The following is a 71,369-nucleotide window of genomic DNA, read 5'->3' on the forward strand; positions in this document are numbered from 1 at the left end:
GTGGAAAATAAAATGAACAGATCAGGTTTGAGGACAATTTCTCCACCATCCGAACCCCAAATTGGACATTTTTGGACCCTATCTTGTAGTACTCAAAAAGATATACAACTTTGGTGTTTATTAGAACTTCTGAAAATATCATCTTGATTTCTAAAACTATGTCACAAGATAAACTATTTGAACTCAGACCTATCTCCACAGCTCTAATTTCGGGGGCCAAAACTCCTAGCTCCATTATCCAAATGGGGACCTCCACATGTGAAAATCAAAGCTCTCGACGAGGCCTACAACTTTAGTATTATCAAGATTTATATTTGAGACCGTCTTAAACTCTAAAATTGCATGAGAAGATGAGGCTATGAGATGACGCCGACTGAGCACTATTGGTTGTGCTGACACATAAGTTAAATGGGTGACGTGACACCATGGTGGATGGCAAAGAGAGGAGCTGAAGAAGGCGTGAGGAGGAAGACGAGTCAAGGGGGCGCGGCTTGTCGGGCCAGGTATCATTCGTGAGAGAGAAATGGCAAATGCCGTTGTTCATATCCTCCTCTTGATCTGGAGATGGACGAAGGGACAGGGCAGCTTGGACCATCTTTGGTAAGAGAAGGAAATAGTGAGAAATAAAGATAGTGAACTTCAGAGCTTTGGGGAAAGGGTGACAAAATATAAAATGGAAGAAATTGATATAGGGATTTTAGATAATATTGGAAAAATGGAACAAGAATTTATCCAACATTGAAATTCCTTAACCTATTATAATATTTTATAAATACATTTTTCATCACACAAAACAAATTGTATTTAAACTCTAAAAATTTTTTGGAAAAGCTTTCAAATTTCAGAAACAATGTTATTTTATTATTTTAAAATGCCACAACCCAAAATCATAATTTTGGGGTGTAACAGTCACCCATTATGCGTACCAAGTGATCAAGATCCTAGGTCCCAAGGGAGCTATCATCATAGTGGACAACCAAAAAATGGCCCTGCACTATGATAAGAGGAATCTTGACATGGTCAAGCTGGCTCCTAGGTCGCAGCCAAAGAATGCAAGGACAAGCAGCCACCCTGAGAAGGTCCACATCACTACCAGTTACGGCGATCGGTTCAAGGCAGTATGCCTAAACGACGTTGAGCCAACTAGGACGGTCCAAATAGGGGCTGGCTTGAAACTCAAATAGGAACTCGCGCTCATCACTTTCCTCCAGGTTAACACAAATGTCTTTTCTTGAAGTCCGTCTGATATACCAGGAGTCCCTAAGGACGTGATCGAGAACAAGTTATTAGTATGACCTGATGCGTGACCAATAAAGTAGAAAGTGCGCTGGTTCACACCCGACCGAAAAGAAGCACTTCCTGAGGAGATCGACAAGCTCCTATAAGCAGACTTCACCCAAGAAGTACAATATCCGGAGTGGCTGGCTAACCCAGTCATATTACAAAACCCAATAGTAAGTGGAGGATGTGCGTCGACTTCACCGACCTCAACAAGGCGTACCCGAAAGATATGTCCCCTGCCTCAGATCGACCAACTTGTTGACTCAACTGTCAATAGCAATCTGATATGATCTTTAGATGCCTGTTCGGGGTAACACCAAATTAGTATGTATAGGGCAAGTGAGGGGAAAACCACTTTTGTAATACCCTTCGGGGTCTTTTGCTATATAAATATGCATTTTAGCTTGAAAAGTGCCAGTGCCAATTACCAGTGGTATATTGAGCTCATCCTTCGACCATAGCTCGGTAGAAATATCGAGGCATATGTCGATGATGTGGTCGTAAAGAGCAAGACCAAGGATGACTTGGTCGCAGACCTCCAAGAAACGTTCGACAACCTTCAAAAGTACCACATGAGGTTGAACCCTGAGAAGTGCATGCTCGAAGTTCCATCAGGGAAATGATGGGGTCCCCGACCAGGTTAAAGGAAGTTCAGAAACTAAATGGGTGCATGGCAGCTTTGAGCAGGTTCATCTCGAGGATGGGAGAGAATGGGTTGCTGCTCTTCAAGCTTCTGAAGAGAAAAGACCACTTCCTGTGGACGCCAGAAGCGGAGGCGACCTTCCAAGATCTCAAAAGGTACATCTCTTCTCCTCTTATACTAACCGCTCCTCGACCAGACGAGGAGCTCCTGCTCTATGTTGCAGCTACCCCACAGGTCGCGAGCGCAGTCCTAGTCGTTGAACGAGAAGTTCTTCAATGACCAGTATACCACGTCAGTGAAGTCCTACACGGCGTTGAGGCAATGCTCCCCTCCAATATCGCCCTCCAATCTCCTCAAGTAACCAACTACTCGGACGATGACCAGGTGGCACGATGGGATGATGACAAAAACCTGATCGAAGAGTTTCATGATCGCGCTCTAATTCGAGCAGCCCGATACCAATAGAGCCTCATGCGCTACCACAACCGCAAGGTGCGAGAGCAAACACTGATCGTAGGCGATCTCATGCTTAGACAGATTCAGAATAAGGTAGGCTAAAATAAGCTTCCCCAAGTGGGAGGGGCCCTACAAAGTGATCGATGTTACCCGACTTGGTGCGGTCAAGTTAGCCATGGAGGATGACCGTGAATTGCACAACTCAAGGAATATAGCCCAGTTGCACAAGTTATATGTATAAGGCTTCTCAAAAATAAGCCTTTTTCTTCTCTTTTTTTGTAGGGTCTTCCGGACGAGCATGGAATTTGTCCTGTAAGTTTTTCCAATTCAATGGTCAGACCACCTCGTCAACAGCTTTCCTGCCGACCAGGTGGTCAGGGGCTAGAACGGTTTAGGTTTTCCTTTTATTTTTAGGTTTCCTTTCTATGTTGTCACTTTATTTTGAATGATCGTTCATGTGTTGAGTGCCAAATCGATTGGAAAAGAATGAAAATTTCGCTCGCTTAGCATTAGAGGTACGGGCGGCTAAAGGATACCGACCACGAGGCCACAAGTCCAAACTCGGGTCGAGCGCTGGTTGCCATCGAAGGGCTTATATGGCTAAGTCCTAAGCACCACGAACATAGCTAGTGAGCAGTACAGAAGGCCGGGATCCCCTCTAGAAGTAACGCTATAGAGCGTTGGTCACCACCAAAGGGCTTGTAGGGCTAAGGCTGTCCTAGGCACCACGAACCTAGCTAACAGGCGGTACATAAAGCCGAGATCCCCTCTAGAAGTAACGAACAATCAGAGCCTGCACACCGCATGAGCACGGGAAAATTTATATAAAAACAAGTCCTTGAGTACAAAAAGACTGCTTGGATAATGCTCAGGTGCGAGTTCTAATGACTTTATTCAGTATCCCTAGGATCCAAAGATGCCCCTTAGCGGGTCGAACCGGACGGTCAAAAGAAAGGAGTGAGCTGCATACATAAATGAGTCTGCATGGTCGTTGAGCTCCGTCGTGGTCCTTTGAACATTGTCAAAACTTGCAGAGACTACCGAAGCAAGGTTGAGATCGGGAAAGTGGTTGCTGACGCAGGCAAGGGCAAGGCAGGTGTCAGAGACTCTGACCTCGAAAAGGTGGTCGTCGATGGTCTCGCGAAGCCTCTTCTCGAGACCACATGCCTCCTCGAAGGCCGCTAAGAACCATTTGACATTACCGGCCACGGTATCCCCAGGAGTTGGGCGAACTTGAACGTCGGTGGCCCGGAGCAGCGAGTCAAAGTAGGTGAATGCCTAGATGAGGCAATCATAAAAGTACGCTCATCATTGGTCATTTTCCCTCATTTCCCGCTCAAATTCCCTTTGTACCACGAGTAGTTCCTCCTGACAAACTGGTCGAAGAAACAGGTCGCAAAACACGTAAAAGTCAGCTAGTCGGGTCTTACTAGGCTAGCCTAAGACTACATGTGGCTTAGTCTGTGGCAAGATCGGCGCACCTCAAAGATCGCTCTGAAGGATCTCTCACTCAACCGTAAACCCAAGCTTGCACTCAGTCACTACTTCCCGACTGCGCTAGTCGTTGGTGTCATCGATGGTGGTGGTCAGGGGCTCGAAGTGAGTAGGTGACTCGGTTATTTTGGGGACTCTACAACCATAGCAACGTCACAAGCCCATCAAAGAAATGAAAAAGGTCAATCAAGTATCATATGTACTTAAATTACAGGCTGGTGTTTACTCTTCCTCGATCTCCACTCGAAAGAGAGACCCTATGAACTCCAGTGGCCCTTCCAGCTTCGCCTCAACTTCAAGGTTGGTGGTCATGACCCCCTCCTGGATGATATCAAGGTTAAAGTTGGAGTCGTGACAGCGGTAGCACCAGAAAACATACCATGCCGTAGTCTTAGCCACCTTCATCATATCCTATGTTGTCCTCGCCACCAGGATACTCGGGAGCTGGGTGAACTTCTCTGCTAGGATGTTGATGGAGTAGGTCTAGCCCTACGCGGACTCTTCCTTCCACTCGATGGCTTCCATCCCAATGCTCCTCAAGGGCCCCCACATCACCATGAAGGAAGTCCGAAGAAAGTTGTGAGTTGTTCGCTCATCCTCCATCAGCTTAGAATGTCGAGCGACGAGCACAACCTTCTCCTCTTCAAATGCGACTTTCTCATATTGAAGTGTGGCATTCTCCCACTGAAGCACGTGTCTCGCCTCCTTTTCCTCAACCACCAACCTCTCCAGCTCAACGCATCTGCGGTCTGTCACCTCCTTCTTAGAAATTAACTGGTCGATGAAGGCGGGGAGGCTGGCGACCAGGGAGAGAAGGTCATAGGCTGGGGCGCCTCCCCCCCCCCCCTGATAGGCTCTGAAGGCGCAGCGGCCACATTGAGCACTTCAGGCGGCACTGAGACTACTATTGGCTCGAGGGCTAGAATGTCCGATCAAGGCGTTGGATGAGGAGTTTCTACTAGAGTCATTGACGGGGTGAAGGACCTGCAGCAACAACAAGTTGCGAAGTCAAGAAATAAACTTGAAGTGTCTACGCCTAACCAGAGGATTTACCGCGTGGTCAGAAGGATGGTCACAACTCTAGACCTCACAAAACCATTGAGTTGACATGACGAAGAGGTCATATCTGTCGTCGAGCCACGAGCAGACGGCGTCCCACAGGCGCGTTTGGACGCTTCCATGAAAGCCAAATCCTCCGCCAGCCTCTTCTCCCCTTGTGCACCGTTCACTGGACCTCCGCACGTGGTCAACTTTTGACTGCGAGCAGTCTGGTTGTCCCTGGCTAGCTCAGGGCATGACTGGTCGCTCCTTCGCTAACCAGCCCTGCTCGCAAGATCTTCAACCTGTGGTCGATGTCCAGCCCAATGATGTTTGGTCGTCTCCACGACCAGATGTGTCAGAGGCGCGACCAAATCGATTAGGGGGAGGTGGGGCCATGCCCTGTTTGGGCGCCCGGGTGGAGATCACGATGAACTCCATTCCCTAGGGTGGCCTGACTGGAGGCCTTCAGGACCTCGTCGATGACTGGACGTAGAACATTGACCTCAGGAAGACCCTGCAATAGCGCCAACTATGAATATATAATTCATGAGAAGGCTCAAGGGCGAAAACTTTGGAAATATCAAACTTACCCTTCTGTGGTGTGCTCTCTCTGAAGGGGTAAGATCATACAACGGAAGCGCTCCGACCGGAGGACCGTTTTTCCTTGGGGGGACCGGCATTAGGATTCGAACCCGAGAGTCAACAACGTCATCGGTAAGGTCTGAATAATAGGAGAGGTGTGAGAGGTCGCACACTTTTCTGAAAGGATGGTACCAGGGAGTCAACTGCAGGGTTACCTGTGAAGCTCTCCTAGGTTTTGTCATTTGACCCGGAGTACATAAACGTTGGGTGTGCTCACCTCCGCAGGGGACATAATCGGTGCTTGATGTAGTCACAGACGACGTCCAACCCCGTCAGCTTGGCCTTTCGAAGTTGACCAACCCGTTTGACCAGGGTCAGTAGCTCTGGGGTCATCGTTAGCGAATTCCCCTAGTTTTTCGTGACCTACGCTGGTTCACTCACCACGTGAAGTTTGTCCAAGGAGTTCTCGGCCGCGAGGTAGAACCAATCCTCCCTCCAGCCCGACCACAATGACTTGAGATCCACCATGATGTAGGAGTCTATGGTGCCATCACGGAGGCAAAACCTGTAGCTCCAGGTGACCGGCCTAGCCACTGGTCGGCCTGTGTAAAAGAACCGGAAGAGGTCGAGGCATGGCTCAACCCTAATGAAGTTCTCACACAGATGAGCAAAAATGCTCAGCATGAGAATGGAGTTGGGGTTGAGGTGGAGATGAAAGATGTCATAAAAGGATATGACAATGGTGAAGAACTCAGAGAAGGGCAGCACGAGGCCCACCAAGAAGAACGAGACAAACATAACGATCTCCCCTTGGCGACGGGCAGACATGCTCTCCCTGGCGCAGTACCCTATGGAAAGGCGGCGGGTGAACATGCCAACCTCATGCATTGCCTTCAGCCTCGCCGTGTCGCACTTGGATCTGGGGAAGGCGGAATCACTATCGGTGCACCCCATCGGATTATGATGGAAGATGTTGTGAGGGCAAAAACAGAGGAGGAGACAAAGAGCTTTAAGCGCAAAGGAGCTTGGAGGTGATGGAAGACAGAGAAAGGATTCATAGGGAACTATGGGTGCTCCTATTTAAAGGGCCATCGTAGTATCTCAACCACCATGAAGTGTGGTTTGTTCGAAATTTGAAAAGCCACGCGTGGGGAACCAAAATTCCTTAGGTTCGGGCAGTTAATGCCTCCCTTTCCCATCTCTCTCTCTCTCTCTCTCTCTCTCTCTCTCCGGACTTTTAACCGACCACTCCCCTGTGTGAGCATACGTTTGCCTAGGACCCAAGTGGTGTGACTAGACCTAGCTACAACCACTCATCACGCGACGACCATAGTCTCCTATGGCAACCTACTTGGTACACCTCATCCATGAGGGAGCTTGATGGCTACTATCGATGTTACAATAGGACCAGCCCCCTGGTCACAATAAGACACCCTGCAACCAGGTTTTGCTAGTCGCGGGATAGGTATTCACATAACTAGTAAAGTCTCATTTAATGCTGACCGCTCAAGTATGTTTCTTCCCTAGGCACTCCCTTTCAGCGGGCATAGTTGTGGGACAGCGTGGTGTAGTAGTGACCTGTCCTGCAACATTTAATGATGCGGGATGGCCTAACAAGTGAGTGTAATGGCGTTCGAAGATGGTATAGGGCATGCAGGACTACCAGAGCAGGGTGGCATACATACCCACCGTCATGATGAGCTAGAAGTAGCTAGGTTGTGTTAGGTATAGGTTTGTCGCCTGTTTTGGTATGATCCGTTTGTATCAACATCTTCTCTATAAGTATATAAAGGGGTCGAGACTAGGATGGTCGGAGGACTATGTAACCGTTTCATATACTCGATAAGAAAATACACATGACGTAGGGCTATTATCTCACGAGAGGCCTGAATTCGAATAAATCCTTGTGTTCTTGAGTCCCTTCGGCACACTCGCACCTCAGCCAAAAAGGTAGATCAACTTGTGCATCACCCGGTGTACCCCGAATACATTGTCAGAGATCAACCCTTGACAGTCCTTCGTTGCCGGACTTAGAAGAGCTCTTGAGGGAGGGAGGTCGACCCAATGAAGCTGGAGGCGAACGCAAGGGCCGAGCCGCGAGGCATCAGTGGCGCAATCCGTCGCGAGCGGCGAAGAACCACCAAATGGGTCAGTGCCGGGGCGAGGGAGCTCCAACATGGAGAGGTTAGCATGGCAGGGGTGATGGGCGTGGATGCTACCGGAGACAGTTGTAGGTGAGCGAGAGGTGCGGGAGCGAGATAGAAGGTGGGGAAGGATGGGGGTTGAAGAAGCACAATGCGCACGGGCTAAGAGACCTCGGATACAGATCTTGTGGCTGTAGTTGGTCGACCGCCACCACTACAGCTCCTCCTGGCTCATCTGCCGCTCTATCTGCACTGTAGTAGCCACTTGGCTCGCCCGCCGCACCAATGATTTTCGTCGCCACTCCCGTAGCTTAACAACCCAGCATGGGACATTTGGATCCACGGGTCTTGCAGGCAGGACTCCAACAGGGAGGTCAGGGAGTTTTGGGCAGGTCAACATCACACTAACCATCAGACCTACATCGTCGAGCCGGCCTGACCGCCGAGCTGCCAAAGTAGAAGAGAAAAGGTGGGAGGAGGAAGAGGGGCACAAGGGTCCATCCAAAGTCGCACGTTCTAGATAGAATCACATAGCGAGGGGCAAATTCTAAAATCTCTCCTCTCTCTAGCTCATGAAATGTAGTAAGTGTATATGTCAGTTGTAGCTTTTCTTTCATCTAGAGTATTTATGGATAAGAACAAATGGATTGCTTATCTAGCCTAAAGGTTTTTACTACTAGTTGAATGTTGATTGAGGTGGCGGGTAACTAAACAAAATTAACCACGAGGGAGATTTAGGTCATATTTGTTTTTTATTCTGATTATTGATTCTAGTCCTTAAAAAAAGTAAAAATAAATGACCACATTCTAAAAATTAATTCTCGCCATTCAAAAGTCAAATTATACTACGAAATTCTATCATCAATAATGTGATAGGAAAAAGTTTTTTCACATAATTCAAATTATGACAATTTAAAACAAAAATAAACAGGGTCTAAGGATTGGTTACCAGATTATGAACAAACGATCTCCCCTCAGGATTACTATCAAGGGTAGAAACTAGTAGCTGTTACACTGTACATAGATATTTTTCACTAAATCAGCAAGTGCATGCCGAATAGGCAGGCGGCTACATACCAACTCACCAACTCTTTGGTAATGGTAGGTGAGCGTTGGAGCATATTTATGGGCCAAATTCTTCAGGTAGGGGTTTATAAATAAGCATGTCCCATCACCAATTATAAACCTCCACAAAAGTTGTCACACTTGACGTACGACTCTACCTAAGCAAGCAAAAATACTTCATGGAGGGTCACAATAAAAATCCTTTTCAGAGGAGCACAAATAGAAGTCCTCAACACTTGTTGAAGCACAACAGACTTCTACGCTCAAATGTATACCCCAATTGGTAAGTGATAGCTGTTCCTCTAAGAAAAAAATGACAAGGAATAACTGGTAAGAAAGGAGACGGTTCAACTAATTCGATGGGCCTTGAATTGTTTGTTTTCTTCTTTCTGTTTTCTCATTGATCCCAACCAACAGAATATCCTACCAGACCATATGAAATTATTTTCAGCCTTATGAAAGGGTTATTTTGATCATTGAAACAGCTAGTTTAGACCTCACTATTTATTGAATATAGCCCATCTTCGTCGAATTTTGTCCGGACTGTGGACATGACCATGGAAAATGAAACTGAAAGTTAAGATGCTTTGGACATGCCATTCTCTGCTGTTATCGCGGCAGAACTGGAAGCCGGCAAAGGCCATGGTGCACCAGCCATAACTGCTTCGATTTCCCAGGTCTCTCGGGGGCAATTTGTAAGGTTCCTGCATCCTTGAGCCGTCACATACTACAGAAATGGAAGAGTATTGTTAGTGTGTAAAAGGAAGAGGGTGAACATCTGGTGAAGATAAGTATGACGTGGATGTTACAGAAATGGCTCCAATGGGTTCGATTGTTGTGCTTTAAAATCAGAACAGGTGTTGTTTGGAGGTGTAATGATTAGCTTGGAAGTTGGAAAATAAATTGACTAACTTCTACCTACATCTATTCAAACTTCACAGGAAAAGTATCTATCAGTGTCACTGTTGCTGACGACATCTAATATGTGAAGTGTAGAGCAAGATTTTTGGAACTCATATCAGCATCTTTTTAAACTTTACAGGCGAAGGGTCACCATTGTCTGAACTCCAAAATGCTTATCGAATTCCTTGAGGTTCACTAGGAATAATAAGAGCGACATAAAGTTGATGGACACATTAAAGCATCTCCTAGAAAGAAATGGAATATCTTCATTAGGCATCAACTTCCAAGAAAACTTTAATTTTCAGGCTACCTTCCAGATTTACTAAGCTTGCCAAATTTTGGTTTCCTCCACTAGGTTACCTATCAAGCTTAAACTGTAGTGAACAGAAACTAGCTAAACAAAAATGTAAAATACATGCCATGCTGGAGGTCAGAGTACTAAATTGTTGGCTTCCTAACAGCCAATATTAGTTATTGGAGTTTGGTAAGGTTGTGGCCCTGTACCTGTTTACTCTTCAATCCATTTTAATAATGAGATACAAGGTCAGTGGAAACTATTGTCTGAGTATGATCAAATGGTTCTTATATTGTCACTTGCAGCTCATGATGTTTTGGTCCGATCAACAACCCTGATGGGAATTACTTGATTTATTAAGAGAATTTTTATGCAAACTGGTGGTAATAACCAAATGTACCTTTACTGTTCAACTAACAGAAGTATCTTTTCCTTTTACTGTCACCCATACCATGGCACAAAAGCCATGACTATACCAACGTGGGAGCGCTCATTCTATCTGTTTTGTGTTAGTCATATTCAAGGTTTTCAAGCTAACAACACTAGCAGACTAATACATCGGATTTATTTCCTAGCTGTTTCAAGGTACATATAGGCTATAGCGGTGCACCAGGAGCAAAGAGGCCATTCTTACTAGTGCACAAGTAATTATAAGAAAAAGGGTAAGTGGGTACCAAAGACATACCACATCACTTTCAATGCGAACACCACCAAAGGTTTTGTAATTTTCAACCTCTTGCCAGTTGAAGAACTTCGAGGAGATTGGATCATCCCTCGCTTGTGTCAGCAAAGCGTCGATGAAATAGCAGCCTGGTTCCACTGTAATAACCTACAATCCAGACAATAGAAGCTCAAATATTTCATATCACTGGACTAGGAAGATACTAATGAAAAGAGATCAGTAAGACAATGACTATTTTCTTGTTCAATAGCACAAACTATTTTATCCTTCATTTGCGTTCCCCATTTTTCGTACATATAGTATAATAAAGGTTCAGTATACCAAGTATCAACCACGATGTCAGATATTTGCAGGCATATAGTTGAAGCACTTTTACCAAATTATATTGAATATTTACCTCAAAAAGCTTACATTGAATATTATCATTTCCAATCATTTGATTAAGGTTGTTGTTTCACAAAAATCGGAAAAACCGCAACCACAATGGGCCTTAGGGACCTCATGCGAACAACAAAGTAGCTTGCTTATCAAGAATTGAACATGAGAAAGGAATGACTTCCAGAAATTGTGGAATCATGTACCCAGCAAAGGGGTAACTCTTCTATCTTGTCAACAAATTGTGCACAATAAATGGGACATACATGTGATGTTGCAATGAACATAAGACCAACGAGATAAATGTGCAATGAGCAGAATGAAGTTGGAGTTCCCACAAGATGGGGAAAACTAAGCACATTAGTTTGTCTGAGAAGAAATTGGACAACCCTATCACTTGTCATACTCAATCATGACGACTCATATAAAATAGCAGAGCATTCTGATATTCTTTTTTGCTCCTGGATCTTAAATTAATCAGAAAGTGATACTGACCATGCCTTCTTTGAGTTCTCTTATGGTCCGCAAGGAGCTCAGTCCTGGCTCCTTTGGCCTCTCTAAGCCCTAAGGTCATGGTACAAGCATTACTCAGTTAAAAGCAGGGAACAAACGTAGATTGAAAACTGTGTACATAAAGATATATGAAGAGTATATTAACCTCAGGGTAGCCTCCTGGATCATGAGTGTCAATCCCAAGTAAGTGTCCAAGACCATGAGGCATGAAAACAGCACCTAACCTTCGAGCCATCATATCATCAACATCCCTGAAGAAAAAGAGTTACGAGGAACAGAACAGTCAGCAAAATAGCTTTACATGTTGAAGTTTGATAGGCACAGTGAGTTACACACACACCCATGGATAATTTGTTCTTTCATGAGGGATTCAAGTATTGCCTGCTCTGCCAGTCTGCAAAAAGTTTGAACTTTGCTTGAATCGTTGAAGATGAGGTGAGGATGTGCAAGCAGAAAAAAAAAACAATGTGATCTGGGTAAATCAGCATGACACATTAAGCTAAGGTCCTGAATAATGCTTCAAAGTACATCTAATTTGATAGTAGACAAATTAACAGTAAGAATTCAAAGAATCAAGCACACAAGTTCTGAACAGAGCAACACTCTATGAATTGAAAATGCATCATAAAAATTAAATGACTCCAGGGTTACTTCTTGAAGGGTTTTTTTTTTTCAAATTGCACAGCTGCTTTAAGTTTTAACAATGTGCTCTTACTTGTGCATATCCATCCAATTAACTCCAGGCTGCATGTGTGATATGACATCATTATGAGCCTTAAGGACAGCCTGTAGAAAATGTAGATAGCTTTACATAAAGAAGGATGAGGACTAGATCAAAAGAAACAAAGATGGTAACCTAACCTTCTAAGTTTTGTGTCACATACAGAAATTGATAGGGTAAAATATAATGGATTTTTATCGCTAGGTACTTACATTGTATACTACTATCTGATCGCTGTTGAATTTCCCATTTATCTGAAAACATTTGAACTCAGTACATGATATTACGAAACAAATGTTGTAGTAATATGTGACGAGTACATTAAGTACTGCTGAAACTTAAAGTTATAATCTACGTTCCAGAATGATATCACAAACAAAGGATTGAAGTGATGTGCCTCTGCCAGCTAGCCCATAGTCAGCTCAAGACTAATAAATGAAGAAGAATTAGAAAAGAAAAGGAATATCTGATGGAACCCAGATGAACCAAGATAATATTACTAAATAATAAGCTTGACTTTGTTCAGTACTAATAATCTGATAACAAAGAACAAAATTAAAAAAAAGGTAAAGTAGAAAGGAAAGCTAGGGGTACATAGAGAAAAGGGGGGAAAGGGATGCTTCGGTGTTTGAAATTCTCAAATTAACAATATTTCGACCAACATACTCCAACTGAAGTAAGAACAACAGTCGTATAGAAGGGGAAACAGAAATGAGCATCCATCTATCTCTTGTCCTGTAATCTCAAGAAGCTACACTATAGTAATGCCCTAACATGTATACATTTATTCAGATAGCAAGGCTAATAGAATGGAACCCATTAAAAGCTTTTCTGCCACTATAGCACTGTGAAAGGACCTTTCTTTTGTACTGTTGATTCAAGATCAAAGTCATGTCAAGAAAAATATGATAGGCACAGCCTTTAATGCTAATAATCTTGTAAGAAATAAGCTTGAAGCTGACGGTGCACATAAAACAGTTAATAGCACAACATACACAGGTCAGTGTGTCAGTGCTTTTAACAGAAAAAAACAGCCAAGTCCAAATAATATAGACATTGAAATTTGGGACACAGTGACTACCAAAGTAGATGTCTGGATTTTTGAGGAACTTACAGGGTATGAACATGTGATATCAGATCCATAGTAATGGTATTCAGCTCCCATATCCATTAATGCCATGTCTCCATCATTCAGAGTCTGAAAAAACATGAGGCAATCAGACATGCATGTACCAAAGAGCAAAAGTGAAACCAATAAACCACAAGAGAGGACAAAAGTTAAACCTCCCTCAAATGGGAAAAATGAAACATAAACGGTCACAGAAACAAAAGAAATGAGTCAAACGACCAATATATCATCCAAAAGTCGCACAAAGATCCACCATGGCTTAGAATCCTTTTGTTGGATTTCTATCTTGTAAGCCCATTATTTCATAAATTTGAGATTGCAGTGGCTTTCCCTTTCCTATTGGTGACACTGGAACTTGTAAACTACATCACTTTGCTAACCGTTATTGTGGTGTCCTTTTAAGGTGCCTCAACACTGAAAATAAACGTTTTTTTTCTCCTAACTCACTAGTGGGAAGGTAGCAGACGCCAGGCACCACTAGGTAGGCTATCAACTAAGCAAAGGTCAATCAAGCTACTTTCCTCTTATCAGTCCTTCAAGTACCAACTACTCCAATATGTGCTATGAACACAGAATCGCAGACCTCAAATAGAGGAGAAAATTGCTCCCACTTTCAATATTCCAAGACCCCATGGTACTTCACAAATTGCAGTAATGAAGAACAAATTCTGCTGTCTGAATTCAAAACAAACAATACCAGCTCAAGTAGATGGGAGTATAAGAATTCGAAATTCAAAGATATTTGAGAGCATGGAGGCTTAAGCTTCATTTTGTAAGTATGACAAGCAAATATAAGTCAACCCCAGGTCAAAAAATATCATAAAAGATGAGTACTCGCCTACCCGGTCATTTGGAGCTGCTGCATGTCCATAATGGAGAACAGCACTGCAAAAATGAGCAGAACAATTATCATAAACCAGAATACCAGATAGTCCAACAAACTCGAATGTAATACAATTTCATGTGAGAACATTAGTCTTGAATCTTGAAAGCAGACTCAGGGCAGACCTAGAAAATATCCAGGAATATCACATGGTCTATTTTCTAATCAAAAGTATACTCCTACAGAACATTATATATATCCTTGCATAATTCAACAAATCGTAACAGGTAACCAACTTAAAATAAGTGAATACTAAAGGAGAGCTTACTGAAATTTCAGTTGTTTTCTGACGTTAAGAAGGGTTTATATAAAAAGCTATTAAGATATCACTACAAACTTGCAGTCTTGAACAGAGTGAAGAAATTCTTATCTAAACTATGAATAAAAACAGCATGTGAAATAACAAAGGATGGTGATCTAAGATATTGTGGTCCTTTCATTAACCACTCCCAATTTCTACAAATAATAATTACTCACAAGTGAGCCCAACGTTTTACAGATATATGCACCAACGTCAGGCATTCTCACCTGTTGTCTCCAGTAGCACATATACATGTATAAGAGCAATGTCTGCAACCTCCAAACATGTAAACATGATGAAGAAATATGCTTTCTAACTGATATTCCTTCATGCCTGGTCTTGCTCGTCTCATAACCTTGTAAAGTGCAAGTCAGGAAGCAGATCCATTTAGTGCCTCTCTCAAGAAAAAAATAGCAATGCATTTGGTAGTCATAACGCTCAAAGGATAGCCTATTGAGGATAATTCAGAGACAGTGGTTCCTCTCTTGATGTTAGTGTTGTATCTTTCTATGAAGAGGGAAGTTGGAACCTGGTGTCATGAGGTGGCTTAATGCTTAGCTACTTTATTTTTCTCTTTATTTCAAACCTTGTAATAGAACATTACTGATAATTGCCTTGCTTATTTAATAATCCAAGATCTTTACTGTAGGACTTGTAGGACTTAGTAAAACCCTTTTTTACCTCAATGTGGGCCTCAGAGCTGACGTCATTAGCATACTGAATAAGTGCGAGCTCAATGTCAGATTTGATAACACGGCATTCAGTTAAAATAGGATGAAGTAGACTTAAATCAGTATCAAACTTCTCCATCCCCTAGCATAGAGAGAAAAATATTGTAAATCAAATGCACAAGATCAGAAGAGAAAAAAGTGTGAGAACTGCATTATTTTGATGATTAAGCACATCTATCAGATAATTAGAATATAATTTTGGTTCATCAGGGAAAAAATATGAGTAACACGAGAGAAAAATTGTAACTTATGCTCTCTAATACTTCAAAAGTACAAAATTAACCAGCATTATTTGTTTGTGACAAATTGACAATGCGGCTAATGGCACACCGTGTACCTCAAAACTAGCAGGCTTTGAGTAATTTCCAGAGTCGGTATTCTTTCCATATAAGAGAAACAGAAGAGACTTCCCATGATCACCAAAACGATCTTGCAGAACCTGTGCAATCTCATCGACATAGAAGACCATATCAACCTTGTATGTATCCTGTACATATCCATGAAAAGATCACGTTAATTCAAAATGTAGTGATAACTAGAGGCTCAAATATTCAGAAGAGGAAATACCCTGAAATAAGACAATGGTTTTATTTCACCCATCCAAATAGCATAGTCAGCTGGCAACCTTGGAGCAAATAAAATCGACTGTCCAGAGGCAATGTCCTTTGACAAAAATTAAAGGCCAGGTCAGTGTACATAGAATAAAAAAAAAACATCACCATGATGCTACGATGAATTGCATTAGAGTAGGGCCAGTTGGAGAACCGAGCGATAGATCGGTTCATAGAGTCTCCAATTGAGAGGACACCCACCCGAACCCAGGTGCTCACAGGTCATATGAGTATCTCCCCCTCTCTTAAGACAAAGCCAGGGGACGTCTTCTCCCGTGTTGAGTTTTTCTTAATTAGTAGGGCCAGTTATCATGTAGTTACTAAGCTGTCAAAAAACATAAGCAGTACCACAAGGAGACTCGAGATACATATTGAGTTTTAGCAATAATCATGGAGGGCATTTACAACTATCAAGTGTGTATGCCACTAGAATATCAGGCACAAATTTTCCTTTCCATTCCATGATATGCATATACTATTAACAAGGTTCAAGAAATATTGCAGTCCAAAGTAAGATTGACTGCTGCAGTGACAGATACCGGATTCGCTTGACGCCTGAAAAGAAAAAAAGAGTCCTCACCATTGCGCCGTAGAACCCTGACTCTCTCACTCCGAAGAGATACGCAAAGTAGCTCTCCTGCCTGCGACATTGTCCACTTCGCCTCTCAATCTGAACAACCCAAGAAACGGCGAAACGAAAAGGAATAACACAACATTGGGTTCAGCGCGAGCACCTGAAGAGCTCGAGGTGATCGGTGCAGTACCGCGTCTGCTCCTCCCCGCCCTTCACACGACGAAGACAAAACACTCCAAGAGTTAGCAGTAGTAGCGGTGATCAATCAGATCAAGGAATCGGGGAAGGAAAGAAAAATATTGCGCGTGGGACCTGGAGGAGGACGACGCCGCGGAGCGGGCGGGCGGAGGCGGAGAGGCGGTCGCGTAGCGCGGCAACGAGGCGGTCGCGGTTGCCGGCGTGCAGCTCCATGGGCACCGCCGGCGGGGCGAGAGAGGAGGAAGAGGAGGCCGCCATGGCTGGAGACCCCGAGTGGCGTATGGCCTTGGACCGCACTCGATGCCCAATCTTGCACGTAATTTATTAGAGAACAGTTTGTGCGGGCCGAAGCTGGGCTCGTACTGCAATTTTCTTTTCCGAAGCTGGGCTCCAACTGGCTCAAGACCTTTCAGGCTTGGGCTTTCTGTTTCATCAGCTCCAGCTCCACACCTGCAATTCTCCGATGAATCTTTTGTTTTTCACAGGAATTCTCTGTTGACTGAATCTAGACCATGTTTTGGAGAGATCCATATAAAATTTAAAATTTATAGGATAAAATAAAATACTTTAAATATATTTTTCTATTTTCAATTTAAAATAAAAACAAGATATCTCAAAAGATCTTAATCTGTCCAAAGCTTCACTCCAAAAATTTGGAGAATTAGAGACGACAAGCTTAAAAAATTCTTGAGCTAAAACTCGATCAGACAGTCCCTAGTCTAGTACTATTGAACTCTAGAAACAGTTCCTGACATATTTAAGCCTCGTAATCTTCGTCCTCTTGTATCACTTGCGTGCTACCGAACGACATCACCGCAACGAAAGTCGATGGATGACATCTTCGACGATAGTTACCGAACTACATCGTCCGGTAAAGTTACAGATTGCATCTACGCGTCGTTAACAGAACTAGTAGATAAAGAGAGGAGAGCAACTGGATGCAGTCCCTCAAATTCAAGCTATTCATCAACAACTACTCATGTATCATGAATGGATGATTTATCAGCACTACGAATGGATCAGACTTTGCAGCGCATTTATCAAAAAAAAAAAAACTTATGGCAGATTGAAATCACAATCTAATCCATTCCAATCATCACATAGAAACCTCGGAACATAACGAAAGCAAAATAGGGTTCAGCATGCATTTTATAAGGGTATGTGTCCAGTGTCCAGACCCAGTACAACAAATAAAGAGTACCCGCGCGCAGATATATCACCAGTACATATATGCCAGGCATCAAAATAACTAACACAGTACTAACGAATAGCAAAGAAATAGCAATTTACGACAGAAGTCAACATAAAGCAACAGGTAAACAACATAACAGACAGATATGGAACCCTCATCCCTAAACTAGAAGCTGAATATTAAGCAACAGACCGGAGGAAACGAGAGCAGAAGCTTGCAAATGTTGTTGCGGCAGTAGTAGATGCCTAACTTTCTGCAGAAGCTTGGGGGGGCCCACTGTTAGCAGGAGCAGGAGCAGCTGTTGTTGCGGCGGTGGCAGGGGCAGCAACTTGATCCTGGGCTGCAGCAGGTGCTGCTGCTTCAGCAGAGTATGCCGAAGGCTGCCCGTAGCTTCCACTACCATAAGTGTCGCCATAAGACTTCTGCTGCCCATATCCCAGGTGGCTCGAGGGGGGTGCACCAGGATAAGGTGGAGGTGCACCATATCCTGGCTGGCTGTAACCATACTGCCCATAACCACCCTGAGCAGATCCAGGAGGCGGAGCCTGTCCATAAGGTGAAGATGCAGGAGGTTTCTGGCCTTGTGGTGAAGGCTGCCCATAAGCGCTCTGACCATATCCACCTTGCTGTGGCGGTTGGGTGCCATACCCAGACTGCGGTGGTGGAGCACCATATCCAGATGGTGGAGCAGAACCTTGACCTGGGTAGCTTGATGCAGCACTATTGGGTGGCTGGCTGGCATAACCAGGGTGGCTTCCAGAAGATGGGGTAGAAGTTTGCTGCCCTGGCGATGCCTGACTGGCCCCGCCAGGACCACCGTAGCTGGATGCAGACCCATCCTGAGTGGAGTTTGCAGCAGACCCATAAGCAGATGCGCTATAGCCCTGCTGATCATAACCAGTCTGTTGCGAGTAGCCCTGCTGCTGCCCTTGGGTCTGATAGCCAGAGTAACCATCATGTCCATATGCTTGCTGACCACCACTCTGCTGAGAGTAGTTAGAATCACCATAACCTTGCAAAGCATATGTAGGAGGCTGGCCATAACTGTAGCTAGTAGCATCAGTAGATGCAGCAGTCCCAGGGGCAGACTGTTGTTGTTGAGGTTGCTGCTGTTGGCTATAATAGTCATACCCGGTACCAGGGGGAGTTGTATGAGACTGCTGGTTCTGAGATTGATCCCACCCAGTCTGATAACCACCAGATGTTGGAGGATAGCTACCATAAGGTTGCTGAGGTGCACCATACTGTGGAGGTGCCCCAGGATAAGCTCCAGGCTGCATATAACCATAACCAGGCTGCTGTGGTGGCGGTGCACCAGGTGGGCCCCAATTCGACTGAGGGCGAGGAGGGTGATAGCCCTGCTGAGAATAGCCACCTGACATTGGGTTTCTGGCACGATTCTGCAAAAATATAGTTTGCACATTTGTATATATGTATACAACAAAAGAACATACAGCACAGAATGCAAAAAAATAGCAGCACGAAAGACAAAGACATACAAACACAAGGCACATTATTGCATAAATTCCAGAACAGCCAAGAAAAATGGAAGGAGCAACTCACCGATCCTGATTCTCAAGCAACATAGGTGATGCCCATCTACCGTCGCCCATGTGCAAAACTATGGGGGCTAATGAAGATTGGACGGCTAGACGAGATACATGTATATGTTGAATAGCAATAAAAGGTTGCCATAGGAATAGAGTTTCAATAGATGTTTAAAGATCAGTGACAATCGATGGTGATACCATTACTCTGAAAGATTTAATTCATTGCTAAATGACAGGATATAAAAATCAAATAAGTTAATTTATTGGCAATATCCTCCAACAAGAAAATGTTTAAAGGTATTGCAATGAAACATCAAAGGAAACATTTAATACTTTTTAAGCACAAAGAAAAGATTAGTGACAGCAACCTGCAAAGCCACGAGGTAGATAGAATAGAGACATGCATAACCAACACATAAATTACTTCATGCGGGGTTTTCTGCATCCTTTTGTTACAAAACAGAAGATATGAAATTCAGGAAAATTCCAGATGAAATTGATGCCCAATGCAAATAAGCTACATGTGGTTTCCAAAGGGTATAAGTTAGTAAATGAGTATGCAAGCCCATAAGAAGCATAAAAAATTGTGCAAGGGCAATAGTGCCTGAAAAGAAAAACCTAGCCTCTCTAATGATCATAAACATTAAGTCCTAAATACTTGCAACTAGAATGGATGACCTAGAGTGGAGTGTATTCACACCCATTACAAACTGAACACCTGCAGGTCTGGGCCTGTTTAGAGCAATTCTTCCTTCCAAACAAGCCCTGAGTAAAGCAATGTATCCATTGTATCCACAGAGGTACAGATGAAAAAATTTAAACGGTACAAATGCCAGATATAGCATGTCAGATCACATAATCCATAAAATTGTTATCAATTAAAATATCGTGCTCTATCCAGCAGGACATATTGATATTAAACAGTAGCAAACCTGATCTCCAGGATAGTTTGCAGTCCTCCTGGCAAGCTAAGGACACTAAGTTGGCTATATGTGAAGAAATAAGTATACAATACCCACTGAGTAGCACGGGTAGCAACATGGACGTTTAAAGACACAATGATACAATGTTGTCTCAAAAAATCCATCGCAGCATGTGAACAGTCATATGAATTACATAGAATGAATTCTCAAAACTTAACTATTTTTTTCTCAGGAAAATTATTTATCGGGCCTAAGAAAGTCGCAACTTAGATATAGAGTGAGGCAGGTAGCAAATAAATCTCTTTGTTTTGTTGTATATTAAATTCTTAAACCTTACTCAAACCATTATTAAGTTGTATTCAGAATAAGGAAAGCGTATGACAATTTCCTTGCATATCAGAGCCATGTCGAGGCTGTATACCACGACCAATATGTTTCAGACATTGGTGGGCACGCTGCCCAACACAGCATTGGTATTGATGTTGGGCATCAAAGAAGCAAAAGAAAAAAGATTATCAAAGCAAATCAGGGGAAAATTAACTAAGGGAAATCGTAAAATGAGATAGAATCCACTGAACAACATGAACCAGAAGCAAGCCTTTTAATAACACAGATCAATCACAAAACGACAAAGCGATCAAGGAAATCAGGAAGATAACACAACAAGAGAGAGAAAGCAGACCTCACTGGTAACCTCATTCACCAGCTGCTTTGCAACTTCAATTTGTTCTTTTGTGCCCTCAATACGCACAGTTCTTTCAGTTGCAGGATCACCAGGGGGCAAATGCAAAGGAATAACCTGCAGAAGAATTTATAGAGAACATAAATAACAGAACACAGATCAACAAGCGAATATAGTTGACCAAGGAGATTTGAAGTACAAATAACAGCTCGCATAGTCAACACATTTCTGGTATTTTGAAAAAATGTGAATGGAATGTTTAAGACAAAAATATGAATGAAGAAACTCAATGATAACAGAAATATGAGGTTTACTCTCTATCGACAACAACCAGCATTTAAATTCACTTGGCAGAGCAGAAATCAACAGAAGAGGTCTTATTTCTGGCTGCAACTAAGGTGAGACAGAAAGCTAGAGAACAATACAACAGACCTGAATACGAGCTCCAGATTTGGCTTGCATGGACTTTATAGTCTCACCACTCTTTCCAATAACCAGACCAACCTGAAAAGAAACAGAAACAAATCACAAGTAGAACAAACAGAGCAGATAATCACCTCGATACTGACTATTGATGTCACACTGACAAATGGGCACCGGCCCCCATGTCAAGAACTAGGGGTAATGCAGTAAAGTGTGGTTTTCTTATGGTATGTAAGGCAAATCCTAATCCAAAAAGAATCCAGTGTGTACCTTGTTATTAGCAATTTGCATCTCGAATTGCTCAGCACCTGGCTGTGGCGCATTGTATTTTCGCCCGCTAGATCCGGTACCAGATGATCCGGCATCAGCCTGCAGAAGATTGCAAGATCAACATCATTGATGAAAAAGATGCAGAACTAAACAAAAAGCTGTGAGCATAAATAGCAATACCTCTGCAAGAACTTCATTGATCAACTGCTCAGCTTTGCTTATCTGCTCAGGAGTGCCTGAAAGCTCGACTGGTCTTGTCTGCGCACCAGGTTCAGCTTCGTTGTCTCTCGTTACTTGTATCTTTGCACCTGACTGAAGTTGGAGATACCTGATAGTTTCCCCAGCTTTTCCGATGATAACACCAACCTACAGCAAGTCAACAACAGTGCGAATTAGCACAACTACAAACATCACACTTCAGTTAACCTTTTTTTAAACAACTCTAAATTCAGTAATTGAAAACGAAATTGAATACAGTTTACCCTTCCATTTGGAATTTCAATCATTTTGCTTGTACCCTGGTATCCACCATATGAAGAGTACTGAGGTGTGCTGCTCTGAGAAGATAACGGCGGAATAGAAGCCCCATGCCCTGATACAGAAACCACCATTATTCAAAATCCATTTGAGAAGATCAGAATTAATGGCATATTATAGAAGTATGAACCATGAGAAATAACATTTTTAGTTTGTGTGGACCACACAGTGCAAAATACAAGGGAGATTTTGTAAGCACGCGAGTAACAACTTCGTAAAATGCCAACAGCACAATATACTCCAACTGAATGAACATATTACTTTGGGGCAACCAAATAGTCATATCTCCGGATAGGATAGGCAAATGAGCTGGAACATAGCACCAGTTCAATTTTGTATTAACTCCGCATTAAAAAGGAAACTAGGTAGCAAAACAAAGAGATCAAACATCTGCATCCACACCATGTATATAACAGTTTCATGCATCTTATCATTAACTTAGTAAGATTACAATAATGTGTGAGGTGTTTCTCACCACACTATCTAGAAATATGGTGCATTATGAAAAAAAAGTACACAATTGTGACGTTAACTGATAAAATATGGGCTCCTCCAGATGCCGACATTCAATTTTACTCATCTCCTAGCCTTGTTCACATGGTAGAGTGCATAAATCTAGTGGCCTCTTACTCAGCACAAGCACAATGCGCCCACCCTCTCTCTAACAGAACCGAACTCAAACCCCCAAGCCAACGGAGGTTCAACTAGGCAATCTGGCACTCGGCAAGCCTCCACTTTCCCACCCTCGATTTACTCCAACGTGGAGCTGCAGAGCCACCGGCTGACACGTGCCCTGAGGTTGGTACTTGCAGCTTGTTACAAAACTAACGCTCCGCAATTGAGGCTTGTTTTCTATAACGAAGCAAAAATATCGAAGCTAATAACGGGAGCGGCGTGCTTCCTAACTATGCGTCAAACTTAATCCCCACTAGTCCACAAGTAAATTAGCCAAGAGTACCAAATTTGCACATTACCGCAGCTCAAGCTGATAGATCTAACGATCCAGCCCCCAAATTGAATCGTAAGACAAGCAAAAAAAATACCCTAAATTCAAACCATAATGAAAGCATACATTAACCGTAATCACAAACAGATCTCGCGATCAAGCATGGGCTTAACGAGAAATCCAATCCACTCACCACCACCAGCAGAAGAGGATGAGAACCCGAGACCGCCGCCGCCGATGCGACCGCCGCCACCGCCCAGGGAGCCTCCTCCGAGACCGACGTCGTCGTCGCCGTTGTCGACGCGGGGGCGCTTCGCCTCGGCAGCGCTGAAAAGCCGCGCCGCTATCTGCTGCGCGCGCTGCTTAGCGAGCTGGATCTCGTCGGGAGGCGGCGGCACGCTATTGTACGACGGGGCGAAGCCAGCGGGCGGTGAGGCGGGCGGCGGGCCGGAGGAGAAGCCCGTGCGCCGCGGCGGAGGCGGCGAGGGGTCGTCGTACTTGCGTTTAGAGGAGTAGTGGTCGTCGGCCATGGCGTAGGGGGGCTAGGGTTTGGGCGAAAGCTGCGGGGGAGAGCGCGTGTTGTTGGGGGCGAAGTGATGAGACGGCGGAAAACCAAAAGGGATAGCGAGGGTGTGGATATCTATAGCACTGGCACCGTGAGACTGTTCTCAAGGAGTTTGAGCGCAATTGCAGTACAAATCAACTTCAACTATATTCTTTTCATTTTATTTTCTTTCTAATTATTTTTTCTATTTCTATTTTATTCTATTTCATTCATCTTCAACAGCTTCCCTTAAAAAAATCTTGAAGAAAAAAGAAAGAAATCTATCCTAAAGGGAATAACTTTGAGAATCTTTTTGTGACAGGAACCATGAAGTGAAACTGTTGGAGCGCTGAAGAGAACGAAAATTCTTTCACGACGGGATTTTCGCCCCCAAAGGGAAACGGTTGGCCTTAGTTGAAGGGCCTATTTGATAGAGTTCCTAGAGTAGCTTCCCAGCTAAAATCAAGGGAGCTCTGACAAACAGAAGCTTTCAGCTTTTAGCTCTCTGGGTGGAATCTGTAGGAGTGATTCTCTGAAATGAACTAAAAGTTGGAGAGCTGAAAAAAGCAACTTCTCCTTACTCCCTCCGTTTCGCAATGTTTGTCCATAGCCTCAGGAGTATCTGTCTCAAATTGTTTGTCTATTGCGGTAACCAATGATATTTTATGGTCCATTTTCCTGCTATGCCCTTGAGTGCATGCATGCATTTACTCCAACGCTGGTGAGTTATTTGCTCTCATAGTTGCATTGATTAGGGGTAGCATGGCCATCTCACTGTGTTTTTTCACTCGATTTCAGTATACCTTAGTTTGTACGTAATGGTGGGCGTGAACAAACACTGCAAAACGGAGGGAGTATTCACTTCCCGCTGAGAATCACTTCCTCCAAAGAATCACTCCACGCAGAGAATTTGAATCAGGAATAGCTCTACCAAACAGACCCTAATACTTGCATCGATATCAGATCGATATGGATGTAGGATACATATTTTCTCAAAAAACTTAATACCTACAAATTTTTACTATTTAAAAAACGGTAATAAATTGTTGTTACTCAAATTGATGCTGCTATTAATCGTTCACTAAGTACTTATAACTACTTGAAGTTGCATCAGCACCCCTTCAATTGGTCACTCGATCAGAAATCAAAAGAGAGAGAAAGTTAACAAAGAAGAAGAAAAAGGGGGAGAGAAACTTATTGCCGACGGGTGGTGGAGGGTGTCGCCGCCTCGCCACCGGTGCTAGGGGGCGTGGTGGCAACTAACGAGATGGAGACACTCGATATGAATACATAGGTATTTAGACGTATCGGTGTTTTAGAGGTTGTAACTAGACTAGAGTCTGGTTTGGCCACGACTTGGAGCCGACTGGCTAGGCGCGTATGGTGTGGACAGGTGAAGTTGTTAAAAGTATATGCGAGCTTATACAAACTTAACCTCCAAGCTGATAGACTCAATTAGGACTATAAATACAAAAGTAGCACCTCCATGATAATATATTGATTGATATAATAAAGAGAAGAGCTCCATCTTATTTATGATCTTTAACGTATTGTTTGCTTGTGTGGATTGTGAGAGTCCAAAAAAGACAAGAATAATAAGGTGGTGAGATATAAGGTGAGACTAGTAGCATAATTGTTCACATAGGCCCGGGATCTATTTTAATGAAACTTGTTTTTTTATAGTAAATGGAGTTATATTCAGGTTTTTTTTTAACTGAAACAGCAATAGAGGCTCATACTGCACCATTTTATAAATATGGAGAAAAAAGTCCGTACAAAAAGGAGTCATCGACTTAAAGAAGATCCTAATCCAGCAAAAAAGAATTAAGGGACTCAAGCCATGATTCTAAAACTACTTTTATAGCTAATTTAGCTATATGGCAAACCGGTACTATTTCCTCCTAGAGGGTTCTTTTTTAGACTTCAAAGGAGATGGAATGGTTATAAAAAATAATGTTGTTGTGCGAAGTCCAAATTGCCCAGCAAACAATAATCAGAATTTCTCAAAAAAATTGGCAAACTCATTCTTTGGCGACCTTATTTTGGCATGTCGAAGAAAGATAGAAGTCCCATGTTAACCGAACCCAACAGAGATCTTGCCTATTATAGAATTTGTGCAAATATTTCAACAGGAGAGTAACATTTTGGATACGCGAGTTGATGATTCCAAGACCTCCGTGATTCTTTGGTATGCAAGCCTGGCTCCAAGCCACTAGACACCCTCTTTTTTATTAACATCTCCCTCATCCATAAGCAATGATCAATATTTGTCCAGTTGTTTGATCACACCCAAGGGCAATTTAAAAGTACACATGTGGTAAGTTGGCAACGCCAAGGGAACATAATTTACCAATGTGAGCCGTCCAACATAAGTGAGAAAATATGTAATCCATGTCATTCTTTACTCCACACGGGTCATTAGAGGCATATATTCGATAATTTTAGGCTTCATCGTGCCAAGAGGAAGACCTATGTACTGGCTAGATGATTTACCTTTTTCATCCGATACTTAATATCATTCACAATGAATATGAATTTCTAGATAAAATTAATAGATGTCATGATCGCATACTTGTATAAGTCATTAGATATTGAAATCTATATAAAAGTTCTAGAAGGAATTAAAGTCCCTAAAGAATAAGAATGCAGAATATATGGTGTGAAATTACAATATAATGTGCACCATGGACAACTAGACACGATGTTCGGAAACATGTCCTTGAGCATGACGAGCTCAATTATCATCGCCTGCATTATCTTTGCAACTTATAATGCGTACAACGCCGTCATGATGGTTGCCCTTGGCATCACGTCGGTGAGAACCAGAAGCTAAGAACTGGTATCTGAATCAACATTGCCACCTCTATGCTGCATCTCATGATCTCATGCCTTCAAACTACTACCATTGCTTGGGTGGGCTACAATGTTGCTTCCTGCCGGCTACGTGCAATCGCTGCTACTCGGACCTTTTGCATTCCCAGACTATGACATGGCCTCGACACAACCAAATTGGGTGATCCACGTGACCATCAAAACAAGCTTGAATCCTTGCCACACGTATGAACACGACTGAGTTGGATGCATCAACGTGATCGCCATTACAGAGGTTTCACTCCTTGCCACATGCACCCGCACGACTGTCAAAACATGCTTGATGCCTTTTCGCACAAGGTAGGAGAGATTGTTTCATTACCTGAGGCAAGTTATAACAATAGGGAAAATTTAACGTACTGAAGTTAACATATACATTCCAACGGAAGAAGACTCCGCATTAACTAAAAGTGATATGACTCCATATTAAGCACAACTGCATGCAAGAATTCTATTAGATTGTGACTTGATCTTAACTGTTAGAATTTTGTCCCATTGCAAATAGATGATCACGTGCTTTTCTTTTTCTCTGATTAATGTGAGAATTTTCTCAGAGTATGTGATTACTATAGGTATAGATAACAATGTCGTCACCCTCATGTACCTACATGACATGGCTCATATTAGCAATACATGAAGTAGTGGGATGATAGCTATGATTTACAACCTCACTATACATGGCATACATATCTCATACTATAGAGGTCAAATAAATAATCAGAAGAGAGACCTTATACTCTACTACTTCAGGGGGGAAGGGGGACGATGAGCTAGAGCACTGCAGCATAAGCGTTACCTTAACTCTCAAGAGTTAAGGGTCTAGGGAGTCATGGAGGATGGCAATAACACCACCAGTGAGGTCATCGTCGAAGGCCCACATCGAGGTCCTATACGCGGCCTCACCACTGCCACAAAAAGGTATCCTCTCTTCCCATATGGTGGCACCAGGGTACACAAAACGAGATCCAAAGGAGGAGGGCATGGCCACCATAAGGGACCGGTTGAATAGGAGGAAACCACATTGGGTGGGAGGAGGCTTAGGGGGTGCGTGAGGCACTCGCCCTCTTTGGGCCGGCAATGCTTTAGGAGGAGGAAGGGGCAGAGCCACACGAAGAAGAGGACCTGCGGAACTAGCAACACACACGATGAGGGAGCTGGATCTATAGACAACAGATCGGGGCTCGAGATCTAGTGACGCGGCTAGTTAGGGGCACCGGATGAGCGGCAATGACATGAGAGCAAGGAAGGTTGAGGCCGCGCATGAGCGACCGAGAAGAAGTTGGAGGTAGTGACGATTTCTGCGAGGGGATATTGTGTGAATAGGAGAAAAGGGCATTCTAGAAATCACGGGATGCCGAACGGCTAGAATGCTCCTGCAACACGAGATATGACGGTCCAAAAAGATGCATATGAACAATAAACACTAGGAGGAACAATACTCTGAGACATCATGAACCCTCCTCGTAACCTTAAACTCTCCGTCTTCATAAGACTTCGACACTGTCGGAGATGGTAGTGCAAAGGCAAACACAATACCACCTTCAAAGGAGAAATGCCTAGTTAGAAATCACAAATGGCATATGCTTCCATACTTATCAAGCGCAATATGAAAAGAGGTGTTAGGAGCGCCAAGAGAAATACTTTAAATGGATCGATACTACGTATATACTTGCTATGGCACATTCCCCTATTTGAGTGCTTGATGCCTCGCTTCCATGATGCCGTTGGACATCAACAACCTCGATGCATGTTCATTACAAACTTTTGAGAAACTTTTGAGGTACAGCAAAACGAACCTCGCTGGCTGCCTATTTCTAGGTGCTTGGATAGACCCTCCTTGCATCTCCTCGGGCAACACTGAACCAGCGCTTCATCAAATCTCCCTCTGATTCCGTAAGGCATAACTGGTTCCCACAAGATCCCTTGCAAAACGTAAATCTCAAGGCAAATTTCTCCAGGGACCAAAGGCGAAAATGTCCCGTCCCCAGGAACGGAACGGAAGAGAGAAAAAGCGCAAACAAAACTATCTATATCTACACCGGAAAGGGTTCACGGAACGGAAGGATCTCGTTTCATCTACACCAGGGGGGCGCCGCGCCGGTCGACCTGCAACTGCAAGTGCGAGGGATCATCGACTCCCCTTGGCTCGCTCCCCACGCCCCCCAGTCCCGAACCCCTCGATCTCCGTCGCCGCCTCCCTACCATTCTTCCCCACCCTCTCGAACCTTCCAGAGCCTTCCTCCCGCCCCGAGATCCCTCCCCGCCGAGATCCCCGCGCCATGGTGTCGTGACGGCGGCCAAGGCGCCATGGAGCCCATGTCCCCCGACGACCGCCCCGAGGCGGCGGCGGAAGCGCAGCAGCAGCCGCCGCTGGAGTGGCGGTTCGCGCAGGTCTTCGGCGAGCGCGCGGCGGGCGAGGATGTGCAGGGAGGTAATAAAACCCGCCGCGGGCCTCTTGGGGCTCGGCTCGGTTCAGTCGCGCCCGCGCGAGATCTGCTCAGTCCGGCGGGTTCGGTGGGGGTCTTAGCGGCGCGGCGCGTTTCGTCGCCACAGGGTGGGCCGGGGATCGCGGGGGGTTCCAGGGGCCGCGCGGCGGCCTAATCGTGGGGCTTCCGCGTGAAGGCTTTTGCGGTGATTTGGGTTTTCAAGCGTTTGGTTCGTCGCGCTGGAGGAAGTGTGCTGCTCACAGTGTGTTCCGCCGTGATTTACGACGGTTTACTGCCTGAACCCTGAGTGCTGAGGTTTCTGTACGTGGGCTAACTGTGTAATATACGTCCAGGAGATTGGGATGCTCTGGTTGGTGGTTAATGTTATCGTTGCACTGTAATGCATCTATGTGTCGGGAGTTGCATTGAAGTAGGAATGCGGGATGAATTTGTTGAAAGTGTTGCTGATGCTATAGAACACGATATGCTAGTGGAGTGTTCAAAAGTTCAAACCTTTGTTCACGGTGTATCAGGGTAGTTGATTTGCTTGAGGTTTTCTTAGGGTGTTAGGATAATCTGGTAGTAAATTTACGAGCTTCTGGCATGTAGCTGCACAAAACGATAAGTGTGTTGCAGAGATGTCTACATTAATGCAGTTTTTTTTTGAAAATCTTGGGTAGCTGGTGTTTGTGATTGCTTCTGAGCTGTATGCCTTGTGAAGTGCACTTCGAAGATTAAGTTGCACCTTAACATCCTGAGCGTTTCATAGCGGGTAGGATTCAGAATCATGTCAAGTGCACAAAGGGTGTTTGCCATTAGTTTACCTGACTTCCCCTGGGTCATATGCTCTTTTGGCATGCGTGGGATCATGCGATATATTGCTTCTCATTTGGATTTTCAGTTTGGCTCTGATTTTGTGTTGAAATGGTGTTTATTTGATCAGTACTTACTAAGGAATAGTGAGGTACATCTGTATACAAATCTTAGATCTTTGCACTTTGGCCTGCCCGTATTTTTAGGACTATCAAAAGGTTGATCATGGGGGCATCGTGATATCCCTTTTCCTAGTTCATACCTGAAGGTGATTTAGTTTGAAGGTTGAAACATGGCACATAGTTCCAGTTCTAACCTTGCAGTCTGCTCACATCACCCGTTCACATTGCTGTTGTTTCAACAATTCAACCATTGTGTCCAATGTGCAGCTTTCCATCAGGAACAAAATATCTTCTAGTGGTCCTGTTCACTATCTGATACTATTCGACACCGAAACCATTTATACAAAGAGGAGATAGTGCAGTTTAGATGCTCAGATAAAGTGTTAACAAAAAAGACAGTCTTTTTTCTAGTTCTGCAAATGGCCTAGCACAAAGCTGAGTCCTTCAATATCAAGTTTTGTTGATCTCATCAACTAAATCTAGTTAATGTGTTTCCAAGACTACTAATATTAAGGTAGCACCTTTTATCGAGATGCTTTTCACTACTGTGCACTGATGGACAAAACTTGATCAATTATTGCAGGCAGTTCACAAAAATTTACCAAGGGCAAATTTCCCAACAATATTTATGCTTTTCCCTCTTTTGATCTTGGAATCTCGCCTTCCACATAAACCTGTCTGGATACTTAGTCCCAAGTTGACCATTTTCCGTATAGAGTTAACACAAAAGTGACATTCTGGGCGAACAAAATTAGTAGGTATTGAAGCTTATGGTGAAAATTAGGCACGGGCAAGAGTTTAGGGATCAAAAGTGGACCTTTTCTTTTTGCTAGTAAATCGAAATGACATGATATTTATTGCTCATTTTGCTAGATATTTGTTTTGATGGCTTGATTTGTTCACCAGCCAAATTCAATTTGTATGTTGATCAAATATGTTACTTGTTTCAGTGGATATAATCTCTGCAATTGAGTTTGACAAATCTGGCAGCCATCTTGCCACCGGAGATAGAGGTGGACGTGTGGTTTTATTCGAAAGAACGGACACCAGGGATGTAAGTACCACACTGTATAAGTTCTGCAGTTTTTTTTTGCTTCAATCTTTTGTGCTCATAGTGTTAATGTATATGCAGAATGCCAGTCGAAGAGAACTTGAGAGGCAAGATTACCCTATTGCTAGGCATCCTGAGTTCCGTTACAAGACCGAATTTCAGAGTCATGAACCTGAGGTATGTGAGTCTTAATTTGTGGTGATAGTTACAGCTTGTTCATGAATGTCTGTGACCTGTAACTCAACCGGATCTGGCCTGGAGGATTTTCATAGGAATTTTGAAGGAAAGGAAACATCAATTATCACGTCATGGTTTCTTTGTGCCAAATTTCTATGAGAATCTTGTGCTCAAATTTAAAAAGACCCATGAAGTTGAAAGTACATAATAAATTTGGAGGGACATCATGAATTCATGTCCGTTCACTATGTTCTCTTGTAGATTACTTGCTACCTTAGAAGTGGCAACTTTTCCTTTTCTAGCTGTACATTCCAACTGCTAAATCTAATTTATCAACTGAAATCTGGTTGCTTAGCGGTAAATTCTAGCCATTTGACCATTTGTACCATTTGAAAGTAAACAAGTAGATTGCCAATTATGAAACTACAGATGGTAGTATGCAAAAAACATCTCTGCCTTGCAAGCTTTGCAATACTTCATCCATGAATAAGTGCCATTTTTAGAATGTATGTAGTCGACCTCTAATTTTACACAGTAATGTTTTAGCCACATGAAAAAGTAGTACTAATAGATTTTGTTATGGAAAGTAATGTGTTTAGCCTTTTTATTCACTACAACCATCAAACCAGAGACCAAAGCAGGGCTCGACAAAACAGAAAGTATCATGGACTCATGGTACGTCATCCTTCCTTGAATGGAACTTAAATGCCGGAGCAAGAAGACGCTCTCACTAGCATATTAGCATGACATTAATGATCAAAGTTGCACATTAGAGACAGTAACAGTCTCTGTAACAACACTTTCGTATGTCATTAATCTTGTAATTTGGAGTTTGTAACAAAGCCTTTAATGACACTTAGGGATAGGAGAGCCAGAGAGTGACTATGCGCTCTGGAAAAATATTTCCTAGTTTTAGTTTGGGATTAGTTTACCAGAAAAAGGCAGCATAAAATCATACGTACTCCATATGTCATTCTAAGTGAAGCTACTGCACACACAGTTGTATACTGGCATATGTGAAATTGTGAACCTTTTTTTTTTTCTGATTTCTGTGCAATTCATGTAGTTTGACTACCTAAAAAGTTTGGAAATAGAGGAGAAGATTAACAAGATCAAGTGGTGCCAAACTGCTAACAATGCACTCTTTCTCTTGTCTACAAACGACAAAACAATAAAGTATTGGAAGGTATGGATATAACAGTTGCATCAGAAAGTTGTTTATTGGTTAATTTCTTAAGGTCAGGACTTCCTGGCTCACCTATTGTTTATCTAGACCTGTTATGCCTGGGAGTCGTTCACACCATTTTTTTGGCACCTTAATGCAGATTTACATTTCCTTGTTTTCATTCTTGCTCCTCATGAGCGGAATATATTCATGAAAATTTTATATTTATTCTTGCTGATAATGATTTTCTTCTTTACAGTTTAATATTTTTCAATTCTATTGCTGTATTGCTTGCCTTTTTGCACTTTCCTGTTATTGGCAAATGCGAGCATATTCTATGTAATACTGTTGCTTGCTCCTTTGCTATCTCTGCAGGTGCAAGAGAAAAAAGTTAAACGAGTTTCAGTGATGAATTTGGATACCTCACAAAGTTCAGACAGTGGTTCAGCTTCAAGTTCGGGTACCAGTAGCTGCAGAGCTTTTCTTCCAAATGGCGGATGCTCGGAAAAGCTATACAATCCAAACAACAATATGTCATTTCCTCCCGGAGGATGCACATCATTGCGTTTGCCTGTGGTGGTTGTACCTAACCCACTTTATCCATCATCTCTAGTGTTGTACAGCATGATGCATCAGCAGCGCTTGCATATACAATAGTTTTTTAATGACATGATAGACAAGTAGACATCCTTCTAACAAACTCTGGATAATATCAATTGACAAGTCTGAGTAATTTCCTTTACTTTGTATGCAGGTTACAGACCAAGATTTGAACCATGTCTCCAGATGCCGACGTGTATATGCACATGCTCATGATTATCATATTAATTCCATTTCAAATAATAGGTTAGCTTCCCTCATGATATTATGGATGTCTAATCAAATATGCAAAAAATTATGTTCTTATTGTACTGGAACAAACTTTACAGTTTGCTTGTCTCTTTTCTTCCTTCAGTTCATCTTATTTTATTTTCTTACTATATTATGTCTTCTTTGATCTGTTTTTAAGTGGATAATCTTTTTGGCTTATTTGTTTTGACCTTTCAATTTAAACATACTTAAAAAACCAGACTGGACCAGTGGTTAAACCGGGAAAAATGGAATCAGTGACCTCCCCAGAATCGGTTTCCTTCAAAGACCATTCACACAACTGGACCAGGGAAAAACTGGCTGAACTGGGTGTTTTTTCATGACATTGGTGAGCCTTGGCGGTTGAAAAAATTAAGCAAAGTAGAGCAAAGAAAGGTGCAGTTTCCTGGCCTGTTGGGTCCATCCCAGTCTGCCCGTTCCAAACGCTGAAGTGGGAAGCCCTGGCTCCCCATGTCCCTAATCTGTGGCTGCTTGGCTGCCACTCCTCTTCTCCCTTTTTCATCTAGTCATCCCCAGTGGTTGCTGCTGATCCAAATCTAGACAGTAATAGCGATTGATTGACCTTCCTATCCACTTCTCCCCTTTTCATGATTTAACCCTTTTATTTCGTATTTTGTGTATTTCCCAAAAGATTGTCGTAGCAGTGTTTGTCACCTTCTGTACTAGGCAATGTGGTTTCTGACTCCATGTAAAACAAGATGGCTATGAATTGGATCGAACAAAGAAACATAATTTATTCATGATTAGTTTCTGCTGTTGAGGTATTATTGAGCTACTATATGTTTCCCTTTGGATGAATTAATGTGGTTGAGTTATCAACAACTTATATTTTTATTGCCTGGGTTGATTTATAGAGGGCAATGTGTGAGCACTATGCTGATACAGTGTTGTCACTTTGTTTTACTAACAGCGATGGCGAAACATTCATATCGGCAGATGACCTGCGAATAAACCTGTGGAATTTGGAAATTAGCAATCAGAGCTTTAACATTATTGATGTGAAGCCTGCAAACATGGAGGATCTAACCGGTAAATCTTTCAGCCTTATAACTACTTATGCTGTGCAGTGAGCTCCCTGTTTATCGTAAATGTTGAACATGCAAATGTTATTAAACTGGTAGATTCGCAGTCGAGTAACTTGATGTTCTGTATGGAGTTCTTAGTTAGTGGAGTTGGATGCATAACAAAGTAATCAGGGTAAGGTATTTGTGCCTTCTCTTTTTACCATGTAAGCTTCTTAGTTAGTGGAGTTGGATGCATAACAAAGTAATCAGGGTAAGGTTTTTGTACCTTCTCTTTTTACATGCAAATGTTATTAAACTGGTAGATTCGCAGTCGAGTAACTTGATGTTCCGTATGGAGTTCATAACTAGTGGAGTTGGATGCATAACAAAGTAATCAGGGTAAGGTTTTTGTGCCTTCTCTTTTTCATCTCTATGACCTTCCAATATTGTTGGAATAGCAACCTGCATCGCATCTACCTATAGTAACTCCTATTTGTGTGGGGTCAAATTTGTCCATGATGGGCAGCATTGATTGGAGATGGATTGGGAAGGCAGTCGAGTAACTTGATGTTCTGTATGGAGTTCTTACTTAGTGGAGTTGGATGCATAACAAAGTAATCAGGGTAAGGTATTTGTACCTTCTCTTTTTACAATGCAAATGTTATTAAACTGGTAGATTCACAGTCGAGTAACTTGATGTTCTGTATGGAGTTCTTAGTTAGTGGAGTTGGATGCATAACAAAAACAAAGTAATCAGGGTAAGGTTTTTGTGCCTTCTCTTTTTCATCTCTATGACCTCCAATATTGTTGGAATAGCAACCTGCATTGCATCTACCTATAGTAACTCCTATTTGTGTGGGGTCAAATTTGTCCATGATGGGCAGCATTGATTGGAGATGGATTGGGAAGGCAGTTCCATTTTCTGAACCTCCCAACTTTCTGACCATTCAGTCAATCACCTCTCTGCAGCGGTATGTTGATATGCTATCTAGTAGTTCCTTCTCAGAAGTGTAGATTTTTAGCTCTATGTTAACAGTCGATAGTTGGCAGCTTTCAGGTGAGAAATTCAGAAATATAGTAGTTGCTTTATGGAAAAACCACAATTAGACAAACAAGATAACCTGTATGGGCTTTTGCTGTGCTAAAATGAAACTAATACACTATTGCATATGTGATCCCAAAATTTGTTTGTTGACTGGTTAACTGTGCTACACCTTTGGCTGTTGCTGTTAACAGGAGATCTTTGTAGGTGTTCTTTTATTCTCTCATGCAATTGTTGTTAGTTCCATTATTTTTCTTGTTATGTGGAAACGCACATTACATTTTGTAATTCTGTGAAATTTCAGAGGTGATTACATGTGCGGAGTTCCACCCAACTCATTGTAATACACTAGCATATAGTAGCTCAAAGGGTTCTATCCGGCTTATTGACCTGCGGCAGTCAGCACTGTGTGACAACCATGCTAAGCTGTTAGTAATTCCCCTTGAACTTCTTGAGTAGCATTTATACTTGTTTAGAAGGCAATGTTTGTTAGTTTTTATCATTTCCAATGGCTACAAACATTTGAAATTAATTTGTATGGCCAAAATTTGTCGTGCTATTATCTAATTTAACTGGGGCATCTTGTAAAGATTTGAGGAGCATGAAGCACCTGGTTCCAGATCCTTTTTTACAGAGATAATTGCGTCAGTTTCGGATATAAAGTTTGCAAGGGGCGGAAGACACATTCTTAGTCGTGATTATATGACTCTCAAGGTTTGCAACCAATCTATTTGTCCCATCTGTTGAATTTCTAAGCATTTTGCTTTCTATACAAATTGTGCGCAAGGTGGCTAGAAACATCAATTCGATTACAAAAAAACTCTTGTCAAAATGCTCTTCGTCTTGTGCTGTTCTTTCGATCCAATCCAGGTCTTGATATATTGAGTTCATCTTTCAATGCTATGAATAAGCTGCGTGCAACATCATTGAGTTCTGTAATGGAAATTATTTAGTTTCGACTTTCTTGAAGCACGCCATATACCAATATGGCATTGGACCCACAATCCAAATGATATATTTTGGTGATTTTTTTATCTTGATAAATCTTGACCAACTGACTGGCTAGAAAGAAAATGATCAAAATCATCTGTTACTTGCATGCATACACTTTTAATTTAAAACCCTAATTATGGTCTTGCTAAAATTTGTCTGCACCTCATGCGATTTGTTTTTTTGCCAAATATTTAAATAGTTGTATATTGAAATTTGAGGGCCAAGGAACTTTTGTGGCCTCACTTTTTGAGATAAAGGTATTTGACTGCTAGAAATGTTTTTAATTAGTTCTTTTTCTTTCTTGAGTTATGGGATCTAAACATGGATTCGGGGCCAGTTGCAACTTTCCAAGTTCATGAATACCTAAGACCGAAGGTGAAGTTTTATCATCTGAATGAGGACAAAAGAGCCATATCAATACCTGTTGTAATCTAATACTGTGTTTAATCTAATCTTTTGTAGCTTTGTGATCTATACGAGAATGATTCAATTTTTGACAAATTTGAATGTTGTCTTAGCGGTGATGGATTTCGTGTTGCAACCGGTTCTTATAGGTATATCCTTGTTCAGTTATTCTTGTGTTCAGAGCTGTAAGAATTGCTAGCTTTTGTTTTATTTAACATTTCTATATGTTAACTCATCTTTTGGCACCATAATTGCAGTAATATATTTCGTGTTTTTGGTTGTGCTCCTGGAAGCATGGAGGCATCCACTTTGGAAGCCAGCAGAAATCCCATGAGGTCTGTTAGATATTGAGACTATTGTTATTGCTTATTACATGGATATAAGTTATATTCTACCTGAATACAGACTATTTCAAGATAATTCATTAGCCCCTGGCTCCTTAGTTAATTATTTTTCCACTCCAAGTTAGCTCAGTACCTCTGCCTATATTTTTTCCAAGTTGGAACTACCTTCCAAAAAAGAGAACATTTCACTTATGATGAGTACCTTATGTCAAGGTTGGGTTACCAAACATTCAAGATTCAATATAGGCGACCTGTGACCATGTAGTAGTAGGGGCCTGTTTGGCAGAGCTCCCAGAGTGGAATCACTAGGAGCTCTGCCAAACGGCAGTTTGCAGTTTTTAGCTACCAGGGTGATTCTGTGGGAGTGATTCCTTAAATGAACTAGATGTTAGAAGCTGAAAAAAACCAGCTTTCCCTGATTCACTTCCTCCACATAATCACTTCCCCCATAAAGTTCGGGTTACGTAATCACTTTTCTAAGAGAATCACTTCTCTTAGAGAATTTGGATCACGGGGAGCTCTATTGAACGTGCCTTAGGTATAAGCACATCATGTCAACACTAATCCAACATGCAATCTACATGCAAACTATTTTTCTAAGCTTGTCTGTACTATTTTATTATTGGAATTGAAAACCCATACAGGCGTCAGGTGTCTAATCCAGCAAGGCCTACACGGACTCTGACCTCTTTGACCCGTGCTGTGAGGAGAGGTAAGTTGCTCTCTTGCATCGTCAATCTTGACTTGTTTTTGTAATGTACACGGGCTAGACCGGCCTTGTTCCCTTGGTGCAAATTTCACCGTCTGTTTCTTATCATTAAGCTCATATGGTGCAGGTGGAGAAAATCCAGGCGTTGATGCCAATGGAAATTCTTTTGACTTATCAACAAAATTGCTTCATCTTGCATGGCACCCAACTGAGAATTCCATCGCGTGTGCTGCTGCAAATAGCTTGTACATGTATTATGCATAGGGAATGTGCTAGAGAAAATTGGTTGTTTGCTCAATATGGAAGCCTTGGCCTTTCACATGCATCGAGGGATATGGCGTAGGAGATTGTTATCAATTCCTTGATTGGGGCCAAAAAGAGGCAGTCAGCTACCACAAGATTACTTCTCTCGCTGCCATGACAGGAGCATGTACTCTGATCATATTGAAGTTTTTGGTCCCAAGATATGATGACTGTAGCTGCCTTGTAGCGAAATCGGCAGTCGAAGGATAAAGCAGAAGAAGATAGACGATGACTGATGCTAATTCCACCAAAGGTCACAGGAATATCTGTTTACGAGTCACAAAGGTTTTAAGTACCCCCCCCCCTCCCACCAACATGTAATGCAACCTAGCCAAGGCTAACTATCAGTTGTCATGAACCATCAGATCGTTGAGCTTAAAGATTTATCACAGCTATTGTAGTTAGTGCCCGCTGCTGTTCTATTCATTGGATAGTTGAAATAAGTAAGGTCCAACCTGCTTGTGAATTATGACCCTGTATGTGCTGGTCATTGATAGTACCCATTTTCACGAATCCATCGATTTGCGACAACAGGTCATGATACCATTCGCTGGAATCACAATATGCCTAGCACACTTCATGATATGAGTTATACATTTTGTGTTTTGTCATGTAGCATAAATGATCTGGATTCTTGAATACTCCGTACCTGTCTATCTGCTTTGCACACAAAAAAATAAAAAAATTGTGGCGCGCGACTCTTGCGCAGTTGCATTTCAACCGTATTTTTCAAGAGAGATGAAGTTTTGTACTAGATCTGTGTACAGGCCATGCTGTCGTTGTTTTTCCCCCTTCCCTTTATTAGGATCTGGAGCCCAGCAATTGACGGTTTGACACGAAGAAAGCGATTAGTTTTTGGACTCTGGGAAGGCTTGTGCGCACCGCTGACCTTGACAGCCTTTGTTTCGAGTCGAGCGCATGGCGGGGCGTCGACGCATGTATCGTTTTCCAACTGGTGTTGATCGCTAGATGATACTGATGGGTACCTAGCATTTCTCGGTGTGCGCCGCTGGGTTAACATTTGAACCACTGCTGTATCGTACTGTATGCGACTAGATGCAAGTTTTGTATTTTTTTTTCATTGGATCGATTAAAAACTAAAAAAAAGAAAACTAAATGTTCACTCTCACTTAACTAAGCTACAGAAAAGATGAACTGAACGGTGAACCAAAACTCACTTGTATAGTTATAGGTATCATGCGTGCTTCTAAAAGCCAGACCAGGCCCCTACCCTAAGTTTACATGCTACAACAGGCATTCTCGCCATGATCAACAGTCAACTGAAGAAAAGGCATTCCTTTTTTTTCCTCTTCTCGTCTCCTGGTTGCAGAACATCAGAGCTTAACACAATGTCGCAGCGCTTAATTACAATGTAGGAGAGCATTTGCATTTGGGGGTTCAAGGTCGCAGAACAAGAGCACCTGCAGAAGGCACGGGTACGAGGCTACGAGCTGAGCTACCCGGCGGCTTCTTGCCGGAGCTAGCTAGCGGCGCGCGGCGCTGCCCCAGTCCTGGTCGCGCAGGAAGAGGCAGACGGCCGAGCAGTCGTCCACCCTGGACGCCGGGTACCTGACCCGCCACCGCTGCGCCGCGGCCTCCGCCACGGCCTTGGACGCGTGCTGCTTCCGCGGCGTGGCGCACACGATCGACACCACCTCCTCGTTGCTCAGCACGTCCCACACCCCGTCCGTGGCCAGGATGATGAACAGGTCGCCGGCCGTGATCCGGCGATGCGCCACCTGCGGCTCGGACACCACGCCGTACCGCTTGAGCCGGAAGTCCCCCAGCGAGCGCGCCATGGCGAGGCCCGGGCAGTCCTCGTCGGGCAGCCACACCCGGAGCACCGACGGCTCGCCCTTGAGCGCGAACACGCGGCCGTTGCAGCTCTTTATCCTCTCCGCCTCCTCTGCGATGATGCCAAAGCAATGCTCACTTCTTCATCCACCCACAAGGATTGCAATTCAACGGAGTATGATTGGGAGATGAGGGCCACGACTTACGAGGCACGTTGGGCTTCTGGTCGCTGGTGAGCTGCACGGCCTTCAGGTAGCCCGTCTCCGACATCGTCGCGAGCACCGCCCTCGAGTCGCCGAGGTTCGCGATGATCAGGTCCTTCCCCTGCATTTTGTTGCAAGTTCTTTGTAAGATGCCAAGATCACAGCAGGTCGAACAATGTGGTGTGACGCAACATTTGCTTCGAGCTGTCCGTACCTGCTTGATGGCGCACACCGCGGTGGTCCCACTGAAGTTGCTGTCCACGTTGGCCTGGAGCTGGAGCTCCTTGTCCATGGCCTCGAACGCGTTGGTGCAGGCCTCCCTCCACTCCTCCAGCAGCTGCGCCGGCGACGGCTGCGGCGACGAGCCGCCGCTGCTGTCCGTCGACGACGACGGCGAGGCGTCGCTGAAGGCCGGGTCGTCGTCGTCGTCGCCCGCGGCGGCCAGGAACAGCGCGTTCCGGTGGCTGAGGATCATGAAGGGGAGGTAGTCCCTCACCAGCTTGCTGATGAAATGCCCGCACCTGCCATGTCCGTCGAACACGCCGCAAAACACTCCGTCCTCCATGCCGAATCCCTGAAGAAGGGAAAAAAATCAGAATTAATTGTACAAACCGATCAGGCTCAGATTACATTTGCATTTGTAAATGAAATGGGTGATCACTGTCAAATGATAGTACTCCTATCAGAGAATATCTTTGACAATTGAGCCCGAACGTTGGTGAGATTAGTGCTTGGTGAATCAAGCTTTGGGAGCAGAGAGTATCATGGTGTGTCCCCGGATTGGAGCAGAGTATCATGCGGTGCAATAATTGAGGAGAGAGATAGATATATTTTTGAACGGAATGGTCTAAAAATGAAGGAAAAATCATGCAATTAAGCATCATTGTGATACTGTTAAAGCAACGGTAAGCTCCAACACATCCAAGAACTGTTGGCGAAGGCAAGGCAAAGATACTAGTCAAAGTTCGTATCAAGCAAAGATACTAGTCCAAGAATTATTGGCCTGAAGAATTCTGAATTCTTTCACCGTCTTGTTTTCCGTAGTTTGAGAAGACGGTGAATTTGAATTCTTTCACCATCTTGGTGCCAAACAGAACGCATCGTTTTCTTTACTGTACGGCGATGATTGCGGTGGTACTATACACGGGACATTCCTGAAATTTTCGTGGTACAAGAAAGTGAAGATCCTAGCCAGCAGATTGACATGCCCAAGACCGCAATTTTCTTCTGGAAATGATGGTACTACGGCCAGAGTTTTTTTTATTTGATAAAAATTATTTATCAAATATATCAGATAAAATTTAAATAAATTTAAACAAAATTCATATAAATTTTAGAAAAATTTCAAACAAAATACCGATAAGTAATTTTTTATACAGGTCCACGGTAGATCCGGTAAGCCGGATCAGATATTTGGGGCCGATATTTTTTTGTACGGGACAACTGATTCATGATTAGAGAGCGAAATAAACAAAGTTGGTGGAATTGATTCGACCGCAAAAATCGCTTCCGTCTCCACTGCTCATGGAAATATCTGTACTAGTACAGATCCACCAGAGCTCTCTGGGAAAAAAAATGGAAAAAAAATTCAGGAAGCCACAGAATTCTGCTGGCAGCATCAATTACACCCCCAAAAGAGCCAAATGATCAGAATTCCAAAGCCACACATGGCGCCCTAAATGACCCAAAAGGGCGAATATTTGAACACGCTAATCGAAGGGGAAAAAGCAATTAACAATTTTTTCTCTGACAATATCCGCAGAACGAATTTGAGGTTGTTCTGCCATTGTAGCACTCTCCATGGTAGAGCTCATGTGAGCTTCTCGGCACCAAGAACACCCGGACTATTTGGTAATGCAGATAACTGCCAAGAACCAGAAATCCTACGGCCCTACTCCTGAATGATCCACACAAGCAAGCGTAACAACGAAATCCCACACAAATCCAGCACACAATTTAACATCACGCGGCAAGAACAAGGAACGGATCGGCAATTCGAACTATGATGGCACTACCTGGCAGAGGATGACGGCGTCCTGGTTGGGCCCCTTCTTGCCCTTCAGGGAGTAGAGGGAGGCCACCTTCCTGCCGGCCACCCCGCCGCCGTCCTCCTCCCCTCCTCCGCCTCCCTGCTCGTCCATCACGTACACGACGTTCTCGTCGGACTCCTGCTCCGGCTCCAGGCGCTTCGAAGACGCGCAGATCCCCATCAAGTCTCTGCTCTACACTGGCTAGCTGGAGAAGACAAGAGCAGGCAGCTCTGCTGCTGCTGCTGCTGCTGCTGCTGTTGAGAAAGAGAGTTCAAGATGGCTGCGAATGGCAGGGGAGAGGAGAAGAAGGGGGCCGGTCGGTAGCGAACCGCACCCAGATGAGCCGCGTCTTTTAAAGGAGAAGTAAAGAAACTGTGCACTGTGCAGCAATGGATGGATTCCCTCCAGTGGTGGTGGCATGGCACCGTGGACCTGTGATGCGCAAGTTTTTGGCGCGTTTTTGCCCCGTGAACCCGTCCCACGGGCCATGCCCTGACTTCCTTGTATTCGCTTGGATTGGAAGGCCGGGCGTCGGCCATCGAATTCTTTTTTAAGAGGTTAATCTTCGATGTCATCAGCGTCGGTAATTGCCAATTTGGTGGCTCTTCCCCGTGATCGTGTTTTTGCCGTGAATAATCATGTTTGTTTCAACCTTGATTTCCATCGCTAATCACAACAGCGGATGTGCACCGTGCCTTGCAGATGCGCGCGCATGCTACGAGCTCGCAAATGGCAACTAGGCACAGGTATTTGTTGCATTTTTATACTCTCGCTGACACGTGGGATCTCGGAGATTTAATCGTATCATCATGGAAGTAGATTTGTCTCTTTTTGTTGTAAATATAGGTGCTTGTTTGGGTCGGTTTTGGGTTTTTTAGAAACTTTTCGGTTCTTAGTTTCTCTTTGAGAACGTTTCTGCGTTGAAGTAGAATCACTTTGTGTAATATTTGGCTAGTTAGATAGATTTTCATCTCTGAGAGAGGATGCTAATTGTAAATAAGAACGAAGTGACTCAGAAACGGGAAAAAACACTTTTACTTGTTTTTTCTCTGTGTAAAAAAAGATAAACAGTTCTCCTATTTCAAATTTAAATCACTTATCAAAAGTATCGTTTGATAGAAATTACATTAATTCTAGCTAGAATTTAAAATATTTCTTACTACCAAACACACCTTAAGTTTACAAAAGTGGATGAGCATAGCGCTATATGCGTGCGCCTGGATTCAATTTATCGACGGTAACTGGTCAAAATTCGCGGTTACCGAGCTTCTCGCTCCGGTCCGATTTCAGAAATCGAACGGTAACCGAATTTGAATTTAAAAAATTCAAAAAATTCCTAAAACAAACTAGACATAATTCTAAGACCTTATGTTATTTTTTTTTAAAATAATGTCGTTTGCATCATATTCTATAGGAAGAAAGTTTGAAAAAAAATGAAAAAAGTTGAAACGTGCGGCTCAGTTATTAACTCATATTAAGAAAAAAATTAACATGCAAACACATATTTTTCTTTTGTAGGACATAACTTAAGAGGATCTTTAAATTTGATTTCACTTCATTTAGAGTTTTATTAATTTCTCTATGATTTTTACAAAGTTCACAAGCATAAAATGAATATGTTAAGAAACAACACTGTAATTAACTTTTTCATATCTACTATTATTTTTCCTACATAAAACATAGTATAAATAAACTAATAAAAGTGGTTTCATTAATTTTAGAGGTGTGATGGTCAGTTATGAATTAATCTAGTCGCAACACATTTACACAATCCTTCATGTTACAATAACTAATTCATGAGTTCATATATTTTTAAAAGATATAGGATCATGTAATAAGACTAACAAATTTAGTTTCATGATTTTTGGATTAGTAAAGAGTAAACTATGCATTTAACTTGGTTTAACAAATACATTTTCTCACAGAAAGTTTTCAACTTTTTTATGAGTATAAATACTTTTATCATGTAGACCATGTTACAAGGAAACCAACAAAATTTGTTTCACTTGATTTGAAGCTCAGATGAATTAGTTATTGATTTTACAAAATTGAGCCAATTTTTAGGGTTTTTTTCGTTAAACTTCACTCAAAATCGAGAAAACCGCTCGATGAATCGAGAAAACCGAATGGTTACCGATAATGCTGAAAATTCGAGAAAACTGCTCAATAAATCGAGAAAATCGCTTGCTAATCGGTCCGATTTGACCGGTTACCGAGAGGCGATTCTAACAAAATTTTCACCAAATTTCAAATTTTAGCAAATAAATTTTGTCCAAATTTTAGCCGAATTTTGAGTGGTTATCACGATAATTGTGAATTTTTGGTTGCCGAACAGACTCGGTAACCGAATTCCGATCTGTAAGTGAAACCTTGGCGTGCGCATACACAAGTGAGCCACTGGCATAGGCTCATCCTTTGAGAGAAGCGAGAAATGAATTAAGGACGATATCATAAGTAACATGTTGAGACCTTTCCCAATCAGATTTATCTCAAGTTTAAATTTCACTTAGACCTAAACCTCATGTTTTATGTAGAATTTTCGACTGGGCTAAAGGAAAAGTTTTATGTGAGTTTCAAAAGCAAACTCAAAGTTTTCATGAGTTTCAATGCAAATTTTAATGTTTAAAAGATTTCATTCAGGTTTCAAAAACGTTTTGAAGTTCCACAAATTATCAAGTGAGATTCAAAAACAACCTCAAAGTTTCTAATTGGTCTTAGATTCAAGTTTGAGCAAAATTTTCGAAAGTCCAGCTCAAAACCATTGAAGTTCAGAAGGGTTTTAACATAAAAACCACGTTATACTTCGAGGTTTCAACTAAATTTGGTGAAAAAAAACTTTAGTGGAGCACGCTGTTGATGTGTCTCGAGCCGAATGATACCGTGGCATTTTCTCACTGTCACCGTGTTGATCTACTTACACGAGTCCTATGTGGCAACGATGCTAAGTCAGACTCGATGGTAGAGACAGATAAATGACTCTGTACATGATGCTTCATTGTTGGCTTTGCGTGTGTGTGGTAGGCCTAATGGCTACGACACTAGCATGCAAGATTATCTGGACTATCAAGGAGATCGAACCGTCCTTTCCATGCACAAGAACATGCATAAACGAGAGTGACAACTACAAATTGCATTGGAGCGAAAAGGCTGTCGGTAACATGTGTATATTTTGATGAAGTAGCAAAGAAAACATGTTAAAAGAGTAGTCAAAAGATGTGTCAAGTGCATCTACCATGCACCGGAGAGAAACATATCCTGCGTCAAGCGTACATGATAAACATAGACATTTTTTAGTGTAAAATATACTCTTAAAATTCCATGGTTTTGGAGGAATCAATTATCAAACTCAATACCTCATCGACAAATATTATTGACATACTCTATTAACCATCTCACCCTCCCAACACAGGTGAGGCCACTTTTCCGGGATCTGCTATGTCTCCTGTATAAGTCCTTATATTAAATAGCTAATACGTATAATATCATAATTATGGCATCACAATCATATATCATATATAAAAGTATTAATGTTATATAGCGAAAATAGTTATATTAGGCCATAATTATGATTTTGATGATTAATGACAACATATCATTAAGACTAATATGTTTGTCAAGATTATATGTTAGTAGGTCTCATGGATGCAATACATCAAGAAGTCACCATATCCGGGATAAAGTTTGATTGAATTGGAGAAGTATCAGGAGAATTGACCTCACCGGAAGGTCCGGTGCAGAAGAGTTTGCACTCATCGGAGCATTGTGCACAAAGGTTGATAGCTTCACCGGATAGTCCAGTGCTCTATGTGTTGAACTCATTGGAGTATTCCTGACAAAGAGGAAGAAGGCTGATGACCTCAACGTATAGTCCGGTGATCTGCATGGGGTAACACTAGAGCATTTCTTGCAGGGAAGAATGCGAGTGCAGAAGACTGAAGATCAACCCACCAGAAGGTCCGGTGCTTGGTTTGTGCACACCGAATTATAGCACTAGAGTATTTCTTGTAGAGGCGACTGCAAGTATTGAAGAATGAAGAACAACTCACCAGAAGGTCCAATGCACTGAAGATGAATGCACCGAAGATGAATGCACCGGGGTATTTTACAAAGAGAGGCTGCAAAGCCTCGGATGGCTGAAGATAACTCATTGGAATATCCGGTGATGGATTTGAAGGTACGTTGGAGTGTTCAGTGTTCACAGAGGTATTGAGTGGAGTTCTAACGGCTAGTTTCTGAGGTTGTACTGATCGGATGATCCGGTGTTAATACTATTGTTCTCATCGGATCATCTGGTGTTAACAACTTCTCTGAGCTGTTGAGAAAATGGCTAGTTGAAGGTGTGGCATGCTGCTGGAAGCTAGAGAAAACTCATACACACTTAAGAAGATATCTAAGCCACCAAAGTGCTTAAAGTGATTATCTAAGACAATTAAGCACAATATTAGTGAGTGTTTAGTACTTATAGGCCTAAAGTGAGTTGTAGCTAGGTGCTGTAGCTTGAAGAAAGGATCAAGGAGTGATCCTAGCATATACCAAATGGTACGTCGACGCTTTGAAGTCTTGGTGACTCACCGATATCTTGGGCCTTGGTGGCTCAAGCTTGTTGACCCTCCGACTTGGTGTGGAGCGGTAGCAAGACACGTGTAAGGGGATGTAGAGACCCTTGCCTTGGTGGCTTAAGTTCTGAAGTAATCACGACGGCAAGTGACCAGAAGGGAGGCTAATGGTGAGACCTTGCCTTGGTGACTTGATGGCTCATCATACTTGAGACCTTGTCTTGGTGACTTGGTAGCTCAAGAGCCATGGCCGGAAGAGACTTGGCAATTGGGAGCATATCCTTTATAAAGGTCCAACGTGGATTAGGGGTGGTATTCATGTTATTGATACCACATGATAAAAATTCCTTGTGCTTAGTTTGTCTCTCTACCTTTTTTACGTCTCTGCATTTACATACTTGCAATTTACATTGCTAGAATATGTTGCAATCCTTTTGAGCAGTAGAGTAGACATACTAGATAAACTTAGAACATATTTAGATAAAAATTGATATTGGTTTATCTTGTGAAGTTTTTGAAACCAATTTATTTTAGGTTTCTAAGTGTCTTAATTCACCTTCTCTTTAGATGTCACTATTCCTCACATGTTACAACAATACAAAGGTCTTAAATCATAGAGTATTACAAGCCTGACCAACAAAAAGCACAATAGAACAACAACCTAAAGCCACAAACAGCTAGGGGTACGAATGCGACTACTAGTCTACTCCTCATCTGCGCCTTCGTCTCCAATGAAGTCGACATCCGCTTCCTCATCTGTATGATAGTAAGAATGAGTATGGAAGGTACTCAGCAAGTCATATACTATTGTAAAGGGTTGATAGATGCATAAAGGATGACTCAAGGATAGTTTTACGGTTTAATATAAGCGTAAGACAGTTTATGTAGGTATCTAGTTATATTCTCTACTATTAAATTTGAAAACAACGCAAATAAGGTAACAAGTATATAGGTTTTCGGTCCTGAGAGATGCTACACCTCAATCTGCATTCCCTATTATTGTGTCTGGTGTACCTCTAGTACCACACAGCTCCTGAAAGATCGAGCCAGCAACCTTATCACACGACCATCTAGTCCACACACTCACTCATTAAAGATACACACACCCCATTGTGATCATTGCCTTGTATGTCCATGACTGTGGACATGGCTATTCGAATAGATTTACACTCTGCAGAAGTTGTATATTGTACCCACATGATATGCTCAACTTCCAATCGTTGCAAGCGGAGAAGCAAATCATATCAAGACGCTTCGATCACCTTCCCTTGCTGGACTATACTACAAGATACACCAAGTGTTATAGGTCTCATATTGGGTTCACTCCCCCACTAACCACTGCATAGTGGCTGGGTTGGGAACACCTAAGTAGAGTACTTGGCAGGCGCTTGTGCCCTCGTTGCTCCCCTGGCTTCCTAGTAAGACGCCCATCTTGGTTGGAGGATAGAAAAGCAAAGTCGTACTCGTTGCTCCCCTGGCTTCCTAGTAAGACGCCCATCTTGGTTGGAGGATAGAAAAGCAAAGTCGTACCCATATATGACGTATGGTTGCATTAGGGTGGCTTAGCATGATAGCATAATGATTCGATACTTATACAACCCGTGCAGGCATCTTCAGCTGGCAATGAATACCACATAGGTAACTCAAACCCCCAAGAGCATCCTCACAAGAGGACTACTCTACTTGTCCCCGCCAAAATGGTTTTCACCCATTTTACACACCACCCACCCGTCATATCCCAAACGACATCAAGAATTCCACAATTATCAAAGATTCATGGTTTATGAGTTGAATTGGTTAATCAGTGAAGTGACATCTCTGAAGAGATGTATTCCATCCTAAACATGCTAGATAACAAGGCGTAGTCCGACGTTAATATAGATAACAACATGTAAATTCTAGGGTGATATGTATTCTGAATAATGACGTTTAAGGTATGTCAATTATTTGATAGGATTTAACTACTATATGTAGTTGAAATAGCACAATACATAGCACATGCGATGATAAGTCAAGTTTGAAATTGAATTAGATTATTGAAAATAGGGGTTCAAAATGATCAAGGAAATGGGATTTGCCTTTTCTGAAGTCTTCTTCTAAACCTTGGTCAAAGTTCGGGTTCTCCGGTTCCTCAGCGAATTCCTCCGGTTCTGCAAACACGATTATGATTAACGACGACCTATACTAGAGAAGAATTAAATAACACCAAATAGAAAACCGAATGAGCCATAATGGATATCACACTAAGATAAGAAGATATATCTCGAATTTAGATGAATTTATGCCAAAGAATTGTTAGAATCAGAGTTAGGACAGAGAAGTTATGACCCCCAAAACATTTAATCTAAAATAAATCAAGAAAAATACTAAAATGAACTATTCATGGATGGGGCCATGGGTGGGGCCTACTAAACAGTGCTGGAGCCCATTGAATAGTACTCGGGTCGGGCTGGTTCTATGCTTAGGCTTAGGCTTGGGCCTAGATCTGGTTGCACAGTGTTCGTCCCACTATGGTCAGACAAACTAATTTCATGGGGTAAGACAGATGGGCCAGCCCACGGGGGCATAGCCTTGGCTTGCTGGGTTGGCCAGCAAGATGGCCTATCAGCAACAAGGCCACAACCTACCTTGGTCGGGCCGTATCAGCGAGGCCAGAGGCCCAGTGGTGCACGTGCATGTCCTGGTGGAGCAGAACAACGACGGATGGGACTGGAGACCAGCGATGAGGAATTATGGCAGCACGTCATTGAAGGCTCGCCGAATCGCTCTCCCGCTAGGGACTCACAACGATGAAAGGGCGCTGGCATCTACTTGTGCCCATGAATCCATTTTGGGGGTTAATGACGGCAATTGACCTCCAGAGCGGGCCCAGATCAGCACCGAAGAAGACAACGATGGTGCAAAAGTTGGGCAACACCTCCCCTGCACTACGCGGGGTCTACCTACAAGGAAAAGGAGCCTAGTGCTCATGGGCTACACGGCACGACGATCAGTTCACATAAAGGGAGGGAGAAGCAACTGCGATGACCAATTCACTGGCGCAGGTGAGAAAAATCCCACGGCCAAGCCAAGCGCTCTATGATCGGACATAAGGACGAATATATGCTACCTAGGGGGGGGGGAGGTAGGAGGGGCTAAGGGAGCTCATCGATGTCTGGACCGAAAGGAAGGATGACTAGCGGCTTGAAGCCCTAGGCGGTGGTGGTGGCAAGCTTGGTTTTGTGTCCTAGCGCTCCCTCATGTATGGGTGAAGATAGGCGACACACAGGTGGATGGTGTGCTCCACATGCTCCTCAACTACATGCCGGGAATAGGGGCAATGACGCTTCAGTAGTAGCGGCGATGTAACGTGTGGCGGCAATGTGGGATGCCGAAGGGGAGAAGGGGAGAAGGGGGATGAGCTTCCCCTTTTATAGAGGGAGTAGGAGCAGGAGGTGTAGGCAGTAGAGCTGGTGCAGCTCGTGCTCCCAGTTGAACAACATGGTAGCTGCCTATCAAAAATCGTGTGATGGTGGTAGTGCGGCCACTGGCCATCGCGTACAGTGGATGCCGAAGTCACACATGTGAGGGGCTGGCTCGAGCGATTTGCTTGTGATAGTAGAGAGGGGAGAGGGCAGAGAGAGGATGGGCGGGCGAGAAAGTCATCGGCACATTCTACGGCAGTGTCACTCGTCTGGGAGAAGGGGTTGTCGGCGCGGTCCACTTGTCAGCAAGGGAGGGCAAGCGACAACAACGTGGCGCGCTGTGCTGGCGCATCGGTGGAGCTGTGCGAGTGAGTGCGCGGCGCTGGGCTGACGCATGCGGTGTTGTGCCGGGGAGGTGTCACGACCTAGGCGCACACTAAGGAGAGGAGAGGTGAGCCCGACTAGCATGCTAGTAGGCTGGTGCAATGAGAAGGGAGGGGCTGGATTAAATTAAAATGGGAAATTTGAATTTGGATTTGAAAATGGGTTTGAATTTGGCATAAATTCAAATAAGTGTATTTGAGTTAGGGTTTTGATTTGACACTATGAGATTTGGGAGAGGATTGAATTCAAAAGATTGAAATTGAATTTGGAATTCAACTGAATTAAATCTAAGAAATAGATTTAAATTTGAGAGACATTCAAATTCAAATCTTCACTCAAATAACCATAAAACAAATAAACCGAAACACATATGATCCAAATTAATGTAGGGGTTAAATTAGAAATTAATTTGTTGCTCTTTAGAATACTTAGCCAAAACAATATATTTGAATATACACATACAATATATATATATATATATATATATATATATATATATATATATATATATTCAAATATATATATTGTCTTGATTTTATGGTGCTTTAATAATTAGATTTTTTAAAAAATAATGAATTTACTATAATCTATATGCTAAAACTCAGGATGTTATAACACAACTTGCTTTTACATAGGATATTATTTCTTAAGAGTAGTCTATAAGATGCCTCAAATGTATAAAATATCACCTCTAGAAAAAAGCCTCAAATAACATTACCACTAGAAAAAAGCCTCAAATAGCGTCTTTACAGGTGCTGCCCCCCCCCCCCCCCCACCCCAGACATCGCGAGCTAGCTAGCTGGCTTCATACGTACGTTAGTGTAACCGATCGAGATGTACATGTCCTCTAGCTGTTTTAAGTGCCTCGCTATCATACATATCACGCTTCGTCAGTGAGAGCTTCACCGATGCATCTATCAATCGTACACTCTTTTGTACTCTCTGTGTGCACTTTTTCAACATGGTGTCATGTTCAGCTGTTGTGGTATTTGGGAGGCTAGCTAGTTAGCTAGTGCATGCTTATCCATGGAGCAGGCGTGGACGATGAGAGACGGGGAAGTCCAGACCAGCAAGGACCAAGCGTTCCCACTGCTTACTACATACTCAGCAGATGAGAGATTGCTTGAGGCGCTGATCGATCGAAATATACAAGTCTTGGTTGTTGAAGCCGCTCTCGGTTCAAATTTTTTGTCCTATATTTCAAAGACATATATGGATCGCATAAGATCAGCCCCAACAGATTCCTTTCGGGGATCAAAATCCCGTCGTGAAGGGATTTTCGTTCCCTTCAGCGTTGCAACGGTTTCCCTTCACGATGGGATTTCTAGGGTCGTTCCCTTCAGAACGGGGTTCTCTATCTTTTCTCTTCACGATTCTCTTTAAAGATAAACTGTTGGAGATGAGACAAAATAAAGGGAATAAAAATGAGAAAGAAAATCGAAAATGGAATGAAATGAAGGAAATATGGTTGGAAACTCATGGATTCCTACGTGCTGGTTCAACTCTGATCCGCATCCGCCCTGAATTATTCCTGATCATTACCGCTTTGACCCCTTCTAACTCGATCGGCCTTGATAGTTGATACCGCCTGTTACTAATTTAGAGACCATGCAGGTGCCTTGAATTCCTCGATTCAAGGCACAGCAAGTTGACGCCGGCGCATCGCGACTTTCTGCAATCTGCATGCATGGGACAAAACAGGTCAATTCGTCAGCCCTAAACATATGTGAATTTTCAGTCTCGCATGGATTCTTGAGTGCTGATCGAAATCTATTCTGCGTTGTTAACCGATGCACATATATAATTATCTTCTTTGATTCCCCCCCAAATATAATTCTTATGAACGAATACTTGCTATTAACTCAGGCGTAGCTAGGCTCCCTGCACCGTATTATATTCCTCTCTTCTTATATTTGTACTTAGACTTTATTTTTCGCTAATCCGTACGGCCAGTGGACTTTTAGTACGTTGGAGTTTGGACCGGTGATAAGCTTCTTAATTAAACTCTCCCCCCTGGCCCCGTCCAATCATTTGACGCGTAATCGATCGATCTTCAGCTGATCACCTGACTTCTCCCCAATTATTGCACAAAAACAAGTGTGTTTAGAGCCCCAATCAATCGAGTGACAAATCCCTCACCCAAGTGTCCTCTCACTCCTTGCGCAGCACGTTATCACAGCCATCATCGCTTTATTAACTATTAGCTCGTTCCATACACATACATAGTGGCGGGGGTAGGGCAAAGTTCCTCCACCTCTCTCTTTCTCATCTTCTTCCTCTCCCTTCTCTTCCTCTTTTTCTTTCTTACTTTTTTTTTCTTCCTCTCCTTCATTCATAATCTTAAAGAATGGGAGGAGATCACGGTGGTTGGTGGAAGAGGACGGGGAGAGGGTGCTTGAGCTCTCCCTTTTTTTCTCCCTCACCTTTTGTTTTCTTACTCTCCTTCATCCACGATCTCAAAGAATAAGAGGGGAGCACGATGGTTGGGAGGGGGGGACTGAATATGCCCCTGCACATACACTAAGTAAACAATTAGTACTAATTAGCAAAAGGTGAACCTGGCTTGGAGTCTTCTTTGTAAGTAAACAATTTTGCAAATATGGGGATTGAGCGGAAAACGAAGCATGCACATTTTAAGTGAAAAATAAAGTGGCATTTACAGCCCTTCTACTGTTAGCTCGACATGAAGCATGTGATAGCGATGATCAGTTGATAAATACTTACCATGTGTTTGGTTGGGCGTACGAGCCTGAGCCTGGATGAGATTGTTCAGGACGAGACATCTTCTCCATTTTTAGTTGGTTGAATCGAACCAAACCATCCTGAATGGAGTGATACAAATTTTAGGAATATTCCATCCAGATGCTGAACGGTCCAGTGCGTGAAAATCGATAGAACGACCCTGAACATATTCTATCAACTCCGCTAATCACTTACGATTAGTGATAATTAGTGACTATCGGTGGTTATTAAGGATTTTTGGTTAAACATTAATTATAATTAGATGTTATTAACTATAACTAATTATTATTGTGGGTATTTAGTGTTGATTATTTATAACTTAAGTTATGATTAAATGTAATTAGTAACTATTAGTACTAATTAGCATAGTTTGTTGTTAATAACAAATATAAATTATTATTTCAGTAAAATAATAAAGTTATATATGGATATAATACATGAATTTTAAGCAACTAAACACGTTCTCGTATTATCCCTGTCGAATATCTAAATATGTGGTGTATACGCATAAATAGTACACTATATATGGACATGGTATATCATGCACATGTATAATAACTCAGGATACTACGAAACCGAATTTACGGTATCTAATACACTCAGAAATCTAGAAAACTTATACTAGGAAGGTCTCGATTGGTTGCCCAACTCGAGAATGACTAGTTTCCAAATCAGATTCATCTGCTTTATCTTGTTGGACAAGATAGATGACTCTATATCAACTACGGCTGGATAAGAGACGATATATCATCCCTATATAAAATAGGGACCCATACCCCTGGGAACAGAAGGAGGAAAAAGGAAAGAGAGAAGGAGAAAACTCACGCATTTGTAACTTGACGTAAGCACCAAGACCATAGAAAATACTTGGCGACTTCAGCTCTATATTAGCTTAGATCCGATCTGCTACTTGTAATAGGTCTAGTCACATTTTATGTACTTGAGAGAGTACATATATATCACCATCTATACAGGACATATAATATTACTCCAACCGGGGGTCCGAACTTATCTACATCGTGTGTCTCACTTCGTGTTTAATCCTTGATCTCGAAGGTACCCCAATCAAGTATGAACATATTGCCAGAAATTAATCTTTGACAGTTGGCATACCAGGTAGGACCCTTCTTCTAGTTTTAGGATTGATCATTTCTCGAGTTCACATCCGTGCTAGTTTCTCTGACGATGGTTTCTACGACCACTTTGAGTTGGTGGAAGCCATGTACTCATCGCCTCCTGCTAGATCTGAGATCCTCTTTGGAGATATGGTTTTCCTCTGGGACAAACAAGATGGATTGACCCACACTGGTATTCTTGAGTCCAGCCCATTGGACGCATATCATTGGGTGGGACATCTCGACTGGGATCCAAAGGAGCCCAATATTCTCTAGTGCATAGACACCAACAACAAGGACGGATATCATGAGAGTGGCAATGACAACTCGGTCAACATCCAGAGCAGCCGAACGGATCAATTCATGTTCATCGCTCGAGGAGTCAGAATCCCACCCGACGACACTATGACAGTAAATCAAAGTGCCATAGAGAACAATGGCATCGGGATTCCCATGAACCCAGCAGCGATAGCTGCCGCCCACGTTATCAGTGTCGCTAAAGATATGCCCCCAGGAACGTATGTGGCTGTGAAAGTGCATCTAGCCCCTATGTGTGGTTTTGGTAATTAATGACAATACATATGGACTAACAATGTTGTTGAGATTGTTAGTAGGTTGTTCAATAGGTGATGCATGGAGAAGAGACATGCATGAACTCTAGGTGAATGGGAAGATTGAAAATGCATCAAGATGAATGAGCTCTAGGTGATGCTCGGGTAAGTGATGACAATGCCTATGGACTAACAATCATATTGAGAATTGCTATTAGGTTATTCCATAGGAGATGCATAAATGATGAAGCATGGATTCTTTGAGAAATGTCATGGGTTCAAAGAATTGCATCAAAAGTCATTGAGATTTTAGTGATGCTCATAAGAAGAAGAAGAAGCTCAATAAGATTAGCAATAAGCTTGAAGGCTAAGTTGCTTGTGAAGATCAAGTAACTAAAGGTATGATTTGTTAATAGAATTTTATGGACTAACCTGTGTGCTATGTGTTTAAGAATGAGTGGGGTTAGGTTCTATATGAAGATTGACAATATACATGAAGGCTAAAGTTACTTGTGGAGATCGAGTAACTTAAGGTATAAATGTTGTCATTTAGGTTTTATGGACTAACCCATGTGTTTTGTGCTTTAGAGTGAGTTGGGGTTATGATCCATAAGAAGGCATGAGTTGAATTGAAATCATATATGCCAAGAGTGAAGAACAAGAGTGTACTCCATATATGAAAAAGTGAATTCCTTGAAGATGTCGAATACAAAGTGGTTTTCTATGGCAAGACGGTGAAGGGCAAGCAAGACTCAGCTGCGATGGACCATCCGTGGTGAAGGGCAAGCAAATGGCTTGGCGCCGAAGGACCAAGGCGGTGGTGAAGAGCGAGTGAAGGCTTTGCGCCGATGGACCGTGCGAGGCTATGGGAAGCTATGGATGATTCACATCAATCATATGAAGAATCAAGAAGAGATGGAGTGAAGAATATATGGAAGTTGGCAACCCTCAAGGTTTGAAAGAAAAAGAAGCGGTACTTGAAAGTTTTCAAATGCTCAAAGTGGTTCAAACGAGTTTTATCTTTGAATTTGAGTATAGGTATGCTGCACTATTAAGAGGGATGCAACATGAGCTAATTGTCGTGTCTCAGTGCTCAAGAGTTCCCAACCAAACCCAAAGTGAGAGTTTGTTGTTAAGAGTCCGGAGCGGAAAGTGCGGAAGTGTCCAAAATGGGTTTTGGAGTGTTCCTAATTTTATCCTATGTGTTTTAGGTCATGAATTCAGTTGGGATGTGTAGCCCTCTGAATAAGCTTTCCATAGAGTCAAAAATCGTCGAAATCGGACTCCGGGATCAAAAGTTATCGCCGTTTTTCGGAGGTCAGCTGTGCTGTGGCCGGAGACTCCGATGTAGGCCGGATACTCCGGTACCTGGAAAGGCCGGAGACTCCGGTGAAGTCTGGATACTCTGGTACCTGAAGTGGCCGGAGACTCCGGGAAGTCTCCGGGGCTGTTTTCTGTGTTAAGTGCCGACCGGATACTCCGGTGTAGGCCGGATACTCCGGTAAAAGTCTAGAAAAGAGCATAACGGCTAGTTCTGACACATTCTGTGACCGTTCTGACGCCGTATTTGGATTTAGGGCCGGATACTCCGGTGTTCACCGGATACTCCGGTCAGTTCTGACAAAAACAGTAACGGCTAGTTGTTTAGAGTGGGCTATTTATACCCCACTCACCCCATCCTTTGGGGCTGCTGCAAGGGCACGAAAGAAACACTTTTTAGAGCCAAAAGAACTCCATCCCACTCCATTCTAGTGTGTGATTTGAGAAGAAAAGTGAGTTGGGTTGAGAGATTGGAAGATTGAGTGCAAGTGAGCTAAAATCCAATCTTGAGCACTTGAGTTCTTGACAAAAAGTTCTCGAAGCGTTTGTTACTCTTGGAGGTGAAGCCTCCTAGCCAGCTAGGTGTCGCCGGTGAGCTCCCGTGCTTGTGGTGAGCCGCGGGAAAGTTTGTGAAGGGCTCGATTTCGCCTCCGCAAGGGAAGAAATCAAGAGTGGATCGAGGAAAGCGGTTGAAAGAGACCCGGCTCGTTGGAGCTTCCTCAACGGAGACGTAGGATTCACGGTGGTGAATCCGAACTTCGGGAAACAAATCTTTGTGTCTCCTCTCTTGTTAACTTACTTTTAAGTTCTTGCTCAAATCTTTGTGCATATTGCTCGATCTACTTGTTTGTGTGTATTTGAGTGTAGGTTCTCCGTGGATCTACTTTGATTTATCTCCAGGAACACACGGCATCACTTGGTTTGAGCTAGAACTCTTTACCCATCCTTTTTATTCAGTTTCGGGCTCTGTTCTGTACAGAAACCGGAAAATCCGGAGTTCACCGGAGTTTCTGGACCTGTACAACCCGGAGACTCCTGTCCGGTGAACAGTAATTTCAGGTATATGAACAGTGTTTTCAGCCTTTTTCAATTTAAGTTTTATTGCATATCTCTTGCTAGATTAGAGTAATTTTTGTCACCTTAGGATTGTAATTTTCACACTTATTTAGGGTGATTGTGCACTAGTTGAGCCTAGCATATTTAGGTTTTTCTCTTGTGAAAAACTCGTTAGTTTATATTCCGCTGCAAGTTTAGACCAACGGTAGAAAGGGTTGATTTTTTGTAAAAATGCCTATGCACCCCCCCTCTAGGTGACATCATTGTCCTTTCAGGCTGGTGCCCAGTTAGCTCCTAATACTACTGATCATCGATGAACCGCAGGAGGCCAGGTGCCCTCTGGTTTCCTATGACGATTTCCTGTGGGTACGTCTCAACCACAACCGATCCCGAGATCGAGGAATGGATACTCTCAGGACAACTGTCACGAGGCTTCATCGACTCAGCTGTAGCCAAGCCTCGGTAGTGGTGTCTTCAGTATTCTAGAGGCTAATGTCCAGGGTGCTCTTATGATTCTAAGATTCTTTCCCAAGTTGGATCTAGCGAATCCTGTAACCCTAATGCTCAATCAAATGAAGATTTTACTTGATGCGGCTCAGATCCAGGCTACTCGAGTAAACAACCTTGGCAGTTCTAGGCCCCCAAGTCGAGAAGGAGCCAGTTCGAGGAGTCACAAAGGCGGACATCCCTAAGTTGAAGAATCACAGATGGAAAGCTGGGGTGGTTGAGGTCGAGCGCAGTCTTGTGGGCTAGGCTGTAACTGCCATATTCATAGGTGCAAGAACTAGGAAGACTTGAGAAATCACATCCCTCACGATCGGCATGATCTACGGAGAGTGATAGAAAACCATCACAAGGAACACCATGAGGATGATCAACTTTATATTGAGCGCATATCTCTAGGACGCGACAATAACCATGACTCTCGTGTTCGAAGGAACATGCATGACAATCCTCATCCTCCGCCTCCTGAAGAGTTTGATAGGGGTTGTGAATCCTTCACACCTGAACTCCGGTCAATATGATGGCCCGAGAAGTTCAAAGCCGGTTTGATCCAAAAATACGATAGAAAGCTCAATCCCATTGAGTGGTTGTAGATCTATACCACTGTTATTCGAGCGGCGGGGGGTGATAACAAGGTGATGGCCAACTATCTGCTGACCGCGCTGGATGGGCTAGCACGGTCCTTGCTATTGAACTTGCCTCCCAACTCGATCCGATCGTAGGTCGAGCTGAAGGCTCAGTTCATCGCCAGGGCACATTCGAGCGTCCATGAACGGAGAAAGATCTTCATCAGCTGAACCAGGGAAAAGACGAATCTCTTTGAGACTTTATCTGGAGGTTCAACAATAGGTGCAACATGATCCCAGATATCTCCGACAAGTCAATCACCATCGCCTTTAAGAGAGGCATCAAGGACAAAGATCTAGTCGGTAAGTTAGCTATTAGAAAAATCCAAACAGTCAAAGAGCTCTTCGAGTTGGCCAACAAATCTACAAAGCGTGCTAAATCTCAGGCACATATCAAAAACCCTCATCCTTGCAAGGACAATCCAAAGTCCTCGAAGAACGGGGGAAAGAGGAGTAAACTTGGTGACAAGCGCAAAGATCCTGACACGACTGTAGCTGCGGTCAACAGGAGCAAGTTGTGTAACATCACTCCGAGCAAACCCTGCCTGGATAACCAGGGATAACAAAGGCCTAAGCCGAGGTGGTGGAAAGTGGTGTCCCGTCCATCGGACTAACCAACACAACTTCGATGAATGCCACATCATTAAAAGAAGGTCAATGATAAGCTCAAGGTCGCTGTTGCTGAGTATCATAACAAATAGGCCAAGCCATACGCTAAAGATGATGAACCTGAATTTGGCAAGGTTGATCAACACTTGGCACACATCTTCGGTGGATCTTCCACGTATGAGTCCAAGAGACAATACAAAGCAGTCGAGAGAGAGAGGTCAACTTTGCTCTAACAGGACCAACTCGATACCTCAAGTGGTTAGAGGTCCCAATCACCTTTAACCAAGTTGACCACCTAGCTATGGTTCCACACCCTGGTCGATACCCAGTCGTGGTCCAGTCTACTATCCTTAACATCAAGATACATAAAATATTGGTTAATGGGGGTAGTTCACTTAATGTCATCTTTGCCAGGATGTTAGACAAGATGGAAATTTCAAGGTCAGAGCTCAAGGCAGGAGCTGAGCCTTTTCATGGTATAACCCCAAATTCATCCAATATACCCCTTGGCCAGATCGAGCTGCCATTCATGTTTGGAGAGCCTGACAACTTTCGTATAGAGAAGTTAACCTTTGATGTGATGGACTTTGAGAGAACTTACAATGTGATTCTGGGCCGCCCAATGCTAGGCAAGTTTATGGACATGGTGCACTACGTGTATCAAACACTCAAGATCCTAGGCCCCAAAGGGGTCATAACTGCCAAAGGGGATCAACGTGTAGCGGTCAAGTGCGACTAATGAAGTCTTTGGCTACATATCACCTGGTTAAGCCACTTTGCCTAAGATCACCATTCATCATGACGTAGTAGACGGTGTGGTTGGATTCGTGGTGCTTCTTCATCCAGGATGGATTTTGCAGGGGAAAGAGACCTCTATAGATTAAGGGGAAGTGGACTAGGCTAGGGTCAGTATTTTTTTAATCCTTTTGCCAAGAGGAGATTAAAGCAACTGGGATATAGGAGTTTTTCATTCCAAATCGCAGTTGGAAACCATAACCTCCTACACACTTGTTCTCCTTCTTCCTTTTTGGATGAAAAAAATACTGCAACCGATTCAAACTAGGCTCGATAATGAGGAAGGCTTCATAAAGATGAACAAAGACACTAAGCATAGTGATGGAGTTTGGATTTAAGTGGTGGAGCTCGATTTGGATCCAGTCAAGTATATTGAGAAGAAACTTAGAAGGGAGAACGTTGAATCCACATTAGAAGAAGGATTCAAAAACCACGATCTCATAGTCGAATCAGTAAGATGGGAATTCCTCACTAGATGCAGGTCTTCAGTCGACCAGATCATGACGATGCACTATCTTTTTAACTTCAAGCTCCTTTAGCCTTGATTCTTGCATCGACAAAATCACTCAGACTTCAGTTAGGTGCTTTATCACGTCTATCTGCTCAGGGGAGGCGCCAGCAGTCCTCGTGTCGGGCTGCTTCTCCGGTGAGGAAGGAGTAGAGGTCTTCATAGGGGAGCCGAAATCTATGAGTTCAAGTCTTCCGGTGGTGGCGCATGCTTGGATGGAGAAAGATGGAAGCTTGTGTGAGAAGGTCGAGGGTAGGAGTAATGAAGAATTGCTACAGTTCAGGTTCGAACAGATGAATAGCTAGAAACTTATCGCCTTTTTGGTAACCACCCCTATATCTGTGGTGCCTCAATCGGCATGAAAGGCAAGATGATGGCGTTGTGCGAATCTCTGCACACCCATCTATGCGCATTAAATGCTCATATACCCAATATTTCAAATTTTGGAAATCTTTTTAATTCTACTCAGAGACGGATGTTGAGAAGTCGAATTGCCCAAGCCTTTCTTGAGTATCGAGTGCGTGTAATAGCAGGGCGCTAGACCTAAAAGCGTTTCCACGCGACCCTTAGAATAGAGCATAGTCTTACTCGATTCTTTCACTATAAGTTTGATCTACCTTACTCGACTAAGATCAAACTTGATGGTGCTCGAGTAGACACTTGTGGAAATCCACCCTATTGAGTAGAGTTAGGGGGCTACTTTCGAATATCTAAATATAGGGTATATACGTATAAGGAGTATACTGTATATGGACATGGTATTTTATGCACATGTATAACAACTCCGGATACTATGGAATTGGATTTGCGGTACCTAGTACACTCAGATTTCTAGAAAACGTATACAAGGAAGATCTCGATTGGTTGTCCAACTTAAGAACAACTAATATCCAAGTCGGATTCATCAGTTTTGTCTTGGTGGACACGATAGTTAACTCCATATCATATACGGCTGGATATGAGGTGTCATATCAGCCCTATATAAAGCGGGGATCAGACCCCCGGGAAAAGGAGAAAAAAGGAAAGAGAGAAGGAGAAAACTCATGCATCTGCAACTCGACGTAAGCACCAAGACCATTAAAAATACTCGACTACTTCAGCTCTAGATTAGCTTAGATCCTATTTGCTACTTATAATAGATCTAGTCACATTGCTTGTACTTGAGAGACTACATATACATCATCATCCATATTGGACATAGGGTATTACTCTAATCGGGCCTCCGAACTTGTTTACATCGTGTGTCTCACTTCGTGTTCAATTTTTGATCTCAAAGGTACCCCAGTTAATTACAGACATATTATTAAAAATTAATCTTCCACATTCCCATACATCCAACAAAATACATTCTCGTAGCATCTTATACATCTAACCAAACAACTTATTTGCACCATCTTATCCAAGACTATCCTATAAAAAATAACCACATCCCATTTAACTTTGTTCAAACAACCGAATGCTATCTTAATGTCGCTGGTGCATTACGTGTCAAGTGTGGCGAATTGGGCGGTTGAAGCTGCAAGGTATGTCAATTGGCTTAATTGGAATAGATGGCTGACGTGCAACATATGTTTGGTCGATCCGTGGTGATTATATGTTAATATATATATATATATATATATATCTTATCATTTCTCAAACAAATAATAATGAACCTCTTATCCTTAATCTCCAGTAGTATTATAAAGGGAGTCAGTCTCGCCATTCATCTGGCCTGCCCTCGATCTTTTACTCCTTCCTTTTTTTTTGACTGAGAGCTCTGTAAAATATTACAAATACAATACAGCTAGCGTCCTTACAGCGAGTTCATTTTATAGATGGGTCAAACTATATCCATGTGGCAAACTAGGTCGGTAGTGTCGTACTACGAGAGCATACATATGCAATTTTATATATGTTTAAATCCAATAAAAGGGAGACCAGCACTGGACAAACATTTTCAATTGGGCCACTGTGGTAATTATTCTGCTTTTGTTGTGGTATTGGTAGATGCTAATTAATTATAAACTTTAATATAAAAAATATATTTTTTAGACTGGAAAAGGTAAAGCTGTTATTTTTCTTTGAGAAATTCACTGATTACAGTTTTCCACATGAGATATTATTGGCCTCCCTTTCTGTTTGGATCAAGGCAACTTTTTGTGATTTATTTTGAACCATCTTCAAAAAATCATGCATACTTTTGTGCCGATGGCAAATTTGATTGATGAGCTTTTGCCGCCAGGGAAACTGAGGTCAAAAATAAGTTTTGGGTGGTTGTTGTGCTACAGTTTTCCTAGTTAATAAAACTATTGGTTTTGGAACCACACAAAGCCATGATATTTTGGACCTAAGTTGGCATGGTACAGTTCATGCATTAAATATATTTTTATACTACCAAACTGTTAGCGAACTGCAGACCACGTTCGGTGGTTCTCCTTGAGTATAGCTAGTGTTAGTTTGTTGACTGATTACTCATGTACATGTATAAAAGTGTAAGCCTGTGATCAATACAATCGAGTTGTCCTCATTCTATTCTCCACCGCTTACATGGTATCAGACGATCTACGATCCTATTTCTCCGCTGCTTTCTGAAAACACCTCGCCGCCATGAGCTCCTCCTCTTCTTCTTCGTCGTCTGCCTCCGACAACTCTGACGCCGAGTCGCTGCTGCCACACACGCTCCGCGTACAGACCGAGCCTGCTGCCCCGACCGTCGTCCACGGCATCAACATCCAGTCGCGCGTCCCGATCATCCTCGATCTCAACGACGCCAACTACACTGCCTGGGCTCGTTCCTTCTCTGCCATCTTCGGCCAGTACGGTCTCCGCGAACACGTCGATGGCACTGCGGCCAAGGGCGACAACGACTGGGTGCAGAATGACTGCGCCATCGTCTCCTGGTTCTACAACCGCATCTCCCCCGAGCTCCTCGCCATCGTCTCGGAGGACGCCGACACCGCCTACTCCCTCTGGACCGGCGTGCGCTCCCTGTTCCGCGACAACACGGACACGGGTGCGGTCTACCTCGGCGCCGAATTCCGCAATTTCTATCAAGGCGATCTCCCGGTGCTCGACTACTGCTCCCGCATGAAGGTGATGGCCGATCGCCTTGGCGGCCTCGGTGCTCCGGTCAACGACAAGGACCTGATCTACAACATCGTCCGCGGCCTCAACCCCCGTCTGCACCATGCCATCCCCCACATCACGCTGCGCCGGTGCCTTCCGTCGTTCCTCAAGACGCGCTCCATGCTACAGCTCGAGGAACACCGCATCAACGAATCGGAGAAACTCTAGGCTGTTGCGGCCCTCGTCGCGGAAGCCCACTCCGCCGGTGCGTCGTCGACCACGGCTCCCTCGGGCGCCCAACTCCAGGCTGCGGCGGCCCTCGTCGCACAGACCACGCACGGCGCGCCCACGTCTCGCGGGGGCACCGGCAAAATCCCTTCCTCGCCATCGACCCCGGCCGGCTCCTCCAACACTGGCTGTTCGCAAGCGACATCCTCCTACCCCAACAAGAAGAAGAAGAAGAAGGGCTTCCACTCCAACCCTGCACCGCCCCTGGCTTCTGGCCAAGCATGAACCCGTGGACCGGCATGGTGCAGGCGTGGCCGTTCCAAGGGCCGTCGCGTGCCTGCCCGCCCGCTGCGGGTGTCCTTGGTGCTCGGCCTCCCTCCGCGGCACCTCAGGCCCACGTCGCCGGCGCATCATCGCAGATGGACCCTCAACTCCTCGCCACGCTCACCAACCTCTCGCTGTAGCAACCCAACTCCACCAGCGACTGGTTCCTTGACACGGGTGCCTCCTCCCACATGGCGCAGGGATCTGGTAACCTCTCCTCCCTCACACCCAATTCCTCTTCCACACGCATCATTGTTGGTAATGGTACCTCCCTTCCCATTACTCACACTCTCTCTTCATCTATACCGACTTCCTCTCAACCTCTTCTTCTCGATAATGTGCTTGTTTCTCCATCTTTGATCAAGAACTTAATTTCTGTTCGAGCTCTCACACGTGACAATTGAATTTGACAATCTTGGTTTCTCTGTCAAGGATCGGCACACGAAGGCGGTGATACTCGGCAGTGACAGCACCGGCGATCTCTATCCTCTGCAGACGCCGGCCAACCCTTCCACACACTGCCTCGCTGTTGTTTCTGCTGATCTTTGGCATCAACGACTTGGTCACCCCGGGACCGAGTCCTTTCATCGTCTTTTACAATCCTTTGATTTCCCTTGTAATAAGGAGCTGTCACACACCTGTCATGCATGTCGTGTAGGCAAACATGTGCGGCTACCCTTTACTTCATCTCAACAGAAAACTGATGCTCCTTTTGATTTAGTGCATTGCGATGTTTGGACCTCACCTGTCTCGAGTTTTACTGGATTCCAATACTACCTTGTGCTGCTCGATGACTTCACGCACTTTGTGTGGACGTTCCCTCTTCGTCATAAGTCCGATGTCGCACGCACAATCATGTCCTTCCACGCCTTTGTCCGCACTCAGTTTGCTCGTCCCATCCAGGCGTTCCAGACCGACAACGGACGCGAATTTGACAACGCTGTCTTACGCAGATTCTACTCTGAACATGGCATTCTCCTTCGCCTTTCCTGCCCATACACATCCCAACAAAATGGAAAGGCTGAACGCATCCTGCGCACATTGAACGACGGTGTCCGCGCTCTCCTCCTTCATGCTGCGCTCCCACCTGTGTTCTGGGTCGAAGCCTTGCACACCTCCACGTTCCTGCTCAATCGGAGGCCATGCAAACCAAAGTCCCTGTCCACTCCCTTCTCTCTACTCTTCCACTGTGATCCAGACTATACGTCCTTGCGGGTCTTTGGCTGCCTATGCTACCCAAACACATCATCCACTAGCCCTAACAAGTTATCTCCTCGATCTGTGGCTTGTGTGTTTATTGGATACTCGCAGGATCACCGCGGCTATCGCTGCTACAACCTCTCGACGCGGAAGGTGCTTACTTCGCGGCACGTCTACTTCGACGAAGCGGTCTTCCCCTTCCGTTCCGGGCCAGCGACATCGCCGCCAACAACCTGCGCCTATGATCCGTGGCGACCCGATCTCATCTCGGCTGATCCGGTCCTTCCACAACAACCACCGACGCCACATCCACACTCTCCGCGCAACCAACCCGGGACCAGCGCACGGCGTGGGCACAGGGCTGCCGGCGCTCCGCCATCGGCTACATCGACGGCTCCCACTCCGTCGACCCCAGCGCCCACTTCAGCTGCCACTACGTCGCCACCTCCCGCGTCACCGGCCTCGGGCACGGCTGCATCGACCGAGATGACTGCTGCCTCATACCCGGACGCCACTGCCATCGCCGAGCCTCACCCGATGGTCACCAGGTCGCGTGTGGGCACGTTCAAGCCGAACCCATGCTACGCCGCCACTGCAACAACGTCGCCGATCTCACCGATCCCTCGAACGGTGCATCAGGCTCTAAAGGATCCCAACTAGCGTTCGGCGATGCAATCGGAGTTTGATGCACTGCTCGGCAACGCGACATGGGAGCTCGTTCCTCGACCTCCTGGTACACATGTTGTTAGCGGCAAGTGGATATTCCGCCACAAATTCAAGGAGGATGGCAACTTTGATCGGTACAAGGCGCGATGGGTGGTCCGCGGATTCACGCAGCGAGCTGGCATCGACTACGGCGAGACATACTGTCCCGTCGTCAAGCCGGCTACGGTGCGCACGGTGCTCACACTGGCTGCAACGCGTGGCTGGCCTGTACACCAACTGGACGTCAACAACTCCTTCCTTCACGGCATCCTCGACGAACAGGTGTACGCGCGATAGCCGGCGGGCTTCATCGATGCATTGCGCAAGGACTTCGTCTGTCGTCTCTCAAAGAGCCTCTACGGACTCAAACAGGCACCCCGGGCCTGGTACACACGACTCGCGTCGTTCCTCGGCTCGCTGGGATTCAAGCCGACTCGCTCCGACAACTCCCTGTTCGTTCTTCGCAAAGGCAAGGAGTCCGTGTACCTTCTCCTCTACGTCGACGATATCGTGCTTACGGCCTCATCCATCGACACCCTCCGCCACGTCATCAACACCATCAATGCCGAGTTCTCCCTGAAGGACATGGGCCCGGTACACTACTCCTCGGCATCCAGGTTCAGCGCCAAGCCAATGGTTTCTTCCTTCAGCAACAACAGTATGCTCTCGATCTTCTAGACCGTGCCAGCATGAAAGATTGCCGGCCCTGTGAAACACCAATCGACACTGCAGGGAAGGTCTCCAGCAACAATGGCATGCTACTGTCCACCTCTAATGCATCAGACTACCGAAGCACTGTTGGCGCTCTTCAGTACTTGACGATGACGCGGCTAGACTTGCAGTATGCAGTCCAACAAGCTTGCCTTCACATGCACGCTCCAACAACTGTGCACCAATCTCTCGTGAAGCGGATCCTCCGTTATGTCCGTGGGACAACACACCTCGGTCTTCACCTCCAGCGCTCTGACAAGTTGGAGCTCGTCGCCTACTCGGACGCCGATTGGGCAGGGTGCTCGGACACATGCCGATCCACATCGGGGTTCTGTGTGTTCCTGGGCGACGCCATGATCTCCTGGTCTTCCAATAGACAGACGACCGTCTCTCGATCAAGTGCTGAAGCTGAATACCGCGGCGTCGCCAATGCCGTGGCCGAATGCACCTGGATCCGGCAATTACTGGGTGAACTCGAGTGCCAATTGGAGAAGGCAACAGTGGTATTTTGCGACAATGTTTCCGCCTGCTACATGAGCTCAAATCCGGTGCATCACAAGCGCACCAAACACATTGAGCTGGATGTTCACTTTGTCCGGGAGCAAGTGGCTGTTGGACAATGCAAAGTCCTACATGTACCTACTACACAGCAATTTGCAGACGTGATAACGAAAGGTCTTCCGACAGCGAGCTTCAAGGAGTTCAGAGATAGTCTGTGCGTCGCCGGCAACGACGCTCACACTGCAGGGGGCTGTTAGCGAACTGCAGACCACGTTCGGTGGTTCTCCTTGAGTATAGCTAGTGTTAGTTTGTTGACTGATTACTCATGTACATGTATAAAAGTGTAAGCCTGTGATCAATACAATCGAGTTGTCCTCATTCTATTCTCCACCGCTTACACAAACAATGCAGACACAGGCTTAATTTTTAGGACACAGTTCAAGTGTCGGAAAATATCGGCTTAGAATTAGGTTGCCGCAAGAAGAGTATGGTTTTCTGCATTAATGCGTGGAAGCTACTAGAAAGCAGAGATATGAGATATGACCCTTGGGTTAGAACTAGCCTCACGAATAAAAAAAGGTTAAGGATTTGGACTTGAGCATGCAGAGGTCAAGTCAGGCAAACACTCGGTCCATTCAACCAAAATGTAGTTTCCCTTTTCTCCCTTCAAGAAAAGGTGTCTGAATTTGAGCCGGGTATACGACCAAAAAGTTAGTATGTTGAATTAGTATCACATAACTTAAAATTAACTCTTTGCGATTAGGTTAGGACATTACATATGTGTAGTGTTGGGTTGATTAGAGACATTAAGCGCTGACGAACGTACGGTCTAATCTTCGGCACCGAGCTAAGAACCTAGGGAAACATTTTCTGCATGCGAGTTACACGTGCTAAGTAAATAAATGGTCTTTTGCTTAGAAAAGAATCAAGAATACTACCTTGAATGGAAAAAAACAAGGCAAGATACAGATGATGCACGTTCAAAACTGGAAGTAAAGAGTACGTACGAGATCAGTAGGTTGTATTTGTGGACTGAGATGTTGGGTAATCGAGTGGATTAGAGACTAGCATGCATGCATGAAGCTAGTGGTCACGGTCAAGGTCAACAACGTGCACTAGCTGCCGTTTGTGCTAATGGTCTCGCATAATTTGTCAAACGTGAGGCAATTTTGAAAACTTGAATAATGAACATACCTGCATCGCACCCTCCAGTACGTACGATTTGAATGGTCTTCGTTTTGGAATTTTCAGTCGTCCTAAATATTGCGACAAAATACTACTTTCTGCCACTACTGTTGGAATATGTATATGTATTAAATATATGTAGGTTACAGATAGATTTGAGTTATAATTGGGTGGGACTAGATTTAGAGTTGCAGTTGAATTTCAAATCTCGGGCCTTTAAATAGAAGGCACAACCGTTGTAACCAATGGTAAGACTGAAACAGTTGGGGAGGAGTGTCCGTAATCATGCCCCGAGGATATAGGCAACTTGGCCGAACCTCGTTAAAAATATCGTGTCTTGTGTGTTAATCTTGTGGTTGACTTGATGATCCTGGTGATGTTTTTCCTATATTCTTAAGCGACAAAACAATACAAAACTTAGTAATATTTTATTCTCTACGAAGAAAATATGAACAATAAGGAACGAATTCACCATGTGTATATCTGAGGGAGCCATGGGCTTATCATACTTCCCTTCATTACAACAAACCGTCCTCAGTTTGCGTATAGCATTGTCTTATCCATAAACTTCTACACAAAGCAAAATACGCAAGAAACTCTCATTATGCAATACCATAAGTTCTTTATCAAACAATTATACTTCTCTTTGAAACGATTGTACCTGATCATCATTGGCTATAGTAAATACCATTGGTATAATGTATGCATGTATCACTTCTTTCTCCCATTCTTTAAAAGAAATGATATTTTCTTGCTTCCCTTCTTTAAAAGAAGTGATATGGCATGACAACCTGTTATCAATTTGCATCTTTTGTACAAAGAAAGTTGAAGCAATAGTGGTGGTGTATGGTAGCATCCAACAACAGTTCTTGTCTTGAGAACTATTCTATTGATTGTAAATAGAAATACAAAAACTTGACATGACATTAATAGTGCTACTGTAATCCTCTAAATAATCATTTTGTGGAACAATAGTAGGAAGTTTCAGATTTGAACAAATATAAACTTGATGCACCATATATTCTAATTTATCATTGTATTTGCCGATAACATGGAAAGTATTTTGTGATGAGCATGGTAAATCAGAATTAAGTTTTAAATTCTCCTCTAAAATATTCAGTTCACAAAGAACATCAAATTCAATATAACCTAAAGTATTTAGAGAAGATAGCAATTTCAGCTCTTCTTGCTTACTAGCAGTGCATTGAACATGTTTAATTTCAGAACTAATATTGAATTGTAAAGCATAACTAACACGTTCATTCACAAGTTATGGTTGTGATATAAACGAAGCATTATCATAAGGAACAACAAGCAAATCATCATGCGGCAAAGGTAAATCAGCAATATGGTCCACTCATGGTTGCTCTACAATAGCATGAGTAGTGGGCAATTTTATAACATCAAAATAATCCTCACCTTGTGTGAGTGTAGCACCTTTTTCATTACCTTTGTTCTCTTTCTCAGCTGATATAGGTGCGTTGGTATTTGTACCTTGTTGTAACATGCATAGTGTGATAGATGTCTCCTTATTCTCCTTATTTTTCTTCTCATTTTCCTTTTCTTGTTTGTTCGCTTTTTCCACCAAAATATTAGTCACAGGTGGAGGGGTAACAAGGGTTTCCTCCTCTAAAAGATGCACTTCTTCTTTACAAGTAGATGCATGAGATTGAGTAATAAATCTTTCTCTCATAAGAATTTTCATCTTTGTCCAAGTTCGTGGAACCTTTTTAGATGCACACAAATTCTTCCACCAAATGGATGCATAGCTAGTTAAAACACAAGCGGTATTCCTAATCTTCTTCTTTTCACACATTTGATATTGGGCAAATATTTTATCTATCGCTATTTCCCAATCAATGTACTCCCCGGCACCAAAACCATCATAAGAAGGAGGTGAGGAAAGGATATTACAACATGTGGGAGAAGATGTAGCAGTGGTGGTGGGGCTATCAAGTAACTTTTTCTTCTCTTCATCCATTGCTTTGTTGATTTTGCTATAATGCAAAAGATTAGTGATAGCAGGAGACACATAACTAGAAATATCTTCCATTGGAACTAAGGATTTTTCACATTTCAAAGCATAGCATGGCAGCTCATTATCAACAATTTCAGAAAGGTCATATTTAGTGGTAAACATAACACATACTTGCTGATTTTCAGATTCTTTCTCAAACTCTTTTCTCTTATTTTCAGCTATCTCTTGTTCACATTTCACAGTTTCAGCAAAGGTTAAAGGTAGAAAAGTTATTTTCTTTCCTTTATGCATAAGAGTGTACTCATTACTTCTACCGTGATGTGTTGCATCAGTGTCAAACTTCCATGGTCGTCCTAACAAAAGTGAACATGCTTGTGTGGGTACTGTATCGAAATTAGCATAATCATGGTATGAACCAATAGAAAAATACACCCTAACTGTTTGCATTACCTTTCACCTTACCACTATTGTTGAACCATTGAATGTGGTATGTATGAGGATGTGTTCTTGTCGGTAAGGAAAGTTTCTTGATCATATCTGAACTTACCAAGTTGTTGTAGCTTCCTCCATCGATAATGACTCGAACACGATAATATTTGACTATGAGGAACATCTGAAATAAATTGTGGCGTTGTAACTATTCCGCTTGCTCCATTTGAGTGCTCAACACTCGCTGCACAATGAGGGTTCTATAATTCTTTGTAGCAGCTGCACTCAATTCTTCCTCATTGTCGATATCTGTCTCATGTTCGTCCTCATCACCTGCATGGTTAGCTGCAAGTGCATATTCATCCTCAACATCACGAGCACTTACATATCCACTGTCTTCTATTACAATGTACGCTCGCTGACTCGGGAAATCCTTCATGATGTGGCCCATTCCCTTATATTGGTGGCATACAATCCTGACTGATCAGCCTGTAGAAGCAACTGAAGAAGAGCTCTTGGCTGGACCCTGCACACTTACAGATTTTCTTACCTCGGGAGCGTGCATGGTGTCGAAGGTACTGCTGAACGCGCCCTATTCGAGAAGGGGGCAGCAGACCATGTAGCTAAATGTGGGGTTATTTTGATTTGTCTCGGTGTTGATTTTGAAGTGGTCGCGCTTCTAAAATTGCTCCTTGGTCTCTGTTGTCGTCCCTGCAATTTTTTTTACCAGACATGCAAGTTGGAACAATCTAGGAACACTATTGTATTCTTTGTAATTAACTATATCCTGAATTTCATGCCTTAATCCTCTATAAAAGCATGCCATTGCAGCCTCTTCATCCTCAATAATATCACAACGTAACATACTAATTTTTAGCT

The 71,369-nt window shown here is 43.4% G+C and overlaps 5 protein-coding genes across 5 annotated transcripts; 2 read left to right on the forward strand and 3 right to left on the reverse strand.

Moving 5' to 3' along the window:
• Positions 1–9,147: 9,147 nt before the first annotated feature.
• LOC133918670 (uncharacterized) lies at positions 9,148–17,046 on the reverse strand. The gene is made up of 16 exons (XM_062362658.1): positions 16,737–17,046; positions 16,585–16,634; positions 16,431–16,491; positions 15,807–15,902; positions 15,577–15,726; positions 15,190–15,321; positions 14,736–14,863; positions 14,167–14,209; positions 13,310–13,393; positions 12,408–12,449; positions 12,190–12,260; positions 11,815–11,868; positions 11,620–11,725; positions 11,457–11,525; positions 10,590–10,733; positions 9,148–9,433 (listed from the first exon to the last, which is right to left on the reverse strand). The coding sequence occupies exons 1-16, from the start codon at positions 16,878–16,880 to the stop codon at positions 9,284–9,286; spliced, it is 1,524 nt and encodes a 507-aa protein (XP_062218642.1). The 5' UTR covers positions 16,881–17,046; the 3' UTR covers positions 9,148–9,283.
• A 767-nt stretch (positions 17,047–17,813) lies between these two features.
• On the reverse strand, positions 17,814–23,780 carry LOC133918671 (uncharacterized). The gene is made up of 7 exons (XM_062362659.1): positions 23,339–23,780; positions 22,145–22,254; positions 21,843–22,028; positions 21,663–21,761; positions 21,402–21,473; positions 20,970–21,086; positions 17,814–19,214 (listed from the first exon to the last, which is right to left on the reverse strand). Exons 1-7 carry the CDS (start codon positions 23,673–23,675, stop codon positions 18,060–18,062), a joined length of 2,076 nt encoding a protein of 691 aa, XP_062218643.1. The 5' UTR covers positions 23,676–23,780; the 3' UTR covers positions 17,814–18,059.
• Positions 23,781–28,609: 4,829 nt separating this feature from the next.
• LOC133918672 (serine/threonine protein phosphatase 2A 55 kDa regulatory subunit B beta isoform-like) lies at positions 28,610–38,569 on the forward strand. The gene is made up of 14 exons (XM_062362660.1): positions 28,610–28,991; positions 30,872–30,975; positions 31,054–31,149; positions 32,216–32,335; positions 32,690–32,893; positions 33,069–33,160; positions 34,095–34,213; positions 35,535–35,658; positions 35,821–35,944; positions 36,530–36,598; positions 36,686–36,777; positions 36,886–36,963; positions 37,617–37,684; positions 37,809–38,569. Exons 1-14 carry the CDS (start codon positions 28,868–28,870, stop codon positions 37,943–37,945), a joined length of 1,551 nt encoding a protein of 516 aa, XP_062218644.1. The 5' UTR covers positions 28,610–28,867; the 3' UTR covers positions 37,946–38,569.
• A 571-nt stretch (positions 38,570–39,140) lies between these two features.
• Positions 39,141–42,349, reverse strand: LOC133918673 (probable protein phosphatase 2C 12). Its single transcript, XM_062362661.1, has 4 exons — positions 41,997–42,349; positions 40,196–40,555; positions 39,985–40,102; positions 39,141–39,890 (listed from the first exon to the last, which is right to left on the reverse strand). The coding sequence occupies exons 1-4, from the start codon at positions 42,189–42,191 to the stop codon at positions 39,469–39,471; spliced, it is 1,095 nt and encodes a 364-aa protein (XP_062218645.1). The 5' UTR covers positions 42,192–42,349; the 3' UTR covers positions 39,141–39,468.
• A 20,421-nt stretch (positions 42,350–62,770) lies between these two features.
• Positions 62,771–63,457, forward strand: LOC133917792 (uncharacterized). Its single transcript, XM_062361645.1, has one exon. It carries the CDS (start codon positions 62,771–62,773, stop codon positions 63,455–63,457), a length of 687 nt encoding a protein of 228 aa, XP_062217629.1.
• The last annotated feature ends 7,912 nt before the right edge of the window (positions 63,458–71,369 follow it).

Source organism: Phragmites australis, chromosome 5 (assembly GCF_958298935.1).
Source record: "Phragmites australis chromosome 5, lpPhrAust1.1, whole genome shotgun sequence".
In the NCBI taxonomy this organism is placed as follows: domain Eukaryota; kingdom Viridiplantae; phylum Streptophyta; class Magnoliopsida; order Poales; family Poaceae; genus Phragmites; species Phragmites australis.

Coding starts and splice junctions, on each gene's coding strand:
- LOC133918670 (XM_062362658.1), bottom strand. CDS start 16,880: ATGGCGGCCTCCTCTTCCTCCTCTCTCGCCCCGCCGGCGGTGCCCATG. Junction 15,322..15,576: donor CAAAGCCTGCTAGTTTTGAG/GTACACGGTGTG, acceptor TCTCTATGCTAG/GGGATGGAGAAGTTTGATAC. Junction 11,526..11,619: donor ATCCAGGAGGCTACCCTGAG/GTTAATATACTC, acceptor CCATGACCTTAG/GGCTTAGAGAGGCCAAAGGA.
- LOC133918671 (XM_062362659.1), bottom strand. CDS start 23,675: ATGGCCGACGACCACTACTCCTCTAAACGCAAGTACGACGACCCCTCG. Junction 22,029..22,144: donor TTGAAATTCCAAATGGAAGG/GTAAACTGTATT, acceptor GACTTGCTGTAG/GTTGGTGTTATCATCGGAAA. Junction 19,215..20,969: donor TGAATGAGGTTACCAGTGAG/GTCTGCTTTCTC, acceptor ATATTTTTGCAG/AATCGTGCCAGAAACCCAAT.
- LOC133918672 (XM_062362660.1), top strand. CDS start 28,868: ATGGAGCCCATGTCCCCCGACGACCGCCCCGAGGCGGCGGCGGAAGCG. Junction 33,161..34,094: donor AATTCCATTTCAAATAATAG/GTTAGCTTCCCT, acceptor TTTTACTAACAG/CGATGGCGAAACATTCATAT. Junction 35,659..35,820: donor TGTGACAACCATGCTAAGCT/GTTAGTAATTCC, acceptor CATCTTGTAAAG/ATTTGAGGAGCATGAAGCAC.
- LOC133918673 (XM_062362661.1), bottom strand. CDS start 42,191: ATGGGGATCTGCGCGTCTTCGAAGCGCCTGGAGCCGGAGCAGGAGTCC. Junction 40,556..41,996: donor ACGCCGTCATCCTCTGCCAG/GTAGTGCCATCA, acceptor TCCCTTCTTCAG/GGATTCGGCATGGAGGACGG. Junction 40,103..40,195: donor CGGTGTGCGCCATCAAGCAG/GTACGGACAGCT, acceptor AACAAAATGCAG/GGGAAGGACCTGATCATCGC.
- LOC133917792 (XM_062361645.1), top strand. CDS start 62,771: ATGAGCTCCTCCTCTTCTTCTTCGTCGTCTGCCTCCGACAACTCTGAC.